Source organism: Pristis pectinata, chromosome 19 (genome assembly GCF_009764475.1).
Source record: "Pristis pectinata isolate sPriPec2 chromosome 19, sPriPec2.1.pri, whole genome shotgun sequence".
In the NCBI taxonomy this organism is placed as follows: domain Eukaryota; kingdom Metazoa; phylum Chordata; class Chondrichthyes; order Rhinopristiformes; family Pristidae; genus Pristis; species Pristis pectinata.
This window is the reverse complement of record NC_067423.1, coordinates 32,998,437-33,070,525: the sequence shown is the minus strand read 5'-3', so window position 1 is coordinate 33,070,525 and position 72,089 is coordinate 32,998,437. Positions and strand designations below refer to the sequence as shown.

The following is a 72,089-nucleotide window of genomic DNA, read 5'->3' as shown; positions in this document are numbered from 1 at the left end:
GTGATAGACCTTACCTCATTGACTTCTATTTTCTAATAACTTTCTATGTATAAATAGACAAACATTTTAACTTCCTTCAGTTTTCCTATAATAAATTCCAATCACTGAAAAGCCTATCTGTGAGTATAGCCTGACTCCGTTATTCTATGAAAGTATTTCATTCCTTTAAAATCCTTCATAAATTTGAGGGAATAACCCCATTTGGGAGTCAAATAGTGATGATTGAGGCATATGTATGGTATGACTTGCCCGGGCACCATATCGTTAAGAATGTTGGTGCACACACAGCAATGCAAACCTAAAGTGAGCATATAATGCTGAGATTCACTACTCACCATTGTATTAAGCTCAACAGTGCTAAACTAGGGCTCTGTGCTGCAGCCAACACTATCTGATAAACTCACACAGCAGATTTGCACTCAACAGTAGGAAGGACTCTTAACAGCAAGTAAAAGGATCATTAACTATTTGCAGGATAGTTATTGGTAAATTTCTACTGGCTGTTCCAGCAATGCTACAAGTAAAATTGCTTGCCTGCAGGGAATCATGTATCAAATACTGAAGGACATCTGATATCTGGGTTACTGCGCAAACCAGTTGCTTCCAGATTTAGGTGTATAAGTAGACAATCCCTTGAAATGTGGCATGACTGGGAGAACGAGCAGAAGGAAAGCAGAGTAGGATAGCTGCAGGCAGTGGAGTACAGATGGGGCCACAGGACAAACGGTGTGGGGAGGACTCTCAGCAGGATGCCATACTCATACAGCATGTTCAAGAAACAATTCTGGCTACCTGCAGCTCAATGAGAGACAACATTCAGACATATGTGCTTTGCCACATGAATTCCAAAATGAAGTTGGAGATCCTGTTGGACATTATGTTGCAGTTGTACAAGTCGTTGGTGAGGCCACACTTGGAGTACTGTGCACAGTTTTGGTCACTCTGTTATCAGAAAGACATGGTTAAACTGGAAAGAGTGCAGAGAAGATTTACAAGGATGTTGCCAGGACTAGAGAATCTGAGTTCTAGGGAGAGGTTGGCCAGGCTAGGTCTTTATGCCCTGGAATGTAGGAGAATGAGGGGCAACCTTATCGAAATGTTTAAAATTATGAGAGGCATAGATAAGGTGGATGGTAACAGTCTTTTCCCCAGGGTAGGGGAGTCCAAAACTAGGGAGCATAGATTTAGGGTGAGAGAGGAAAGATTTAAAAGGGACCTGAGGGGCAACTTTTTCACACAGAAGATGCTGAGTATATGGAACGAGCTGCCAGAGAAAGTGAGTGAGGCAGGTACAATAGTATCCTTTAAGAAGCGCTTGGATAGGTACATGGTGGGGCGGGGCAAGAGGGATATGGGCCGAATGCAGGAAATTGGGACTAGCTGGGTGGGCACCATGGTCAGCATGGACTCATTGGGCTGAAGGGTAATACAATATAATGAAGCAACACAAGCTGAAGGCCCGTATCTGTGCTGCATTGCTCTAAGACTCTATCTTTGCAGCATGTCATAGTTTGCCACCCATTCTTAGCTAAGGAAAACTGAGAAATTAAATACGTACTCAGTTCAAAATCGCCCTTTTCACATTTCATTTTCCATTACCGTAGAACAGCAGTGTGAGCATATGGCTTCCTGAGCATTGCAGCTACCCCCATGGCACAGACTGCCACTAACTCCACACACACTGCTTTGCAGGCCCCATATGTCAATTGCCACAGGTAACCTAACCCGAAAGGATTCTATTCCTTCAATGTCCAGTTGGTGCCTAACCGTTCACAGCACACTATGCAGATCAATGACTAGCATCCAGACAGGAGTTCTGATGCTTGTATTCTGTGCAGGGGTTCTGTGCCTTCTGAATTTATGCCACCAAACCAAAGGACAGCTTTTGAATGATGGACTCTGTCAATGAAGTGGCTCTTGATTTCAATGTGCAAGCAAAGACACAAGGACAACATGCATACAATAGCACCAGGTTGCCAGATAAAATGCACCAGTGCTCAATCAGTTGAATAAAACTGCCGGGTAGCCAGTGATTCCAATAGTCATCAGCTCACTGCAGTGCACTCAACAATGCATTCCAGATTTCCGTTCCTGTGCACTCCATGTACATTTGGTTGTTCAATCTACACCCAGACTCAACGGTGAGTCCAGACAGATTCACCTCCTATCTGGCCGTTCAACTTTACACCAGCCATCACTGATGCATCCAGCAAGGACCCATTCATTTCCCGATCTTCATTTACAAAGTAGGCTAAATGGATCTTTTTGTTTATTAAGCTTTATTTCATTGTACTTCTATATTTTCAATAAACTGGCAGCTGTTTAATGTATTTTTAAATAAACGTAGTTTATAATTGTTTAAATTTTTTAGTTTTAATTATTTTTACAAGTTCTTTATCTCTAGCAGCATGAATGGTAAATTGGTTTATTATTGCCACATGTACTGAGGTACAGTGAAAACTTTGTTTTGCATGCCATCTATACAGAACATTTCATTACAACAGTGCACTGAAGTAGTACAAGGGAAAACAATAACAGAATGCAGAATAAAGTCTTACAGTTACAGAGAAAGTGCAGTGCAGGCAGACAATAAGGTGCAAGGCCATAATGAGGTAGATTGTGAGGTCAAGAGTCAATCTTAATGTACTAGGGGACCATTCAATGGTCTTATAACAGCGAGATAGAAGCTGTCCTTGAGCCTGGTTTTTACATGCTTTCAGGCTTTTGAATCTTCTGCCTGATGGGAGGTGGGGAGAAGTGAGAATATCTGGGGTGGGTGAGGTCTTTGATTATGTTGGCTGCTTTACCGAGGCAGCAAGAAGTGTAGACAGAGTCCATGGAGGGGAAGCTGGTTTCTGTGATGTGCTGAGTTGTTTCCACAACTCTCTGCAGTTTCTTGCGGTCACGGGCAGAGTAATTGCCGTACCAAGCCGTGATGTATCCAGATAGGATGTTTTCTATGGTGCATCGATAAAAATCGGTGAGGGTCAAAGGGGACATGCCAAGTTTCTTTAGCCTTGTGAGAAAGTAAAGGCGCTGGTGCGATTTCTTGGCCATGGCATCAATGTGATTGGTCCAGGACAGAATATTGGTGATGTTCACTTCTGGGAACTTGAAGCTCTTAACCTCAGCACCATTGATGTAAACAGGAGCATGTGTACCAGCCCCTTCCTGAAGTCAATGACCAGCTCTTTTGTTTTGCTGACATTGAGGGAAAGGTTGTTGTCATGACACCATGCTACTAACCCCTCTATCTCCTTCCTGTACTCTGACTCATCGTTACTTGAGATTTAGCCCACTATGGTGATTTCATCTGCAAGCTTGTAGATGGAGTTAGAGCAGAATCTGGCCAAGCAGTCGTGAGTGTATAGGGAGTAGAGCAGGGGGCTGAAGATGCAGCCTTGTGAGGCACCAGTGTTGGGGATAATTGTGGTGAGGGTTGCTGCCTATCCTTACTGATTGTGGTCTGTTGGTCAGGAAGTTAAGGATCCAGTTACAAAGGAGGGTGTTGAGTCCCAGGTCTAGGAGCTTGGAGATGAGTTTGCTTGGAATTATAGTATTGAAGGCAGAACTGAATGCCAGGGAGATGTAAAAGCATGAATGCCCTCAATGAATACCTGCATGTGCAGATGCCTGTAATGCACTCAAATGCTCCTTCCAGTGGTGAATGCAAAATTGGCATTGACCAAAAATCCAAGGTTCCCCACTATGATGGTTGAGCTTTCTTTCTTGACTTCTACACCAGCAATTAGCATAAGAACTTAAGGAAACAGGAGCAGGAGAAGGCCAATTGGCCCCTCAGCTGTACCCTACCATTCAATATGATGATGGCTGATCTGCCCCAGGCCTTGTTTCATAAGTGGCATATGTCAGCAAATATAGTCTGCAAGGACCTTGAAGCAAGGATTCTGAAAGTGAAGGTGATGCTGACTTTGAGAGCAGCACAGGCATAGTTTTAGCTTGTAACTGAGGATTGCATTGGTCGCAGGACAGTTTGCATAGTTACAAGAGCATTTGATTGGAGGGTGATGCCTAGGTGGAGAAGGTTTTCAGAGCCAGTATTTTTACCTGACACGTTTTTCTGTGTTTCACTCATTTCTCACTTGATGAACATTGAGCCACATCTCTTTCTGCATTATTTCGTCTGGCTTTTCAGTCCCCCAAATTTTGATAGGGAGCACACTAAAACATCACACTGAATTTCTCAACTACCATTCCCTGTCTTCAGTGTTATTATGAGCTGGTTTTTCTGGAGGAAGCTATGCCAGTCTCTATTAAAAACAATGAGATGCAAAATCTTGCCAGAAATTGTGCTGAGATTTGCACAAGTGTTGATATTATTTGGCTTGAGCTGAATGCTAAACAAATAGCACTGGATAAAAAAAAATAAACCAGAGTATTCATCCTTATTATCAACTGGTGAGAATTCTCCAAGAAACATACACTAAATTGGTTAGCAAGGTCTTTATCTTCACACCCAGTTTATCATCAATCCTATTTCCAGAGTTAATTATAAGCAAAGCCCATGTTCCCTCCTTACTGAACTTCTTCCTTTCATGTACTGAGATACAACCTTTGTCAGTAATGCAACCAGTGGTATCAACATGGTTCACAATTCCTTTTCTCTAGTTGTCAGATATCCATTTCCTGTCCTGTATATTCCACAAGTTGTTTTTGCCTCCATATAGGGGAGAATGATTGTATGTGTTTCCCATGCTCTCAACTATGAACAACCAACCTGTGATTGGCCCCTGCACGTTTGCTAGGCCACAAGCTATGTGAAGAACAGACCTTTATCCTTTAAATAACACTGACTATTCAGGAAGGAGACAAAGCATAGGTGTGAAACTGACTCAAGATTTAGGTACGAGTAAGAAGTATTTTTAGACTTGTTGTGATAATGTGTAGAAAGGTCAAATGGTAGTTTTATATCTTTCTTTATATTTGTTTCCATTGATTTCAATTGAAGAGACGTAACTGAGAACAGCATCACGTCAAACTCTTCTCATGAGGTCTACCTAGCATATGTAAGATAGTAGGATTCATTTTTGCAATATAACATATAATGGACAAGTCAACCCCATTAGGAAAACGTTAATGTTAAAATCTGGAAGAACTAGTAAAAATAGAGCTCAAGAAATTTCAAATTAATAGTTGCTAAACTAAAATTGTAATAAATGGGGGAATTAAATTTTATAATGATTGATGCCTAAGTAACTAGATGACTTCAATTAAATTTAATTGGGCAGTACTAAATATGTAAATGCATTTATCAAAAGAAAGCATAATTAACTTGTATCATGATTTTCCATTACTTTTCTTTGGTTGCTATGGAGATGATACAGAGCCCTTGGAATGAGTAATATTTAAAGTTACCACAATTTAGACTTCAGTTCTCATTTCCAGAAATAATTTTCTCATTTCCTAATATCTAAGAATTGGAATTGTACATAAAGGCAACTGCTCATAATTATTACTCATCATTTGTTTAAATGTCATAACCACTACCATTGGTTCAGTCATTCTCAAAAGTCGATAATAAATGAAATGTGTTTAAATTGAAGTATTATCATTATATATCATCTAGTGAAATCATGCACCATTTGAGAAATATAATTGGTATTATTATGAAGGCACTATGGACACCAAAACTAATTATACATAATGCAGTAAATTAGTAAGGAGGACAAAGCACCAATATGTTGAGCATAATACAATAGAAATGAGAATTGATTACTAAAATGATACTAAGCAATAGCAAGCAGGAGCAAGGTAAGGAGAGTAAATGTTAATGCTTTTGCAAGGGATAGCATAGTAAGAATAATATATTAATGTCAATAAATACAAAAACATCAATAAAGAATTTTTACCCTTGTTCCCAGTACTAAGGCATGAATAAAAATCAGTGAACATTGACATTTCACAAAGGAACCATGAGTATTAACAGAAAAATGAACAAAAGTGAGCACTGATGCATTTTGTTATTACCTGACAATCAAATCTGAGTGATTAATTCCAGATGTTTTATTGGCAAGTATCTTTCCGCAATGGGTGAGATACAATTCTGTTGTACCTTGTAATTTTGTCAAGGTGCTCAAAGCAGAGATTGGGGGAGTTGTGTCTGCATTTAAGCATTTGCAATGTGGGAAGGAAACTGCATAAATTATGTCTGACAATCCATTCAGGATAGAAGTCCACATTCCATGAAGTTCTGAAAAGATTTAGGCATATTAAATGTACAAAGAGAAAGATTAAGCAGCTATATAGGATACACTGTGCATTCTCTAATGAGCAGTGAACATGCAACATAAAACTGTTTCTACCCGGTCTATCAATCCATGCTTATAACTCAACTTTGAGGATGACTGATGTGGTATATAGGGTAAAATTATGGCACATTATGTAAAACTGTGCTCCTGAGACTGGGACTGAGTACTTTGTTCTGCACCTCACTGTCATTAAAGTTGGCAATGGTTCCAATCCTCACAGCACCATAAAGAATAGAAAGAGGAAGAAATTTGCCCATGGTGATAGCACTAAATGACCATTATTGCAGCAATTGCCTGTTAAATATCAATACCATAATAATAATTTATATACTACAATACTATAATAATAATTACTATTGTGGATAAGTTAAGAGCTAAATTCTATATTCCCTTTCGGTTTATCTCAATGAATCTTAGGCTTAAACTGTTTTACTAACTGTGCCTTCTTGAAAAGGGACACTTATACTGCCAGTTATTTGATAATTTAAGCAGGGCAACACCCAGGTAGCTTTCAATTATGTTAAATAGGCAGCTGAGGTTGTCCTTCAGTGTGAAGTCCACATTTAAAGGTCAAGGCTGAGCAGACAGAGCTGGGAGGTTCTGCTAAGCGCAGTGGTGACTGGAATTCACAACAGTGGGAACTGAACGTTGATAAGAGGAACTTATATTAAAATATTACATATATAAATAATCAAGCAACAGATGGAAGGCCATAGCAAAACATGTATAACATAAGTAAATAAAGTATAATGATGGGACAACTGAGACCCGTTACTCGTGTGGATGCAACAGCTCCAAGAACCTTCATTCATCTGAATATTCAAACATGCAGGGAGTAGCTCTCATTGTTCATGGTCAAGCTCAAGGTTTCCGGGAGATTGAAAAGGCATATTCTATGCTGTAATATTATATGATTCATATATACTAAAACAGTACTACGAGTGAGAGACTTTGGTTATGTAGGAAGACTAGGGAGACTTGTATTGTTCTACTTAGAGCAGAGACAGTAAGAGAAATCTGATAAAAGTGTTCAAAACCATGAATCATAAGTACGTGAAGCAAAACTTTTTTCAAGGTCAGATACCCTGAAGGATCAGATTTAAGATAAATAGCAAAAACAAAGACACATGAGGAAACTTTTTTCTTATTTTGTGTGTTCTCTAATTCATTCTCTTAATGGGATGTGGGTGCACAAGTAATCATAATTTTCAAAAGAAAACTGGTTAAGTATTTGATGGAAAAACAATGCAAGGCTTTGGAGAAAGTGCAGGAGGGTGGGACTGGTTGGATCATTCTACCAAGAGCAGAACATCTGTGTAATTCTACAATTCAAAGGTGAACTGCATCACTAAACAAGACAAGAACTCAAAAGGATTTCAACAGCCTTTGAAAAGCACAAAATATATATTAAAACATAAGAACTGAATATTTGATTTCAGAAGTATCCAACTTTTAGGACTTGCAAACTAATAACTTAAATTCCCAACACTTGCTTATTCTAGAGCAACACTCAGAAGCTACAGGTACTGAGGTTTGTGTGCTGCAACGTTCTGCACTAAACTAACTTTCTCAGCTTACTTCCAAGTGTGCAGCACTGTAACAAATTCATGAGTTAGCGCAGAACAAAAGCAAAGTACCGAGGAGTGTACATGAAATTGATAATTTGACATTTCTTGTAAAGTGAGTATCTTGTTATAAATACCCCAATTAAAATATTTGAATATTATCAATAAGTTATAATATCCTCAATAACCAAAAAATCTACATCCTTTTATTTGTTGGATTGCTGTTTAAAATCAAATTGGGCAGAAAATAGAAACAGCAAAGATAACTAAAGGATTAATATGGATGAAAAAATTAGAGTACAAGACAAAACCAGCTGGGAATGTTAAACAAATTGTAAGAGCTTCCACAGATTATTTAAAAAAGCGTTAACAAAGTGAGCATAGGTAGAAAGTGAGTTCTGGGGAATTAATAATTGAAAAATAAGGAGGTAGCAGATAAACAGGTATTTTGCTCTGGACTTTACCAAAGAGAAAACATGTAGCATCCAGAAACAATTGTGAATCAAAAATGAGAAGGGAGGGAGGAACTCAAGGGAAGTGGTACTGAACAAATTGTTGCAGCTGCTGAGTTACAAGTCCCCATGTCCTGATGGACTCGATTCCAAGCCAGTGAGATAGTTGATGTTTTCATAATTTTCCAAATTTCCCTAAATTCATGAAAGGTTCCATTAAGATTGGAAAATAGTACCTGCTTCTGTGCCTCCTGCCCAATAGTAGCTGCAAGAAGATGGCATGGCCCAGATGGTGGGGATCTTTGATGATAGACGTTGCCTTTTTGAGGCAGCACCTCAAGTAGATACAATTGATGGTGGGAGGGATGTGCCCGTGATGTATTGGGCTGAGCCCACTACTCTCTACAGCTTCCTATGTTCCTGTGCATTCGAATTGCCATACCAGACCATGATACAACCAGTCAGGATACTTTGAACAGTATATCTGTAGAAGTTTCTTAGAGCGTTCAGCGACATGCAGAACCTCCTTAACCTCCTAAGAAAGTAAAGACGCTGGTGAATGTGCAGATGATTTTTCCTCCAGTGAGAGAATCCAGAATTAGGGGTCACTATTTAAAATTAAGACATTATCCATTTAAGACAGAGATATTATGATTTTTTTTTCTCTGAGGATCATGAGTCTCTTCCTCATTGGGCTGTGAAAGCAGTCCCTTTAATTTTTTTTAAAGCAGAGGTGGATAGATTCTTGAAAAGCAAAGGGATGAAAGTTACTGACAGTAAGTGGGAATGTGGAGTTGAGGTTACAATTAAACCAGCTATGCACCTACTGATGAGCAGAGGCATCTTGAGGGGCCAGATGGCCCACTCCTGCTCCTAAATGCAGGGTTTGCCTGTACACATTTGTGATTATTGTGATGGTTGGGTCTGAATAAAGTTGGTTCTCATGCTTGGCTCAGGTTTTAATTTTATACCCAAATGGGTGAAGGGTGTGGCCACTGATACCAACTTCTTAGCTGGAGGAGCTTTCATTGGAAAGGAGTTTCTCCCTGCCTCCCTCCTCTTCAGCAGTAGATGGGTCGGACTTGCAGTGGTGACCTATTCTGCCGTACACAGGACTGTTTATTGTCTCTTCAAGCTTTGTCAGGTCATTTAGAGTCATAGTCATAGAGTAATACAGCACAGCAACAGGCCCTTCGGCCCAACTTGTCCATGCTGACCATGGTGCCCACCAAACTAGTTCTATTTGCCTGTATCTGGCCCATGTCCCTCTAAACTCCTCCTATCCATGTACTTATCCAAATGTCTTTTGAATGTTTTGACTGTACCTGCCTCAATCATTTCCTCTGGCAGCTCATTCCATGTATGCACCATCCTCTGCATGAAGAAGTTGTCCCATCAGTCCCTTTTAAATCTTTCACCTCTTGCCTTGAACCTATGCCCTCTAGTTTTTACTTCCCCTTCCCTGGGAAAAAAGACCTTGTGCGATCACCCTATCTATGCCCCTACCTATTTCTTTAGCTTATAGGGTGGGAGGGGCTGTGGTGAAGTAACCAGCTATGCATCGATCTTGAGGCTGTGTTTAAGTTGAGGAGTGTTGGTTGTTTTAAAGTGGGAGCGAGTTTACCAAGTATAAGGTATGCCGGCTGCTATTGATCCTGACGCGATTTGACGATGATCAGATTTTTCCAGGTGGAGTAATCCAACGGGATCTTGACTGTAGATTATAGTGAATGGGATATTGAGCATCATGCTCCCTTAACACAAAGTCTGGTGGGCTGATGTAGTTTATGGGAATGAGATTGGAACAGGTCTTGCCTGTGTTTTCAGGTCAGGTGATTAAGATTGGGTTGCTGCATTTCTTGCGAGTTATCATTCTCTTTAAGCACGAAATACCCTCTGTTGTTTCACGGAGTGCAGACTCAGTATTCAGACCTCAGACCTGGCTTTCCTCCAGTCCATGTAAATGCTAATAATCTCCGAGTCCCACTTACTAAGGTGGTGTATGTCTGGTACCATTCACACCCTCCTCAATGATCCCAGGCAGTTACTAACATTGGCCAAGTGGCACTGACTGCATTTTGTGTTCTCTATAGAACTCTAGTTAGGCCGCATTTAGAGTATTGCATGCAATTCTGGTCACCTCACCAAAGGAAGGATGTCAAGGCTTTAGAGAGGGTGCAGGGGAGGTTGACTAGGATGCTGCCTGGATTAGAGGGCATGTGCTATCAGAAGAGGCTGGACAAACTTCGGCTCTTTTCTCTGGAGCGGTGGAGGCTGAGGGGTGATCTGTTGGAAGTGTATAAAATTATGAGGGGCATAGATAGGGTGGACAAGCAATATCTTTTTCCCATTATTGAGCAATCCAATACCAGAGGGCATGCATTTAAGGTGAGAAGGGGTAGGTTCAGAACAGACATGAAGGGTACGTTTTTTACTGAGAGAGTGGTGGATGCCTGGAATGTGTTGCCTGAAAGGGTGGTGGAGGCAAATTCATTGGGGGCTTTTAAGAGGGGCTTGGATGGGCACATGAATGAGAGGAAAATAGAGGGATATGGGATTTCTGTAGGTAGAAGGGATTAGCTATGTCGGCACAACATTGTGGGCCGAAGGGCCTGTTCTGTGCTGTACTGTTCTAATTCATATACTGATATTCATACACCTGCATGGTATTCTAAACGGGAATATTTACTGAAATCAACGGTGTCAAGAAACTGAAGTTATCACAGATGTTCAAAGGATTTGCTCTGGATACTTTACTGAGTATGATAACTCTGTTGGCACACCCATTAGAGCCCACTCAGCCAAGGGTTTTAATAATTACATCCTTGCCACAATATGTGGTTGTAGTGACCTTGAAATGCCAGTCTTCATCATTGTTACATCAAGATATGGTAATGACTTTGGATTTTCTACACAAGTTAACAAGAAATTCCCAAAGATTCAGTAGTCAACTCAGTGCTTCTCCACATCCTTCCCAAAGTAATCAAAAGAAATCAGCGATCTAACAAGAAGCTCAGGGATTTACTCTCACTGCAAGGTAGGCTGAAAATGTTACGCTTTGTTGCATGAGGCGCACGCTAGTTTATAATAGAGTACTAAGTCAAGATTACTGCTTAACTTTTGCTCAGGCCTCATAATATTAATCTTAAATATATTTAGATTGTAAACATCTCTGATAAATATTTCAAAATGTATAAAATGTTATACATTTTAAAATGTATAATGATTTACATTATGCTTTATATAATTTAATTGTGATACTTCTAAATTAATTACTTGCACATTTCAATCTATGGTTTTTATTTTGAAAGGTTTTTAAAATAGCTAAAAAGTGTTCTTCTTCCTTCGTAGTTTTCTGTGAGAATTCTTCCATGTAATAGGTGTCCAGCAGCTTGATGACATCATGACCACAGTATGCAGGGATCCCTTTGAACAGATGGCTGAAAACTACCAACAACAGTAATACTGAAGTCCATGCTACAGAGATCATGGGCAGCTATCTTCAAGGTCAGTGACAAGTGCATGACCATTTGCCATTGGCATTGACCACAAAATCCAAGCGAATGTCGAATATTCAATTAAAAGTCAGTGTAAATTATACATGGATATTAGATTTCTATTTTTCAATTTTTTACTTTAATGATAATTAAGATGGGGCTCCACATTTACTGCGATCCTTTAGACTGCACATTATGTTGATGTAAACATGAACAGGAGAACATTTCAGTTGGAATGATATTCTTCTATTCACTATTTTAACACCTGGATAAAATAGTGTAGGGACAGAAGGTTAATTTATTCTTTTTTTTATAGGAATAATTATTGCAAGGCCATATCTCATTCAATTTTCAAAGAAGGCCATAAACCATTAACCCTTTCAAGGTTAGTTATCTTAAAAATACTAAAGAACATTCTCCTGATCAAAGCTTTATTTTCCCCTCACATACCACATTCAGCACCCAGAAGTTTCAACATCATGCACCAAATTCCCCAAGGGGAGCTCAGATGATGCCCGCCTGGGTCCATGCAAGAGAACAATCAGCTAGAATTTCTGGCTATAGCTTTATGTTGGCGATGAAAGAGAAACCCAGTGTTGGAAACCTTAAGTAAACAGAAAATGTCAGGAATTAAATGAGTTCTCATGCAGGGTCTGACCTAAAATACTGACCTATCATTCTCTTTCAGACACTTATCAATGGTAAATTTCCAGAGTATTCTGATTTTATTTGTAAGCTCATGATTCTCTTCATATTCTGAACAGCTCACGCATATATAAAGCCCTCATGCTACATTCCAACATATTTTTTGTGCATGGTGTCAATGCCCAAAATTTAAATGTATTCACTTCACTTAATCCAACTTTTAAAAATGTTCATCAATTCGAAGTTGCTAATAAAGAACAAAGTGTGATATAAAACTCACACAACTTGTGAACTCAACCGGGGATAATACAAATATGACTTCATCCCTCAATATAACTAGACGCACTCACTGTATAAATATACAGCATCAAGACTCATGGGACACCTCCTTGTGATAGCAATGACCAGATGTCAGGGACTGAGAAAGCAGAAAGGGAGAGGAATGGAGAGCGAGAGAAAATATAGGAAACAAACAGGCTAGGAAGTCCAAAAGAGCATTAAAAATACTTACGGAGAAAATGTGGGAATTTAATTGTCAAATTTAAGAAAAATTAGAAAGGAAGAAACAGCAGATAAAAAATGCAGAAGGGAAAAAGGAAATGAAAATTGGAAGATATTTGAAAACTTGCATAAGCATCCATGCTCAATATTTCTGTTCTAAATATTTATATTCATATTTAAAATGGAAAAAGCCTAAGTAAAGTTTTTACATGAAAATTTAACTCCCAGTCGAGGTGCCACAGTACTACTAATGGTGGAAGGATAAATTTTAGTGGTACAAGCAATGGCAAAGACAGAGGCAAGTAACAATCTCCCATGCAAGGATGACCATCAGTCCTTTGAAACACCATCGCCATTTCACTTTCAAGACCACCTCTTACCTATTTCTAACCACTGCTTCTGCTTGCAAATCTTTGGCTTCTGCCTTAACCTTCAGTCTAGGCAAGAGCAACCTTCAGCTTACTCCTTCTCTTGTCAAGTTGATCTAATCTTCAGATCAACTTGCCAAAGCACCCAGATCAACCTGACTGAATGACAAGTTTACATTGGCAATTCCAATTAGAAAGACAGATATAAGACTTTAAAATAAGAGTATAAGAAAATAATACAATGTTTGATATTAGAAAAGGACCTGAACTGCAGATCTGCCCCTGATCAACAAATCCCTCCCCTGCATCTTCACTTTCAAAACTTTCATCCATTTGTATACTGCACAACTTACAAAGAAAATTAGCAAAACTATATACAAACTAAATAAGGTCGGCAACCATCATCATGATGCGCGAGTACAGATATTTCTTCTGTCTTGCGTGACTTAAAAAAAACTATTCCTCTTGTAAACTGGATTCCTAGATACAAGCCGATTGACAGAAACGAATTTCATGCATGCAAGTATAGTGTTCATACGGCTATGTCTTTACATCATAAGGAAAAAAACTGAATAGTTAATCATGTTCAGACTTATTTTTCATTGAAAAAGTAATAACTGCAAATTAATAAACCATTTTCAGATAGTGAGAACAATAGCACGTGGTATAAGCTCAGTCAGCACATTGGTGAATTTGAACTGGAAGTTTTGCTGGGCTTTTGTTCCATTTGACGAGGTCGGCTAAAATTCCAGTGTGCAAGACAGGGAAGAAAATCACAAATCACCTCTTACAACCTCACGTGGCTGCATCAAAACTGTCATTAGCCATCAACAAGAGGTATGAAGAAGCCTGCAGAGAGTAAAAGAAAAGGTCCAAAAGCCTCAGAGATTTGTTAGTGGGATCGATTACACCAAATTCCACCAGACTGGGCCTATGCTGTCTTGAGTTTAGAATGAGGTTGCTTCTGTGCCTCGACTTTAGCTGCATGAGAAGCTAATATTTTGTTTGGTTTTTGCAGGCTTCATTTACAAATCAGAAAGGCATTTTGGTAGGTGCATCAGCAACAACAATTTTTCTTTATCTAGCATCTCTTGGCCTCTGTACTTCCCTCTGCAACCAGATCCTTGACTTCCTTATCAGCAGATCTCAATCACAGAGGATAACAACATCTCCTCCTCGCTGACCATCAACACAGGTGCACCTCAAGGCTGCGAGTTTAGCCCCCTGCTCTATTATTTTTCAAACATGACTGTGTGGCTAAGCACAGCTCCAATGCCATGTACAAATTCACTGACAATACCACTATTGTTGGACAAATCACAGGTGGTGATGAGTTAGCATAAAGGTTAAGGAGGTTCGGCATGTCACTGAACACTCCAACAAACTTCTACAGATGTACCATTGATAATATCCTGACTGGTTGCATCACGGTCTGGTACAGCAATTTGAATGCGCAAGAATGTAAGAAGCTGCAGAGAGTAGTAGACTCAGCCCAATACATCATGGCACATCCCTCCCCACCATCAAAATCAACTACATGAGGCACTGCCTCAAGAAGACAACATCTATCATCAAAGACCCCTACCATCTGAGCCATGCCATCTTCTCACAGCTACCATTGGGCAGAAGGTACAGAAGCCTGAAGTCCCACACCACCAAGTTCAAGAACAGCTACTTCCCTTCAACCATGCAGTTCTTGAACCAACCAGCACAAACCTAATCACAACCTCAGTATAGCAACACATTGACCACTTTCCACTGCAATGGACTTTTTATTCTAATTGTGTTCTTTCTTGTAAAAATAGTGCATAATTTATGCTTAATGTTTTTTCTTCTGAATGTTGTGTATCTGATGCTATGTGCCTGTGATGCTGCTTTAAGTTTATCATTGCACCTGTGCATACATGAACTTGTGTATATGAAAATAAACTCGACTTTTGACTTCAATGTTGAAAATCATCCCAAGACACTTCACAAGAACTTCATCAAACAAAATTTGACAACAAGCCACATGGAAATGCATTCGAGTACTAACCAAAAGCTTGGTCAAAGAGGTAGGCTGTGAAGAATGAGAATCAGAGAAGTTTGGGGAGATAATTTCTGTGTTATTAGTTTCTGCTATTGGCTTTGGCAGTCAAAGGCATGACTGCCAATGGTGGAGTAATTGAATTGTGCAAGAAATTTGAATTGGTGGACATGGCTATCCAGGAAGGCTGTAGAATGTTAAGGAATATGGAGGGGAGAGGATTTGAAAATAAGGACAAGGATTTTTAAAATTGTAAGGTTTTCAACGACTTCAAGCTTATGCAGCGTAGAGCAAAGGAGGGCAGCCAGGAATGTGTGAGAATAATCAAGTCTGGAAGTAACAGGACAAGGGTTTCACCAGCAGGTGATCCAAGGCAAGATGGAATCTGGCACATATTGAAGGCAAAAATAGGCAGTCAGACTGTCCGTGCAAATATATGGTTGGATGCTCACAACAAAATCAAATATGACACCAAGGTTGCAGATGGTCTGATTCAACTTCAGACGACAGCGAGGGAGAGGCTAGAGAACAGTTAGTTGTAGCTAAACAACTATACTCCCAGAAACTGAGATGTAATTTGCAGCCTCTTTCATAGGTATGCGAGGATTCTATTCTGCTATCCTTGGATCAGTAATGTACCTCTACATGCAGAATTTTAACATGTGAAAGTTTTCCTTCAGCAATTACTTTCTGGTCACACTGGGACCTTCTTAATTCAGTAATATATTCTGCCATCTGAAACAATGCTACACACCCCCCACAGAACTTCTATCCCCTGTATATCAAGACTTTTTTTTGTAAGCCTATAAAAAGGCAATCTCTTATAAAATGCAGAAAACATCCAAGAACAGAAAATACCTTAACCAACAAAGAAGCCAGAATCTTAATAAACTCCCACTGATTTTACCAAAGCACTTAACAAGAGTCAACATTATGAACTGTAGTCTGAAGACTATGTATCCTCTGATCTTACCCAATGTCTCTTACCCAATATTTACTTAACAGATTTTGTTGACTTCTAATACATTTTCACCTTTGCAGCAAAGTAGTGCAATGTCAACTGCATTGTTGAATATGATAATCTTTATGACAAAGAGATTAGTAGAAGCCAAAAGCAAGCAAAAAGAGTGTTGTCCAATTTCCAATGAAAAACTCTACAAGATCGCTACTGGTTAGTAATAAGGTAGGTTTACAAGTATAACCTTTTCCAATAGACCACCTGCTGTAGGATTATAGCATTTCCCTGTTAATCTGGTGAAATGTAATTTTAAAGATGCCTTAACTATCAAAGCTTTCACTGCTGGAAAATGGAATACATTTTCCAATTTAGGTATCCAAAAGCATTACCAAGCATTCCCAGGGTTACCAAGATGACTCATTGGTACAAAGGTTAGCTCCTTTTGCCTAACTCATGAACCTGCCCCAAGACCGGTATGTTTTGTGTCATTAGGTATTTTTCTTATATCGCACAAAATTTATCCCTACATCTACAGCAGAGGGAATGCCAATTTAGTAAAAGAGGTGGACTGTTTTGTGCTGGAGACTTCCAACCTTCAGGGTGAATTGGGAGAAGGCAGTTTAAGGATAGGCTGCCTGTTATTGTTTCCATTCACTTTAATGATAACAGAGGGTTGAGGTGTGTGTTACAGATTGCCCATCCATAAACTCCTCATGATTAACTACAGTAAATCAGAAAATTCATCCATTAGTTGGTGCATTAACAAAGAAAAACTCATTATATTTCTGACCCTTGTGGCCGATCAACAAAGAGGTCTGAGCTGGATTTGAATCAAGTTATCACTTCAAAGAGAGTACATTAATCAAATGCCCCACAACAGACAGACTCTTGATCTATATGTTAACTCAGGATCTGTGTTAACAAGTATTTTGAAGGTATATGTTGCATTGATATGTAACATTCTATACATAATTTTGCTATAAATTAAAATTTAATTCAGGGGATAAAACACAACAATTGTTCACAGAAATAAAATGTATTAATTAATATGCTGTCAACAACATTTTAAACACAAATATTTACAAATAGGGAATTACAGATGAATTCAGCAGATCATTAATGAAAAGTATAATTCTTAAATGTGCCTGGGCATAACAAATAAATACAAACTAACAACAATCTGACAGTAGGGGTTTATCTTCCGAATCATAATGCATTTCAAAATTGTAATGCATGCACGAGATTTCTTCTGATTAATATTCCTAACAAATTGTAAGAACTTTGTTTTAAGATCTGCATATGTTTTCAGTGATCAGAAGAACTCTTCCTGCTGTGATTATAATGTTACAATTACATCAGAATCAAAGAAACTTCACCCTGTAATGTTTAAACAATCTGAATTCATATGAAAATTGAAGCTGTTGATATGTGCATACTGTTGAACGGTAAAAAAAATTATAAATAACAGAGACTTTTTTCTACTGCAAGCCAAATGGAATTGAAGGGCACAGAGGGAATAGAAGATGGTGAAATCTGGATAAAATCCATAAATTATGAACTAAGTATTTTATTCACATAATTAAAAGAAACTGAAGCACAGAGGTGTCTTGATGCTGTATGACTTTCAATTCAGACTGTCAATGTTCTAAAATTAGATTTCTTTAAAACTAATAAAGTTATTACTGGTAGTACATTCATCCATATGCGGAAGTTCCATCTGCATCGCACATATGCGTTTGCAGATCATTTCCAGATATTTAAAAAAAATTATGGATCAGATAACAATAATTAACAGCCCCACCATAATTTAGCAAAATTTCTGTTCATAAAGCTGCAGAAAATTTTAAATGCAAACATCAGACTCAAAGACATCATGAACTATTTACAAACTTGACATGAAAAACCATTAACACTGTGTAATCAAAATAGGAAAATAACAAAGAAGTTTTTCAGGCCCATGGTGATAACTGTTTGTCAACAGAGGGCTACCTGCCAATCAAAGGAATGTCATCCAGTAAAGCAACACCTTCTACATTGAGATCACAGTGAAGACTGCATGATAGCTCTGTGTTGATTCTCACGATAAATCCAGTGATTATCTGCACATTAAATATCATGAAAACAGCTGCATTAGAATGCAAGTTTCTGTATACATGTCATGGATGTAAATAGCATACATTTTGAGAAATGTTTTAACTTTACAGTATACTGTAGCTCAACAGGACTATTCACTTTCTATTAAATAGAATTTGTTGTATTACTTTATCTATTTACATGCTTAAGGCAAGTTCTCTAAAAAAAAGAGAAAGACTAACCTTTGATCCTTTGTAACTGTGAATCATTCGCACAAGTCTAGTTTTTTTGTCCATTTGAAGATACAGATGTTTGTGTTATCAATTTGGAATCTGATTATCAATCGTTCCCATCTCAGGACTTTTTTAATGGATATCGATTTGGGGAAGTCTGTAGTCGCTGTCTTACAACGTTGTCCAAAAGTCAACTTCCTCAATGCATTTTCAAAAGATAAATGAGGAGTCTTAGCAAATAACAATCCAGAATGTTTTGCTGTGATTACCTAAAAGGTGCTTCCTGTTCAAAGACGTAGTGGTGATGTTTTGTTTTATTATTTAATGAGTCTCTAGTGTCAACTGTTATTATTTCACAGTTAGTGGTTCAAATTTCTGGAACTTAATCCCAATCTTCATGTGTTCCGACAAACCAGTTTTCAGATTTACTGTGCGGGATAAATATGCAGACTTAAAATCTGTATCTTAAGCAGTAATGTAAAATAGTACATTCATTTAGGTCTTTGTACAAATGTGTGCAATACATTAAAATGGGTTTACATTTCCACAAAATGTTTTCCCAACTCTACCAGGAAAAAGACAGTCTAATGTTTTGTCAATTGTGTATATTCTGTACAAAAAACTAGAGTTGATGATCTCAGTCCCCAGTACTACGAAGAAAATACAAAAAGCTCCAATTATCTAAATATACTGTTCAGTAATTAATGCATAAACATTTATGCTTTGTTTCATAAAGGCAATGAAAAAATATATTGTGGATATGCCATTGCATTGTCCAAATCTGTACGTCATTTTTGTCTTCATTACCAACAGATTCTTAAAATGAACACCAAGATTGTTTTCTCTGCTTAATTCTAGAACAGTTGCTAGAAAGTAAACAATATAAACACTATTCCAAAACTTCTTTACTACATGTACCACTTCTGCATTTCATCATCTTCCAGCTCCCCCGTTCACCTGCTGCATTTTTTTTAATACTTTGAAGAAATAAAGCAGAAAGCACAAATTCAAACAGCCCACAACCTTGTCTCTTCACGGCAAAATTAAACTGAACTACTTCATACATCTTCCCTCCCACCACCACCACCCCAATAACAAATCAAAAAATACTCATGGAATTTGAAGACCACGTTTGTTTTCTATCGCTTGAAGGCACAATAAATGCAACACAGAACTGTTAAATAAATGCAAATATTGATGCGCTCCTGAAGTAAATGGATGGCCATTGACCTTTTCCGTTCAAGTTGCAGTGCCAATGCATGCACCTAATCTTCTTGGTATTTACTTTTTGTAAGGTAAAGGATGATGTATAAAATTAGCTTCTCTTCCCACCCGACTAATCTAACCTCTGTAGTCTGTACAAATGTTCTGTCTTTGCTTCAAAATAAGTCCTCCTATGGATAAATCTAATCTGTAAAGTTCAAACCCCCTGCTGTTGTCTACAAGTCCGTTTCAGTATTTGGGTCCATACAAAGTGCGTACAGGGACTTCCTGATGTCCGGGGTGCTGTTGGCTTTGCAGTGCGTCCCTGGGCCATTGTTCACCCCATCGCTGTTCTCTAAATGATTGCCAATGGAGTTTCTGCTCCTTTTCAGATCTTCCGAGATGCTGCTCTCAATATCGGTGTTGTGCAGGTACTGAGCTTGCTCCTCGTTGTCGGTCTCCCGGTGGTAGAAGTAGTTGAAGTTGGACACAATGACGGGCACGGGCAGCGCGATGGTCAGGACCCCGGCGATGGCGCACAGGGATCCCACGATCTTGCCCGCCATGGTGACAGGTTTCATATCGCCGTAGCCCACGGTAGTCATGGTGACCACCGCCCACCAGAATGCGTCTGGGATGCTGGAGAAATGGGACCTGGGGTCATCGGCCTCGGCGAAGTAGACGGCGCTGGAGAAGAGGATAACCCCGATGAAGAGGAAGAAGATGAGCAGGCCCAGCTCCCTCATGCTCGCCTTGAGGGTCTGCCCCAAGATCTGGAGTCCCTTGGAGTGCCTGGAGAGCTTGAAGATGCGGAAGACCCGGACCAGGCGGATGACCCTGAGGATGGCCAAGGACATGGCTTGCTGCCCGTTGGAACTCTGCTCCGCCAGCTCGGTGCCCAGCGTGATGAAGTAGGGGATGATGGCCACGATGTCGATGATGTTCATGATGTCCCTGGCGAAGACGGACTTGCTGGGGCAGGCGAAGAAGCGCACCAGAAGCTCGAGGGTGAACCAGACCACGCAGGTGGTCTCCACGATGAAGAAGGGGTCACTCAGGCTGTCCTTGGCCGCGCCCCGGGTGCCATTGGCCGACCGGTTGTAGCCGCTGTACCTGTCGTCGCGGAACTCGGGCAGGGTCTCCAGGCAGAAGGTGATGATGGAGACCACGATGACCAGCACCGAGACGATGGCGATGCCCCGGGCCGGGCTCGAACTCTCGGGGTACTCGAAGAGGAGCCAAAGTTGCTTCTGGAACTCCTGCTCGGGCATGGGCTTCTCCTTCTCCTTGATGAAGCCCTCGTCCTCCCTGAAGCGCTCCATGGCCTCGGGCCCCAGCTTGTAGAAGCGGATCTCGTCGGCGAACATGTCGATGGAGACGTTGACGGGCCGGCGGATCCGGCCGCCCGACTGGTAGAAGTAGAGGATCCCGTCGAAGCAGGGCCGGTTGCGGTCGAAGAAGTACTCGTTCTTGAGGGGGTCGAAGTAGCGCATCCGCTTGTCGGGGTCGCCCAGCAGGCTGTCCGGGAACTGGCTCAGGGTGCCCAGCTGCGTCTCGTACCTCAGCCCGGCGATGTTGATCACCACCCGCTCGGAGCGCCCGCCGCCGTCCGCCACATGCCGCCGGCCCTCCTCCGCCAAGCTCTCGGGCAGCCCCGCCAGCTCGCACATGCTGCCCGCGGCCGATCGGGGGTCGGCGCCGTCCTGGCCCGCCGGGCGTGCCCACGGGATTCCGCCTCCGCCGCCGCTGCTCGGACACCTGCTGCCCGCGGCGGCCCCGCCGTCCTCCAACCTCAGCAAGGCTATGTCCATGCCCGCTCCATTAAATATTCATCGGCGCTGCCGCCTCACTGATTTCGCAGCAGCGAATCAGTCGGCGGGAGGTAGGAGCGCCCAGAGAGAGAGAGAGAGAGAGAGAGCGAGAATTGGGAACCAGCACCCAGCCAGATGAGCAAAACCTCACTGATTATCCCAGTGCTCAGTGATGCAAACACTTGGGATTAGCTCAGCAGAATCCACGTCCATGGTCTTCCCACTCTCACTCCAGCCAAACCTTATCCCAGATCCATAACTGTCCTCACCATCAACCAGACCTTCCATATTCTGTGCCGCCCCTCTGTCCCACGGTTCCAGCCTCTTCCCTTCACCTTGAACTCGTCAACACTAACGCTCTCCGGTTGTTTTAACCTATGTCATACACGCAACCCCGTCCCTGCGCTGAATCTGCCCAACTGAACCTTTCACCCTGCCTCATCTCCTTATCTCTAATCAGTCCACTCACTCCCAAGCGCCCTACCTTCCTTATCCAAGGATCAGAAATGCAAGCCCCAGAAACCTGCTAATTAAAGCCAAATCACCTGCTTTAATTTTCCAAAAATCAACCTTCCTGTCACAGGTAAAAAATAATGATTTAAATGGCAACACAAGCAGCTAGAATATGAAAATAAGAAATCAAACGGTGTTATTTTGTTTACAGCATGCTGATTGAAGGACTTTCCACAATACTGTCTGGTCAATAAGCTGGAGGATATTGAGGTTTGATTGTTATTATTATGGCACAGTGAGAGGTGTCCCAATCTCTGGATGACTACTGAAACAGAACTAATCAAAAGCAGTGATAAGAAAACCCAATTGCCTGATCCACTGCTGCTCTTTATAATTTGTACTAGGTGTTCCAAGCTCGCTGTCATTGGAACTGCTCAATTCAAACCATCCTCCTCCCATTTAGAAAGCTTAAGTATCAACATGGCTACTTCACGGTAAATAGTTTACAGCTTTTAAGCCCGGGAGCTTTAGAAAGTAGAGTCCGTGTGGCATGACATTCAGTCAAGCTGCAAGCTTGGCTTTGCATAGCAAATTCCTGCTTAGATCTCTCCCTTAGCAAAGATTCTTCAAAGGCAATCTGACCCGCAGTTGCGTGACAAGCTTCAGATGTGTATACAGTTAAGTTTTAGATACCAAAAATGATTCCCTGTCCCCACATTTCATTCTATAATACACTGAAGACTGACATTCTTTTCAGAAGATTGAGAGACGATACGATCCAACCTCTTAAAATTATGAATCACCTGAATCATATTAATGTAACCAGATTGGGGGCATTTATTTATTCATGGATTAAAAGGACCAATTTTATTTTAAAAAATTATGCTTCCAGTGGAGAGACTTAACCAGGGAATCATTAACAGACTTTTCATGATTTTTCCAACCTGCTAGAAAAGGGCTTCCTCCAACAGGTGTGAAATCCAAGTGTGGGATAGATTTGGAAATGGAACAGTTGTGACTGAGAGTTCTGTCAAATGTGGTGGGAAAGAGAAGCACAACTTGGAAGTTGGGAGGTGCTGTTACCAGAACGGATATGATGGAATCAAGGTGACCAGGAGCATGGAATGGAATCCTTACAGGAAGCAAGGTGGAAGTAAGTGTAGTCAAGATAGCTGTGGAAGTCTGTGTACTTGTAATGGATGTTGGTTATCTACCCCATGAGATGGAGATAGAGGAATCAACAAAGGGAAGAGTTAGATGTGGATTGTGTGAGTGTGCGAAAAGGTGATGAAACTTTCAATTTCTGTGCAAGTGCAGGAAGCAGCACCAATACAGTAATCTATTTACCAGAGCAAGCAGTCAGGGAAGGGAGGCTCGGGTGGGACTGGAACAGGGATCAAATCCACTATCCCACAAAGAATTAGGTATAGCTTGGCCCATGCCTGTTCCCAGAGCTCTACCTTTGATTTGAAGGAAGTTAAAGAAGAAGTTGCTGCACGTAAGAACAAGTTCAACTTGGCAAGGCAGAGCAGTAGTGGAGGAAGACTACTTGGGCCTCTGTTGAAGGAAGAAGTGAAAGACCACAGGCCTTCCTGGCATGGGATGGAAGTCCAAGGGTATCAAAGTCCATGCTGAAAATAAGCTAGCTGGGACAAGGAAACGAGATGCTGTGAACAGCAGATTTTATGATACGGGGAAGGAGACTAACCAAGGGGAGAGAACATAAAGGCAAAATAGGAAGGGAGTGATAGGACAAGCAGCCCAAAATGATGGATCTACCAGAACAATCTGCTTGAGCGGAGATGTATTTGGGCTGTGCATGGTAAGGGTGCTAATAACAACCAATATGGTTTGTGCTATGTTACTTCCTTGCTTTTGTTTGGCATGTTCTTCTGAATTTTAGGATCCTCTCAGGTGATCTTTATCAGCTGCCTCCATTTTAAAAATTTGCTTCACTGATCCTTTAAGCTTCTGCTTCTCCACTCTGGTCAAAGTTTTACCATGTAGCATGTGTCTTCTTATTCTTCGTCCTGTAGCCTAGAAATTGCTCCTGAATTGGGACAGTATCACTGTACCTTGCAAATTGCATGTATCTAATGCACCCAAACTCGAACTAGGCAAAACTGTTGTGTCAGTTGCATTTTTTTTTGCTATCAGGCTACAGCCTCAGAGGTATCTCATCGCTTACAAGTGGATGAAGATAAATTGGCTTGGTTGCTAGCTGAGACAGGAAACAGAGTGCAGATGTGAAGATGGGAGGTCCTGCTGACAGCCCAATAAGACAAGTAAGATGTAAAATCATCTTAGATGAGATGGCTCCGAGCAGCTCCTGGCTTCGTTGGCCGATCTGTCAGGTGTCTGACAATACTGAAAGTGTCATGCATTTCATATCCTGCAGTCAGTCACAAACAATATTTGGAAAGGAGATTCAAACAGCCAGCTTCCTGCTGGACCAAGCAACAGAACCAAAGTCTGTTTCCAGAGTGGTCCCGACACCTTTTGTCGAAACCAGTGTGATAGCCTGGGAACTACCAGCATGTAATGTGTAAGTGCACACACCTTGCCTGCAAAGGAATGTAAGAAATAGAAACAAGAGATAATTTGGCCCCTCGTACTGGCTCCACCTTTCAGTAAGATCTTGTTTGATCCTCTGCTGCACTAACCTATATCTTGACTTCCTTAACATCCAAAAATCCATCCATATCTATCTTGAATATACTGGGAGTGAGCTCTCTATGCATCTTGAGTAGATAATTCCAAGCATTCACTTACTCTCCAGGTGAACAACTTTCCTCTCATCTCAGTCATGAATGGCTGACCCCTTATTCTGAAAGGTATCCCATCCAGGGGAAGCATTATCTGGCATCTATTCTATCCATTCTGTAAGAATTTTATATGTTTCAATCAGATAACTTCCCATTCTTCTAAACTCCTTTCCCTTCCCTCAGCTAAGAACTAGTTTAGAGAATCTTCATTGCCTTCCTTCTATCAAAAGTATCTCCATCCTTGGATAGGATGACCACACAATATTCCTGATGTGGCCTTACCAAGGCCCAATATAATTTCAGTAGGAATCTTTCTTCTTGTATTGAAATCCTCTTGCAATAAAGGCCAACCTATCATTTACCTTCCTAATTATTTGCTGAACTTTCAGTGACTCATGTACAAGGACACCCAGGTCTCTTTGAATTTCTCACCATTTAAAAAGTACTTTGCCTTTTTTTGCTATTATATTCCATCTGCCATGTCCTTGCCCATTCACTTAGTCTGTCTATTATTCCCTTGCAGCCTCTTTACATCCTCCTCACATCCTGCTGCTCAGCTTTATAAATCAGCAAACCTGGGTATATCACACTTGGTGCCCTCATTCAAGTTGTGGATATAGATTGCAAACAGCTGGGGTCCAGCACCAATCCTGGCAGTACATCCCTCTCACTGCCTCCTGCTCTATTTATTCCTATTCCATTTTATGTCTGTTAATCAACCCTCAGTTCAAACCCAGGGTATTACCCCCAATCTCATCTGCTGTAGTTTTGTTTAAAAACCTCTTGTGTAGCTCCTTATAAAAGGCCTTCTGAAAGTCCAAGTACACTGCAAATACATCACATCTGCTGGTTGCCCCCTTTTCTGTTTTGATAATTACAACCTCAAAGCACAAACAGATTTGTCAAACATGATTTTCCTTTCATAAATCCACCTGATCTCTCCCCTATACCACCACTATTTTCTGTGTGCCCTTTTACTAGTTCCCTAATAATAATTTACAGCATTTTTCCTGCCACTGATATCAGGCTAACTGCTCTGTGGTTCCCTATGTTCTCTCTTCTTCATTTCTTACATAGTGGAGTTAAATTTGCTCTCTTCCAATCTGTGGGAAATGCTCTAGAATAGAATTTTGAAAGATAATAACAAAACCATCTACTATTTCCATTGCTATCTCGGATCCTGAGGGTTTATTGGCTTGCAGGCACATTCATTTTTTCTGATACTTATTTATTCGTATTTTGTTCCTTCACTCTATAAAATGTACATCACCACTATTTCCAGGAGGGTTTCTTTCAAGCAAATTTGCACAAACTTTGTGCAAACTTCTCTTCAGTATTCACCAAGGAGAGGGGTCTTGATGATGCTGAGAACAGTGTAGGTGAAATTAATGTTCTGGAGTATGTAGATATTAAGAGAGAGGATGTGATGGAGTTGTTAGAAAATATTAGGACAGATAAGTCTCCAGGGCCTGACAGAATATTCCCCAGGCTGCTTCGTGAGGAAAGGGAGGAGATTGCTGAACCGTTGGTTAGGATCTTTGAGTCCTCGTTGTCAACGGGGATGGTACCGGAGGATTGGAGGGTGGCGAATGTTGTCCCCTTATTCAAAAAAGGTAATAGGGATAGTCCAGGGAATTACAGACTGGTGAGCCTTACATCTGTGGTGGGTAAGCTGTTGGAAAGAATTCTAAGAGATAGGCTCTATAAGCACTTGGAGAAACATGGACTGATTAGGGACAGCCAGCATGGTTTTGTGAAGGGAAGATCTTGCCTCACAAGTCTGATAGGGTTCTTTGAGGAAGTGACCAGAAAGATTGATGAGGGTAGTGCAGTGGATGTGGTCTACATGGATTTTAGTAAGGCATTTGACAAGGTTCCGCATGGTAGTCTTCTTCAGCAGGTCAGAGGCCAAGGGATCCGGGGAAGCTTGGCCGTGTGGATTCAAAATTGGCTAGCCTCTAGAAAGCAGAGGGTTGTGGTGGAGGGAGTGCATTCAGATTGGAGGGCTGTGACCAGTGGTGTCCCGCAGGGATCGGTTCTGGGACCTCTGCTTTTTGTGATATTTATTAACGACTTAGATGAGGGGGTGGAAGGCTGGGTTAGCAAGTTTGCAGATGACACAAAGATCGGTGGTGTTGTGGATAGTGTGGAGAGCTGTAGAAGCTTGCAGAGGGATATTGATAGGATGCAGAGCTGGGCTGACAAGTGGCAGATGGAGTTTAATCTGGAGAAGTGTGAGGTGGTACACTCTGGAAGGACAAACTCCAAGGCGGAGTACAAGGTAAATAGCAGGATTCTGGACAGTGTAGAGGAGCAGAGGGATCTGGGGGTTCATATCCACAGATCACTGAAAGTTGCCTCGCAGGTGGATAGGGTAGTTAAGAAAGTTTATGGGATGTTAGCTTTCATAAGTCGGGGGATCGAGTTTAAGAGCTGCAAAGTGATGATGCAGCTTTACAAAGCTCTGGTTAGGCCACACTTGGAGTACTGTGTCCAATTCTGGTCACCTCATTATAGGAAGGATGTGGAGGCATTGGAAAGGGTGCAGAGGAGATTTACCAGGATGCTGCCTGGATTGGAGAGTATGGATTATGGGGAGGGATTAAAGGAGCTAGGGCTGTTCTCATTGGAGAGGAGGATGATGAGGGGAGACATGATAGAGGTATACAAGATATTGAGAGGAATAGATAGAGTGGAAAGCCAGCGCCTCTTTCCCAGGGCGCCAATGCTCAAAACAAGAGGCCATGGCTTTAAGGTATTGGGTGGGAAGTTCAAGGGTGATGTCGGAGGGAGGTTTTTCACCCAGAGAGTGGTTGGTGCATGGAATGCACTGCCTGGGATGGTGGTGGAGGCTGATACATTGGACAAGTTCAAGAGGTTGTTAGATAAGCATATGGAGGAATTTAAGTTAGAGGGTTATGTGGGAGGAAGGGGTTAGATAGTCATAGGTGTGGTTTGAAGGGTGGCACAACATGGTGGGCTGAAGGGCCTGCATTGTGCCATATTGTTCTATGGTTCTAAAATATTTATTTAATTTCTCTGCCATTTCCTCATTCCCCAGTGATTTCTCTTGTCTCATTCTCTAAGCGGCTCACCCAAACTTTCACTAATCTTTTCCTTTCAACACATCGACTGAGGCACTTACAAGGTCTGTTTTACGTTTCTCACCAGATTACTCTCATATTCTGCTTTCCTTTTCCTTATCACTGTTAAGGTCTTCCTTTGCTGAATTCTGAAATTTTCTCCAATCCTCAGGCCTGCTGCTTTTTTGGCAATATTATCTTTGACTTAATACTATCTTTAGCTTCTCTTGGTAGCCACGAATGGAACATTATTCTCAGATTTTTGTGGTTTAAACTATATTAATTCCTTAAACATTAGCTTACTTCTTGTTTACTTTTATAGTTTTTGTATGTCATTTCCCAATTTACCACAGCCAAATCATACATTATATTTCGTAGCTTGCTTTCTGTTTGGATTAAGACACTGTTTTCACATTAATCTACATCACTTTTAATGTTTATATGAATTGCTATCATATTTTATTCACTCTTCTTAAAAGGCCTCTTAACTACCTTTGCTTATGGCACAATGAGAGTGACACACAGGAGGACAGCTGCCTCACAGTTCCAGGGACATGACCTTGGGTGCTGTCTGTGTGAAGTTTGTACCTTTCCCTTACAGCCACGTGGAGTGCTCCAGTTTCCCTTTATATCCCAAAGATGTCCTGTTATGTTAATTTGATACTGTTAACTAACCTTAGTTTAGGTAAATGGCAATAGAATCAAAGGGATATTATGGGCATGTGAGAAAAAAATAAGCTGCAGGGGCACAGGGAAATAAGAAAGGAGAATAGACTGGTGGGATTTCTCTGCTGGAAGCAGCATTGAATTGATGGGCTGAATGGCCTTGTGTTGTAATAAAACTAGATCAAAAATAGCCCGTTCTCGTCGGCTCTTCAACATATTGATCTAGAAAGCCATCTCTTACACACTCCAGAAATTCAGCTTCTATACCATATCAATTAATTTGGTTTGTCCACTCTATGTAGATTAAACTCCCTCGCACTTTTGTAATACCCTAGATGCACTCTTTTCATGATCTTATTGGAACTCAGGCACCAGTTCTCCACCATTCTAGACATGCAATCTCACGTTTGTCTATATTAAGGTTACCTTGCATCAATCCACACAAATCTCTTTCATCCTTACATCCCAAGCAGCTCCTTCACAGTTACTTATGCTCTCTGCTTTTGCATCATCCACAAATTTTAATAATGTGCCTTTAATACTTGCACGTATTTAAGATGTAAGAAGTAAGATGCAAGATTCACTCAATTCTTACATCTTAAATATGCACAAGTATTAAAGTTGTTTACATCACTCGCTCTACCATGAAAGCATCCTTGAATATCCCTCTGTTCATCAAACAGCATCACTCCACTAATGTCACAATTTTTTTGATACAGTGCACCTTTATCAGTGAAATTGTTTATTAATCAAATGCCTTTTTAACAGTCCTCGTAGAGAACATCAGCTGTAATACACATCACGGCTTTCTATATCCCCTAAAAAACTGATGTTTCAGATCGCGTCCAAGACATCCTGCAGAGGGAGGGAGAACAGCCAGAGGTCGTGGTACATATTGGTACCAACGACATAGGTAGGAAAAGGGAAGAGGTCCTGATAAAAGACTATAGGGAGTTGGGAAGGAAGTTGAGAAGCAGGACCTCAAAGGTAGTAATTTCAGGATTACTGCCTGTGCCACGCGACAGTGAGTATAGGAATAGAATGAGGTGGAGGTTAAATGCGTGGCAGAGGGATTGGAGTGAGGGGCAGGGATTCAGATTTCTGGATCATTGGGGCCTCTTTTGGGGCAGGTATGACCTGTACAAAAACGACAGGTTGCACTTGAATCCCGGGTGACCAATATCCTGGCGGGGAGGTTTGCTAAAGCTACTGGGGGGAGTTAAACTAGAATTGTTGGGGGGTGGGATCAAACTGGAGAGACTAGGGAAGAGGTGTTTGGCTCTCAAATAGAGAAAACCTGTAGTAGGTACGAGAGGGAGAATAGGTAGGTGATAGAGAAGGGACACGCTCAGACCGACGGTTTGAGATGTGTCTATTTTAACGCAAGGAGTATTGTGAACAAGGCGGATGAGCTTAGAGCTTGGATAACACTTGGAGCTATGATGTGGTGGCCATTACAGAGACTTGGATGGCTCAGGGACTGGAATGGTTACTTCAAGTGCCTGGTTTTAGATGTTTCAGAAAGGACAGGGAGGGAGGCAAAAGAGGTGGGGGAGTGGCACTGTTGGTCAGAGATAGTGCCACAGCTGCAGAAAAGGTGAACGTCATGGAGGGACCGTCTACGGAGTCTCTGTGGGTGGAGGTTAGGAACGGGAAAGGGGTCAATAACTTTACTGGGTGTTTTTTATAGGCCACCCAATAGTAACAGGGATATCGAGGAGCAAATAGGGAAGCAGATCCTAGAAAGGTGTGAAAATAACAGAGTTGTTGTGATGGGAAATTTTAATTTCCCAAACATCGATTGGCATCTCCATACAGTGAGGGGTTTAGATGGGGTGGAGTTTGTTAAGTGTGTTCAGGAAGGATTCTTGACACGATATGTAGATAAGCCTACAAGAGGAGAGGCTGTGCTTGATTTGGTATTGGGAAGTGAACCTGGTCAAGTGTCAGATCTCTCAGTGGGAGAGCATTTTGGAGATAGTGATCATAATTCTATCTCCTTTACAATAGAATTGGAGAGAGATAGGAACAGACAGACTAGAAAGGCGTTTACTTGGAGTAAAGGGAATTATGAGGCTCTCAGGCAGGAAATTGGAAGCTTACATTGGGAACAAATATTCTCAGGGAAAAGTACGGAAGAAATGTGGCAAATATTCAGGGGATATTTATGTGGAGTTCTGCATAGGCATGTTCCAATGAGACAGGGGAGTGACGAGACGATACAGGAACCGTGATGTACGAAGGCTATAATAAATCTAGTCAAAAGGAAAAGAAAAGCTTACAAAAGGTACAGAGAGCTAGGTAATGTTAGAGATCTGGAAGAGTATAAGGCTAACAGGAGGGAGCTTAAGAAGGAAATTAGGAGATCCAGAAGGGGACACAAGAAGGCCTTGGCGGGCAGGATTAAGGAAAACCCCAAGGCATTCTACAAGTATGTGAAGAGCAAGAGGATAAGATGCAAAAGAATAGGGCCTATCAAGTGCAGCAGTGGGAAAGTGTGTATGGATCCGGAAGAAATAGCGGAGGTACTTAATGAATACTTTACATCAGTATTCACTATGGAAAAATATCTGGGTGATTGTAGTGAGGACTTGCAGCAGGCTGAAAAGCTTGAGCATGTAGATATTCGGAAAGAGGAGGTGCTGGAGCTTTTGGAAAGCATCAAGTTGGATAAGTCGCCGGGACCGGATGAGATGTACCCCAGGCTGCTGTGGGAGGCGAGGAAGGAGATTGCGGAGCCTCTGACTATGATCTTTGCATCATCAATGGAGATGGGAGAGGTTCCAGAAGATTAGAGGGTTGCGGATGTTGTTCCCTTATCCAAGAAAGGGAGTAGAGATAGCCCAGGAAATTATAGACCAGTGTTGGTAAGCTAATGGAGAAGATCCTGAGAGGCAGGATTTATGAACATTTAGAGAAGTATAATATGATTAGGAATAGTCAGCATGACTTTGTCAAGGGCAGGTCCTGCCTTACGAACCTGATTGAATTTCTTGAGGATGTGACTAAACACATCGATGAAGGGAGAGCAGTAGATGCCATGTATATGGATTTCAGCAAAGCATTTGATAAGGTACCCCATGCAAGGATTATTGGAAAGTAAGGAGGCATGGGATCCAAGGGGACATTGCAATGTGGATCCAGAACTGGCTGGCCTACAGAAGGCAAAGAGTGGTTGTTGAAGGGTCATATTCTGCATGGAGGTCGGTGACCAGTGGTGTACCTCAGGGATCTGTTCTGGGACTCTTACTCTTTGTGATTTTTATAAATGACCTGGATGAGGAAATGGAGGGATAGGTTAGTAAGTTTGCGGATGACACAAAGGTTGGAGGTGTTGTGGATAGTATAGAGGGCTATCAGAGGTTACAGAGGGACATAGATAGGATGCAAAGTTGGGCTGAGAAGTGGCAGATGCAGTTCAACCCAGATAAGTGTGAGGTGGTTCATTTTGGTAGGTCAAATATGATGGCAGAGTATAGTATTAATGGTAGGACTCTTGGCAGTGTGGAGGATCAGAGGGATCTTGGGGTCTGAGTCCATAGGACGCTCAAAGCAGCTGCACAGGTTGACTCCGTGGTTAAGAAGGGATATGGTGTATTGTCCTTCATCAATCGTGGAATTGAATTTAGGAGCTGAGAGGTATTGTTGCAGCTATATTGGACCCTGGTCAGACCCCAATTGGAGTACTGTGCTCAGTTCTGGTCGCCTCACTACAGGAAGGATGTGGAAGCCATAGAAAGGGTGCAGAGGAGATTTACAAGGATGCTGCCTGGATTACAGGGCATGCCTTATGAAAGCAGATTGAGGGAACTCGGCCTTTTCTCCTTGGAGCGACGGAGGATGAGGGGGGACCTGATAGAGGTATATAAGATGATGAGAGGCATTGATCGGGTAGATAGAGGCTTTTCCCCAGGACTGAAATGGTTGCCACAAGAGGACATAGGTTTAAGGTGCTGGGAAGTAGGTATAGAGGGGATGTCAGGGGTAAGTTTTTTTACTCAGAGTGGTGAGTGCATGGAATAGGCTGCCGGCAACGGTGGTGGAAGCGGATACGATAGGGTCTTTTGAGAGACTATTGGGTAGGTACGTGGAGCTGAGAAAAATAGAGGGCTATGGGTAAGCCTAGTAATTTCTAAGGTAGGGACATGTTTGGCACAGCTTTGTGGGCTGAAGGTCCTGAATTGTGCTGTAGGTTTTCTATGTTTCCATTATATGAATAAAGTTTTAAATAAACCAGTGCTAGCAAATGAAGTAGGTTCCTCAGTGGCATTGATTTAAGTAATTCCATGGAATGAAAAGAGAAGAGGAAGTTGGTGCTTGTTCATTCACCCAAATAAATTCTGCACCAGAGATCAAGGACAGTACATTAAAAAATTGACGAGAATCTATGTGGCTGAGCTCAAGTTTAATGTGGACCTACCACGCTGTCCAAGAAACACGAGATACCAGTGTTGTTGAGATAGTCTCCACCTTGTGTGTTTTCAAAAATTATATACTAAAGCAAAGCCCCATCTGACCAGCATTATTCAAGGAGTGGAGAATTCTCCCACTTGTCTGACAAATATTCCCCTCTGAACCAATTCCCAAAGAGTCCATCGATTTACTCATTGCCGTTTGTTGGTTAATGTTGGCTCGGGATGGCTGGTGTGTTTGCTTCCATAACAACAAAACTTGTGAAAATCTTTCTGATTTCCTAAAATTGTTGAAGAAAGAAATCACAATCAATGATAAGCATGGGTTAATGGGCCTCTGTAAATTGTAGGCGAATAGTGGAAACTGGGGAGAGTTGATGGTAATGTTGGGAAAATGAAAAACAAAGGGATTAGTGTATAATAAATGAAAATGGGTGCTTGATGGTCAGTGCAGACTTGGTGGGATGAAGGGCCTTTTCTGTGCTGTATAGTTCTATGACAGATTAATCACCAACATCTTTAAAAATCCTCATTGAATTGTAAGATACTTGAGAAATGTCATTCCAATTTATTGTTCCTAAATAAATGTTTTACTTGCTTTCCTGATTCATGTAAATGGTTATTCAATTTTGAAAACATAATTAGCTTGTTTCTGAGGAGAAGCCTGTGTATGATGTCAGCAAATCGGCACTCAAATTTATGTCCCAATTATTACAGAGCCTGGCTATTTCATAGAAGCAAAAGGTTTCGTCTTGTATTCTAATAGATCCTGTATTGCCTAACCTGGATTGTGATTAGTTCATAGACTTGCCTTTTCTCTTACTATTTTGCTTCTAATATTCCATGGTTCCTTTGGTTCCTACATTTTAGATTTCTCATCTTTTTATTTTCTGCTTACAATTAAAGTAAATGCAATGGAGGAAAACATCTGAGAGCATATCCTGCCTCCTGGTAGAAGCTAGGCACCTTCAGTTTTCTGTTACTGTAGTCTAACATCAAAAATTAAATTTGATATTATTCTGTCATTAGTTTTATTGGCCGTAGGAATCAGAGATCAGCTGGTGTTATCAGCTGAATGATGCTTCCACTCGAAGCTCATCTGTCCCCACTGAACTCCTAAAATGTCTCTAGACATTGTAGCCCACCCGAGACAGTTTTGACCTAAAGAAGTCAGCTTATTATGGTAAGTTCTACCATCCTCATGGGACTGCTTGCATTTATAAACAGCTGTGGCTAATGGGCAGTGGGCTATTAATGGTAAACTCCCAGGTCACGTGGTATGTGGGCTCATCTTCTTTTAGAACAGACACCAGGGAATGCAAAGTTAAGAGTTTTAACCCAAAAAGTTAAAACTTCTTAGCCATTCATATTCCAGTTAGTGTTTGTGTTTTTTTTGAACTAAACTACTTTACTTTTCTAAAGAGCAGATGTAGGTCATCTTTTCTCTAATACGTTGAGACAATTTCTTGATATATGTGGCTAGAAATATATGCAGGATATGTGTACACTTCTCCTCCTTCTCTGAATTTCTCTGTCTCCATCTCAGGAGCAGAATTGCCACTGACATTTTCTATAAACCTACTGACTCCCACAGCTGCCTTCTACATCTGCCCCCAGCCTGTCCACTGTAAGAACACCATCATTTTTTCTCAACTTCTCTATCTCTGCCACATCTGTTCTCAAGATGAGGCCTTCTTCTCTAGAACTTCTGAAATTTCATCCTTCTTCCAGAAGCGTGGCTTCCCCTCTCCCTTAGTTGATGGAGACCTCACACATATTTCCTCCATTTTCCATACTCCTGCTCTGAACCCCCACCCCCAATCTCCCCAGCAATACAGTTCCCTTGGTCCTCACCTTTCACCCCACCAGCCTCCACATCCAACACATCATCTTCCGTCATTTCCGCCAGCTCCAACATGATCCCATCGCCTTCTTCCCCCACCTTCCCCTCTCCTCCCTTTTCTGCATTCCACAGAGACTGATCTCTTCAGGCCTCGCTGTTTCACTCATCCCTTCCCACCCATCCCTCCCTGTCCCCTGGCATTTTCCTCTGCAGCTGTAGGAGTGTAACACCTAGGGAGCGAAATGTCAATAATCTGAAAACCACTCAGAGGGATGGGTTGGGAAGTTGCAACTAACCTGCTGTCAAGCATTTGAATTTACTAATGGGGCTGTATGCCTCTAATTTTAAAGGAAATTGGCAATTAATAGCAGGTGACCATCCAGCAACTGAATAGAAGCAAAAGGGAGGAAATGCAACATGTAACTGCTTTTTCTAGCTCTTCTCACAGACCACAAGAGCAAAGGCAAGGAGTCAATAAACAAAGGACTGCAGATGCTGGAATCTAGATGAAAAACACACTGATGCTGGAGGAACTCAGCATGCCAGGCAGCATCCGTGGAGAAAAGCAGGTGGTCAACGTTTCAGGTTAGGACCCTTAGGACTGAAGATAGGAAAAGGGTAAAGCCCAATTTCTAGGAGGGAAAAGCAGAGCAGTGATAGGTGGACTAGTGTGGGAGCGGGAGTGAAGTGACTGGCAATGGGGAGATGCAGGTTGCGGTTACGGACAGAGGACAGGTGTTCTGCGAAACGGTCCCCTTGTCTGCGTTTGATCTCACCAATGTAGAGGAGGCCACAAAGAAGACAAGAAGTCTCCTCCAGACTAACTGGCCATTAAAACTAGTTCCAACCCAGACTTCAGTGACCTTGATTTGAACCCCCACTGCTGGTCACTGATGTTCTCAAATTCTTTCCCCTTGTCAGGGGCCTCCACTGTCTCCTCTCTGCCCCTTAAATACATCCTTCCACCAGCCCTGTAGTCAGTTGTCCACTCAATTTGGCTGACTGCCATCCAGTAAAAATAAGAAAATGGTCAAACAAGGTCCTACTGTTAATTTGGCAGGATGTATCCATCACCCAAATTTAGTTTCCTGGCTGTTATCATTCTCACTCCACTTCTAACACCTCAATTCCACATAAACATTAGTGCCTTATTTTTGATTATTATAATACAGCTATTTTAATTTTTCAGAGACAGAAAGCTGAAATTTGAATTAAGATTCTTTCACAGCTGTTATACTCCATCTGCAGTGTTAGGTTTTTTAACAGCCACTATCACTTAGACTCGAATTGTGAATGATGCGCTTTGTGCTGCTGGAAATAGTGTGCTAGGATTGTACGGAGAGAGAAAGAAAGTTAATGTTTCAGTTCAATGAACCTCCCTCAGAACTCTGAAGAAGGGTCATTGACCTGAAATGCCAATTGTTTCTCATTCCACTGATGCAGCCTATTTTGCTGAGTATCCCCACCACTTTTTTATTCCAGATTTCCAGCATATGCAGTGTTTTCTTCACTCTTCGACAGTATTTTATGTAATTGACTGAATGTATCTAATTTGAATATTCCTTTAAAGAACAATGTGTAAACTTTTTGCAAACCTGAATTCAAAAGCATTAACACATTTTGCAATTGTCTGTAATTTTGATGAGCTTCCTTTTAATGAGCAACAGTTTAACATTGTAGACTTTACCACTGTGGAGTTTAAAAACAGATAAATGACTGCTATCTGTGGCTGGAAATGCAACATAGATTTTAAAAAAAATTAGTTGGATGGGAATTCCTTACCAAGCAGTTATTCAGCTACTACTTGTCTAAAGATAGGTGCATGGGAAAGAGATGTTTTTCTCTCGATGAATCTGTCCATGCTTATTATTCTAGCAACTTAGTAGGAATGTTGAATCCATTACAAAATGGCCTATGATGTAAGGGAACCTACTCAATAAGACGATAAAGGACCTATGTCCCGAAACATTAATTCGGTTTCTCTTTCCACTGATGCTGTCTAGCCTGCTGAGTGTTTTCACATTTTCTGCTTTTACTCCATAAGAGGATGATGCAACTCTTCCTATGTTAAGAAAGTTTATGCTTAGAATTACATTCTTTGGTTCTAAATAATTATTTGGGTTTAATTTTGCAAATGCTTTGTTTTAAAGCCAAATCTAAATACAGGTCCTTCCAAGCACATGAACACCTGACTTATGTATAGCTCATACATACAAATGAGCTTTCGGGAGACCGGCAGTATGGATTTGCTGGCTGGTGCAGGGCTGCAGGCATCTTCTGCCGTATGGGAACTCGGTTAGTGGCCGCATTTCCAACTTGTGGACTGTTCGGGATACAGAGAGTTCACAGGAACGGAATCCTGCTAACCTGGAGGCAACCAGTATATTGAATTTTCATTATTTTACCTAATTATTCCTCATTCATTTAAATCTTAACTTATTTTTACAAATATGGAATATTCATTTTGTTTTTGCAGTTTAGGTCTCTAACTTTTGTAGACAATAATCTGCCAGGATCCAAAAGTATACAATAATTGTAATCATCAAACTCATTGGATAGTATCATATTATGCTGTTATATAAAATTTTACAAAAATGAATGTGCTTCTGCATGACAGTATAATTTATTCAGGAGCTTTCTGTACAAGTCTCTGAAATAGTAGAAGAGTGTGCCATAGAAGAATTGGTTTGGCATAAACTGATTCACAATAAATGCCCTATTAGCCTAATTTTTCTGTATTGCCTACTGTTTTGCAGCTGGGATGTTCTAAATAGCATTATTTTTAGTTGTATAGAGCATAATTAAACTTTTGATTAATCTGAAGTCTTGAACACACTAGAAGTTCTTCAAAGCATGAAAATATATTTTCTTCTTCTATCTCCCCATTTTGCAGAAAGTAAGGAACTCCAGAGAGAGTGCTGGCTAGCAGATTGGATGATGAGGTGGAATGGGGGAATCATTCCAGCTTTCCAAGAGGGTAATCTCGTTGGATGAAAGTAATGGGGTGGGGGGGTGGCTGGAGGGTGAGGTTGGAAAGATGATTGTGGAGAAGGTACAGGGAGGTCATGAGCTGAGGAGGAGGGAGTGGAGGCAACCTTAGAGTGCGAAGAAAAGAACTTACCTTGAGGAAGATTGATGCCTTGGACTTACTGGCAGTGATCCAGGTAGGCCTCAAGCCTCTGGTTAAGACCAAAACTAGTGGTCAATGCTCACTCACTTCACATGCTTTAGTAGTGCAGTAGAATGTTGCACATGGTATAAATTGGCTTTTGTAGCTCAATGCATGCACAGTGGCCAGAGAAAACAAACCAAAATCTAGAAGTGTGAAATTTTAGATAAAATTCACTCAAGTGAAGCATAAATATATTGCAGGCCATCGGAGAATTGTAGGTCTACCGATACTGCAGAAATGTGCAACTTAAAAAATGTTTTTCAAAATGACAACATCTAATAAATAAAATAAAAGCTCAATGACAAATTTTCACAGCTTCTGACATCTTTAGAGCTCAAATGAATTATGCACTTACTGTTAAAAATACAAATCATTTCTCTTGCCTTCTTCCAAAAAAGTACATTTCCTCTAAACATTATTACAAATTCTGCAGCGCAGATTGCTCTTCTGTATCAGTCTATTGTCACTTGATTAGCAACAATGCAACCAGCTCCTGTTAATCAGCTTTTCCAATAACAATGAAAACAGCATTTGCATATGTAAAATTAAAATAATCACAATCAGTTTGTTGCCAGAATTAGTATGTCATCAATACCGTTAGTGTGTCTTGTCATTCAATGACAAGTGTAAGCTCTATACTCTGCACTTCAGTGTGCCATATGAAATGTGCTTCAGTGTGTCATCCTGCACTATAGGTGAAGGTGTGCTCAGCAGCAAATCCTAAAATTCATTAAAAGTTAAGGAGCACACCCTGAACAATACAAAGAATGGTATACAGCATGCCCCATTCAAGTGGCAAGATTAGGCGATGCGTCCTGTAAAATTCAATGAGGTGTATACAGCATTTCATATATAATTCATAAGGAGTGTGTAGCCAAGAGGTATGTGACACGCCCTGAGTGATCACTAGGAATTACTTACAATATACATCACAGATATAAAACATCCAGATCAAAATGTCCAAAGCAACATTTAGACTATTCAAGCCCCCTCCCACTCTCCTTCTTTTGACCCTACTGCCATTACCCTCCTTTCTGCTCATATCCAGTTTCCCTTAAATGCATCAATACCATTTGACTCAGCTGCTCCCTGTGGAAAGTGTGCCCACATTCTCAACATGCTCTGGACAGAGGTTTCTTCCGAAATCCCACGTTTGATTTCTTGGTAATGATTATATATTGGTGGTTTCTAATTTTGTTTTGTACTTGTGTACTTGACTCAGATTCTAATTTGTTAATGTAAATTTTAGAAGGTGTGGTTCCAGCACTGGTTCACATGGGATGCCATTCACCTTTGCCACCTTGAATCGCTTCCCATTACATCTACAACCTGCCCTCTCTATTTCAAATATCCTGTCATATATCCACTCATGCTGAAAATTAAACAAAAAACCTGCAGATGCTAGAAATCTGAAACGGGGAAAGAAACAGAGCTGAAGGTTCAGATCGAAGCCCTTTGTTAGAAGGGATCTGAGGAAGGATTTTTGACTGAAATGTTAATTCTATTCCTCTTTCCACAGATGCTGCCTGACCTACTGAGTGTTATCGGCATCTTCTGTTTTTAATCCAGTTATGTTACTTATTCACTAACTCTATGTGAACTAATGTTAATCATTGGTCTGTTGTACAATACCATGTGGAGATCCACCACATTCACCTTGTCTGCACTCTCTATTACTTTGTTAAAGAATTCAGAATTTGAGTAAGTTCATTAGCTTTTTTGAAATTGAAGCTGACAATTCATGATTTTACTTACATTTTATTGTCTGTTCTCTCCTGTTGTAGAGATTCCATTATGTTTGTGCTAGAATGTTAAACTGACTCATCCAAAGTTACATGTTCTATTCCCCCATTGAAAATATGAATGTGGTTTGTCATCTACTCTGTCTGTACACCTCCTTTCTAATAAATTATTAAATATATATAACAGAACTTCTCCCTATGTTATATAATAATTTCTCATATTTCCTTACAGCATAGAAACAGACCATTCAGCCCAGCAAGTGTATGCTGGCTCTCAGGGCAATTCCATCAATCCCATTTCCCCCACTTATTTCCCTGTAACACATTCTTTCTCATGTGCCCATCAACTTCCCTCTGATTCTCTGACAACCCACCTACACTAGGCATGATTTGCTGCAGCTAATTAACCTACCAATCAATGCATCTTTGGGATGTAGGAGGAAACCGGAGCATCTGGGGGAAACCCATATATTCACTAGGGAGAACATGCAAACTCCACAGCACCCAAGGTCGGAATCAAACCCAGCTCGCCAGAGCTGTGAGATAGCAGCGCTACCTGCTCTATCACTCATAATGGGAGTTTCATTCTATCTGGAATAGATATTCATCCATTTTGAGGTTAATTAGTTTATTTAATATTTTTGTACTTATTTTAAATGGGGTTATATTGTTTCTAATCTTACCTGCTGACGTCAAGCCAACATTGTATCTCTGATAAGTTAAAAGGAAGTGCAGTACCCTGTATAATTCTGTGCATACATAGCATGCTCTGTGTAATTCAATAAGGTGTTTACAACACTTCCTATATACCTTAGTCTACAACCTCAAACATATGAGACATATACAACATTACAATCATGCATAATTGCAGAATCAACATAGATTTTGAAGGGCGCACTTATGGATGGGTTTTCCACATAAAACAAAGCAAAGAGCACATTTTAATCTTAAAGTGGTCCTACCTGGGGATTGCAGTGGGTTTTCTGTATTCAGCACAGTCCTTTCAATGCGCTCCTCCTTAATCTGGCAGTTTCTGAGGGCTTGTAAATACTGCTCCAATTCCTCTTGAACTGCCAGTTCCATTCTGTTAGCGCTGCTGCATAGAAAAAAAAAACAAGAAGAAATCTCTTCAGAGGCTAAATTTCAAAGATGCTACTTGTAAGCTTATTGGCTGAAGCCTGCTTTGGATAGTTCTGGAAATTTATATCCTCTCATTAGTCATCTTAAAATTAGGTCCCAAAAAACATCCTGGAGCCACATTGTTTGCTGCCGGCATTTTTCATCGTCTGGGAGGCAAAAGTACATTTTATCCAAGATTGGAAATATAATGTGATAATGACTGAGAAAACAAATTTGTTTGCACAAATCTTAAAGACGGAATTCACCATTTATTCCTCAGGTCCAGGAAACCTACTGCAGCCTCTTCACTAGACAGTATTATATGATCCATTGTAATGTATAATTGCTGTCTGACTAGAACATGGGTTAATGTGCTTAATTTACTGACTGAATTATCACTTCCCAATCCCAGTTTTTCTATCACAAGAGAAGATAAATGAGGTCATATATTAGGCACTAAAATCTATGCACCAGTTGTGGCAGCTCAAGGCCAAGGCAAGTGAAAACACAAGACATAAAAACAGACTACTCAGCAGGTCAGTCAGGCAGCATTCTGTGGAGAGAGAAACAGTTAACGTTTCAAGTCAGTGACTCTTCTGCAGAACTGGAGAATGTGAAAACAATTGTTTTAAGTTGGAGAGAAGGGGAGAACAAAGGGAATATCTGTGATTGGGTGGAGGCCATGATTGTCCAGGTGAAACACAAGGAGCAGGTTTAAATGGGTATCTGTGGAACGGTGTATCAGATAAGCTCTGTCTTGCATGAAGTATTACAGAGTTACACAGGCAGCAACTGCATTTACCTTACACCTACTTGAAACATAATTTGACCAGCACTGCACAAACCTTGATCTTTGTTATCTCTTTATAGGTTTGTACAAAGCAAGCACAGCCTTAATTCCATACCATCTTTTTGTTTGGTGAACAGTCTGATACGATGCATTGAGAACTAGTACAGAAGATGACATTTTCCTCAAACCACATGTCGTTCCAGTAGTTGTTGAGCATTTTTGTCTGATATATTGGCTTCCAGTATGCTGCCAGGCTGAGAGAGCCTCTGTTCTCTGCCTCAGAGAAAAGGAAAACAATATGCTTTGGACCACCTGGAGATCTGAGACCATTGTGCTCTTCTAAGTTGATACACAAGAAGGAACACAAGAAAATAGGAGCAGGAGTAGGTCACCTGGTCCCTCAAGCCTGCCCTGCCATTCAGTATGATCAAGGCTGATCTACTCCTGGCCTCAAATCCTCCTGTGTCAGTTCCATAGCCCTCAATTTCCCCAATCGTTCCAAACTTTATCTACCTCTTCTAAGTGCCTCCAGTGATCTGGACTCTGCAATATGGAAAGTTCCAAAGATTCACCAGCCTCTGTGAGAAGAAATTCTTACTGATCACTTTGATCTCTTTTGAAATCATAGTTTAGAAAGCAAAGATTACTGGAGAATTCTGGAACTTTGATAAACTAAATTGTAATATAGTTTAAGAAAATCAAGAAGTACTGCAATTGCTGGAAATCTGAAACAAAAACAGAAAATGCTGGAAACACTCGGCAAATCAGGCAGCACTGGTAAAGGGAGAAACAGTTAATGTTTTGGGTCTGGGAACCAAGGATAGGGACCCAAGCATAGGGAGGCATTTGTAGGACAAAGGAATCCCTCTGATAGGATGAGTCCAAATGGCTTAATGAGGACAGTAACTAGCACATTAAGCTTCTTTGTGTAATGTGTTGCAAATGGCAATTAATAGCAGCTGGTCACCCAGCAAGCAAGCCATTTTCTATATGAATAGAAAAAGAAAAGCTGAGCCAATATAATGACAGGCAGAAATTGCCAGTTCTGATTGATTGATTGATTCATTCATTCAGACAGACAGATGACTAAAGTTAGAGAAGCTGCAACATACCCGGGCAGAAGATAAGGTTTTGTTCTTCAAGCTTGCACTAGGTCTCATTTTAATAGTGCAGGAGATCACAGACAGAAATATCAGAGTGCGAGTGAGACAGTGAATTAAAGTGGCAGGCAACTGGATGTTCAGGGTCACTCGTGTGGACTGAATGCAGGTGGTCTGCAGCAGTAATCACTATATGCTATGCTGAACCTGTGATTTATTTTTGTCACATTCTACCTGGAACAAGTATTAGGATGACCAAAAGAATTTAAATGAAGCTTGTAAGTTAATATATCCCCAAGACTCATTTCTGAATAAGTGATTTTCCAAATCATGTTACTACCCTCCCACTGAAAATGTTAAATCTGGGGCACTGGATAGCCTATGAACTGGACATTATCTTCTCCCACACAGATAGCCCTGGATATTAATGTTAACAAAAAGTGGAAGTGATGAAACTGCTGAGCAAAACGAGTTATTGAACTGTCTCTTGTTATACAACCCTCCTCAATCTTTCTCTTTTAAAGAAACGCGAACTAAAAGAAAATAAAAACACTGAGGCTTGTTGGTGACTGAGGGTCTGCAACAGAGCAATAATGTTAAAATAATCTGTGAGAGCAGCAAAATCAACACAATGCTAGTTGTTACTAGAAAAATGTAAAGAGTTGTGGTTAAATCCCCTTTATGAGTATAACTCCTTCCAGCAAACCAGACTATTTGTCACTTATGCAAATAAGTCAATCACTGTCAATGCAAGTTCACTTCATCTTGATGACCCCTGCACAGAAATACAGTCAACACAGAACCTGCTTAGAAAATGGGAAAGAACATCAGCTCCCAACCCCTGCCTTTCCTCATGTAAATGATTATCTAAATTCATTGAGATATTTCAGCAAATCTCAGTTGGATGTGCACCAATTTTTTGCTAAATGGCAGTTTAGCCGGGGGCATTTTAACATCTTCCCCCCTGCCTATATATTGTACAACAAGACCATGATTTTTGAGAAGTGCAGCCGTAATGTGACAACATTGATCCAGTTGTTTTTATATAAACAAAAGTAAAATAGAACCATGTTAATTTCCAAAATTTCAGCTCTAATTTCAGACACCTCAACTGTTCCTGTATAAAATTTTGTGGGAGGATGATGACTGAATTGGAAACCGTGGAGGGAATAAAAGCAAGGAAACTGCTATGGTGGTGGTGATGTTTGTTTTTAGTTGGCAAGTGGCATTGACGTCTCATTTGTCAGTACTGATAGGCATATAGTTCTTCACTCTACAACCAATAATAATAAACCACAGAATTAAGTATGTAGAAGCCTTCAACACCATTACCCACATCACAGGAAGTGCCCAATTTGAAGTGCTGGCAAGACAGGGATGGTCATTGAAGAGTTGTCTGACTGACTAAATTGCAAATATTGCAAATTTGCTCTGTCCTGCAAGCTAAACCATTCCAAGTTTGTTGTACTTCCATTTAAAGTCCATCTCTTTACATGCAAATCCAATACCGATCCAAAGCGATTGTAAATGAGGGAAACACCCAGCTCAGGGTTTCTAGGACAATGAAGATTTTGTTTGGGTGGAATTCCCTAGCAACCCCCTTCTAAGGAAATCCCTGTGTTACACTACCACATTGTTTCCAGTCTCTTGTCAAGTGAATAAAACAAGATATCCTAATAAGTCAAAAGAACAGGCGTGCCAGAACTGATGACTCTGGTGAAGCTAAACAGAGCAGGTTGTTTCATGAGTTGGTGTTGTTGAATTTAAATATAGTAGTGTTGATTTTCAAAAAATGTTTCAATCACCAATGAGCCATAAGAACCTTTGAAGAAAATTCATTATTTTTTACAGCTTTAAGAAGTTCAAGCACTCCACTTATTAACATGTCATTACCAACATTAAAACTCTGCATTTTCTTACCAATGGGATTCTACTTACCAATGCAGTGTATTCTTTTCCCATACCTCCATGTAATTATGTAGCTACTTCACTGTGTACTCACCTACACTCACACCTGACTTTACTTGATTTTAAGGTTGACTTACTTATAAGGTAAAATTCTGATAATCCGGCATCCAATTCTCCAGAAATCCTAATGGTTTAAGTATCCGGCTCACTCGTCAGTCTGGAATGTGGGCCAGGGGTCCAGACTGCGAGCAGGGGGTGTGGCCAGCGCTGGAGCCAGGATCCAGAGTTCTCGTATATTTCCTGCTCCTTCAAACTCACTGAAACATTTTTTATACAATTGTATAAGTCGTTAAAAAAAAGTGAAACAAATGTGTGTCTAGGTTTAACATCCAATAGTCTGGAAAATCTGCTAATCCTACATCGTCAGAGTCCCAAGGGTGCCAGATTGCTGGAAGTTTACTGAACATCCATAGGAATCTTTTGGCCTGATTTGGTCCCATTGGCTGAACACTGCTATTGGTGCTGAGATGCAACTCATAAAAGGGCTGCAGATTCCCCTTAAGAGGGCAAATAACTTATTAGCCAGAAATGCTTGCACAAGAATACTGCAATAAGTGGATACTTTGAATTGGAGGCTTTGTCACAAAATACAAGAGAAGTGGGTTATCATGCCTGGGTCTCCACAGTACAACATGTAGCAGGCTAGGAAATCTACCAAAGTAAGGTTAGTAGATGGCAAAGTACGAATGCCTCAGAGATTTCTTCTTGCCCTGTTGATCCATGACTCCTCTGGAAACATTGGGCTCAATCTTCTGACACTACTCCATCACTAAGGTTGGGACTTATCCATGGTTATCCTTAGAAGTCCATGTTTCCAGCACTGCTGGGCTTAACCCGATGGTGGCATCTTCCATCTTCCACCTGGTCTGCCAGTGATGCACCAGTAGACTCGTCACAGAGACTGGCAGGGCGGCAGAATTTCCCATGGACTCTCAGGATGGGAAATCTGCCATCCGCAATCAACACTGGCCACATGTTCTTGGATGTTTGTCAATATCAAACACTTTCATTAGCATTTGACAGTCAGTGTACCAGGGGAAGGGCCTCACAAGTAGTCATAGCCATTTCACAAGTTTAAAGGCTGTCTGTCTGATATGATCTCTGCAGAAAGACTGTGTCCAGGACAACACTGGAGCAAACGGTGCAGGACTGGACCGGGTGGCCTGTTATTTCAGTGCAACAGGACATCTGCCGCACCCTCTATCCCACTGTGATAAGACTATGGTTATGGGCCGGCATGGTAGTGTAGCAGTTAGCGTAATGCTTTACAGTGCCAATGAACCAGGTTCAATTCCAGCCACTGTCTGTAAGGAGTTTGTACATTCTCCCCGTGTCTGCGTGGGTTTCCTCCAGGTGTTCCGGCTTCCTCCCACATTCCAAAGACGTACGGGTTAGGAAATTGTGAGCATGCTATGTTGGCACCGGAAGCATGGCTGCCTCCAGAACACTCTACACAAAAGATGCATTTCACTGTATGTTTCGATGTACATGTGATTAATAAAGATATCTTATCGAACGGTTCCCTTTTTCACTGTACCTCAGTACAAGTGGCAATAATAAACCAATACCAATACCTTGTGCAAAACTCAGGAACACAAGTTTTTCATGTACCTTTACCACACTTTACCTATTTTCTATTAGCTTTAGGATTCAGCAATGTCAAAATGTACTCACATTAAAATTACAACCTTTATACCATTCTTGACATAGTAAAACTCAGATTCAGAATTAATAAACTAGTCGATCTCCTGTGGGTCAGGACTGATAACACGCTATCTGGTTGTTCGGAAATCTCTGATGGTTTGCCATCTGGCTCACTGGGTGCTGCTTTCCACACTCCCTTTAAACTCACCCAATCTCGTTTCCTGTGCTCCCTTTAAGCCCACTGGGGTCCTGTTTCCATCACACTCTTTAAACTCACCAGGTTCATTGGAAAATTTAGTATACTACAATGCAACATATTTTTAAAATGTGAATTAAAGATGTGTTGGGGTATTAATAAGAGTAACATTCAACAGTCTAGAAAATCTGCCAGTCCAGCATCACCAAAATCCCAAGGGTGATAAATTATTGGAGTTTTAATATTGGAGTTTTTAGAATTGGGACCTATAGCCTCTCCAGCCCCATCTTGTGGTAGAAGATGGATGAGGTGTGACTTTGTCACAGAGTAGTAATGCACAAATAAGGAGCGAATGACATGCATGGAAAATGTTTTATATTGTGTAAATAATTACCATACAAAAGAACAATTCATCTGATTCCTGACTGCTCTACCTCACTCAGAATGCAGGTTCACAGCTAAGCTGCAATTAGTATCCTTGCCTTTACTGTTAGGTCAAACACAGTAATATTGTAAGTAATAGTTTTTTCTAACATTGTTATTATTTAATGATGTTTCTGTGTCATAGGAGTTACTTCTTTCTTGTCTAATTCTGTGACTAAATAGCTGCCTAAGTTGAAACAAAATAAATCATAAAGCAAACTTTGGATTTGAGATGTTTCTAGTTTTAGTTATTTACCAAGTTAATTTCTAAAATGTATTTTTTCCACAAGCTTCAGGCTAGAAAGTAGCAAATGAAACAGAAACTATTTTGAATGTATGTAAATCTAGTTTATTCATCCATTTATTGGTCTGAAACTGGCTATGTGAGACAAAATAGCAAAGGACCCCTTTAACAGGATCTACAATTGTCAAATGAAAATTATTTGATGGCTGCTGACAAGACATGATTTTACTGGTAGCATCTGTTAATTCAAGCAGTTTATTGAAATAAATGTATATTCACAGCTGGTTGTACATTGCCTTCAACGTCAGCAGAGGGTGGACTGCAACAAAGAGAAGGCAGCTAGCTGCCAGAAGCTTGGTTTCTGTAACACAAAGCTAGTTCATTCGCCCTTATATGACTTTGTCACCATTATTTTTCCTTCTGTCCAAACTGTAACGTATAGGACATGAATTTTTGAAGTGACAGATTTATGAATGCACTTAAATGTGTGCGCAAATGGGCATGCATGCAGCTGAATATGCATTCATGTATATGTTTGTGTAATGTGTGAGTATATGTTCTGAATGTTCATATATCTGTCCTATTATGTTTTATGCAAATACATTTTGTGTATATGAATATACCCAAGCTACACCAGCTTTTGCACTGACAAGGCCTCAACTTTAAACAGATAGTGCTTGTTTTAAATTCCTTAAATGGTCTTTCTCCACAATTTTGTCACTTTTTTTATTTGATTACATTTCTGTTAAGCACCTTCAGAAAATGTCATTACTTTGGAGGTTCTCGGTAAATTTAAGTCATTGTGTGTAAATAAATATGTGTTCATGTGAATGCATGTAGGGGGTACCATGTAGATGTGTGAGTCAATGCAATCATTTGGTTGTTTGGATGACACCTGGGTTATTCTAGTGGGTTGCATAAATTGTTGGGGGTCAGCTGTGAAACATCAGCGTATTTTGTTTGTACTACTGACATTCCACGAACACTGCAAAGAAGTTGCCATGGTTACAGTTTGCGTTTAGTGATGGAGAGAATGGGCATAGTGCCGTTGATATATTTTTAAACTGCCTCTGGCTCATTAGAAAGTAAGTGTAGTCAGGCTGCTTCCCACTGTTATTTTTGGATATTGGATGGCTTAGGATATGGGCAGAAGCATCGTAACAAAGATTGATGCTTCAAACATTTGGTATTAATGACTGCTAAAAATTCAGCAATTTGGCAAATTATGCAGAATATCAACAGGGAACTTATTTTCTATTGCCCACATAAAATATATTTCACCAAATGAAATCTGCACTTACATCTCAACACCAGAAGGTGACAATGTCTGAGAGAGACAGTTCTGTGGTAAGGAGATCCATATGAATCTTGACGACTGACATTCCACATGGATTTTACGGATTGATGTGGAAGGTCTAAGCATATCCAGAGGTCCTCCTGTACTCCTGATAGGAACATGAAGGTCTGGATTAAGTACTGCTCCAATCTTATCATTGCCCTGGCAGTCCTGGAGAGTTAGATTGATCCATGGCTTTGTTTGGGAAGTTGGCTGTCATCATAGCTTTGTAATGTACAGGCTCCAAGGTCAAGAGATAATTTTTCCTGACACCCTCCTTAAAGCCTATAAATATAACAACAATTTTTTGATTTCAATCTGGGTCCTCTGTTGAAATGGCCGAAAGCCACACTGCCACCTGTTGGCGGATTGACCTGACTACGAAGAATTGTCCTCACTGGGTCCTGCTATGTAAATAATGTGTCCTCATGATTTGGCTTGAAGATTGTCACTCGAGCAGAAGGGAATCAGAACGTCAGGATTTTAGTTCAACAAAGGATTTTACCGTGGGAATGAGAATGAGGCTAAAAGTGACTCACCGTTGTTTATGTGGAAAATGCATGCACTTGTGCAGTTTTATGCAGAAACTTGAAGGTTGTTATCCCCGGTGTGATGCACCACCAAAAACTACCCAATCCATTGGACTCAGCATTCTCATACACTGAACAACGTGCCATACACATATCCAAAACCACCCAGCAGAAATTGAGGATTGTCCATTTCCTTGTCCCTACCATCTCAACATGTGGCTGGCATTAATTCCTGCTAAAACTAATTGAATACCTTGATTCAGGAGATATTTGTGCTTACAAGTTAGCACATATTTTTGATGCACTAAACATGAGCTGGAGTTGGCACTAGCTCCAGATTTGGAGTCACCACAAAAACAGAGTCAAGGGTCAGAGGGATTGTGATGGAACTGAGGATGAACCAGGGATAAGTATCTCACCCGCTTCCCAAAATGGGATCGTTTGAAACATAAGCAGTTTCATTTTAATTGTAAAGACAATGTCCCTGCAATGTGTCTTTAAATCTCATAATGTTCATTACTTTCAGTATGGTGCACTTCTTGTTGAACCGTGCATTACCAACACAGGTCATAAATCTTGATAATGATCCAATTTCTGTCATTAAGCAAATAAAGCTCACCATGCACATTGATGATTTAATTACATGTACCAAATAATACAAGGAAATACCATCAGCATAAAGGTAAGTCATATCCAGACTGGTCCAATTTCCCAATGGGCAAGATTTCATATGGAAATATTTGCAGTTACTTTGATCTGATATTATTGAACTAAACGCTGAGTATGGACAGCTGTTATATCATCTACATACAATCAGTTAGTAAACAAACATCCACCTTAAATGTATGATACACTAAGGTCACATCATGTTGAAAGCTACAAGTTTAAAAAGCTTCTTAAACATCAGGCCTATGATGCCAGAAGTCATGGTGTGGTCCTGACTACAAATGCCATGCTGGCACAATTAAGAAAGGGAAGAATAGAATTAAGACCTCCTTTATGAAATCGATACAGCATGACACATTTTCTCTAAGCATTGTTTTGGAAGCAAGGATTCATTACTGATTGATGAAGCCAAGGAGTTCCAAGGACTTCCACAGAAGCCATATCCAGTGTCAGTACATAAAAGCTCCTTGAACTGTTCAAGTGTCATCCCTGAAATGTGTGCTATGGGTAGCAAACTGGTATCTGCACTGCAGATCTCATGATCTCTGGTTTCACAGGAGCTGGTTCAGTTCTGCAGGTGAAGGCTTACACTGGCACACAGTGCAGACTGGGGGAACCAATGTTGAACTCAAACAGTGAATGGCTCCAACGCATACCCAGGTATGCACTGTTCACAAGAACCTGGACAAATCTAATCCAGCTCATTCAGTCCCCTCTCAAGTATCAGCAAAGTAACGGAAGATGTCATTGGCAGTGCTAACAAATGGCACTTACTTGTCAACCTGCTCACCCACGCCCACTTTAGGTTTCCCCAGGACCACTTGGCTCCAGACCTCATTAAACCTTTGTTCTAAACATGGTCCAAAGAATTCCGGAAGTAGAGTAAAAATGACTGCCTTTGACCTCAAGGCAGCATTTGACTGAGTGTGGCATCAAGGTGCACCGGTCAAAGTGAAGTCAACGGGCATCAATTGGAAAACACTCCAATAGTTGGTGTCAGACTTCATACAGATTGAGAATGTTGTGGTTATTGGAGGTCAGAACTTCACTGCAGGGGTTTCTCAAGGCAGTGTTCAAGAAGTTCCTCAAGCCAGTGTCCAATGTCCAACTATCTTCAGCTCCTTCATCAAAGAACTTCCTCCTGTCATAAGGTCAGCAATTGTCAGAATTGTCAGAAGTTCGCTGACAATTGCGCAATGTTCACTTCCATTCAGAACTCCTCAGTGAATGAAACAGCATATTGCTACATGCAGCAAGATCTAGACAACATTCAGGTATAGGCTGACAACAGGCAGGGAATATTCATCTTACAGAAGTGTCAGGCAATGCCATATCCAACAAGAAAGTATCTAACTACTTACCCTTGACATTCAATGGCATTATCATCACTGAGACCTCTACTGTCATCATCCTGGGGGTGTCACTATTGAACAGAAACTCATCTGGACTAACCACATAAACACCGTGGCTCAAAGAGCAGGTCAGGGGATGCGTATCCTGCAATGAAGCGAGTCATCTCTTCATACCTTCCAAAGCCCTTCCACTACCTGGAAGGCACAAATCTATAGTGTGAGGGAAAATTCTCCACATGCCTGGATGAGTGCAGCTCCAAAAACAGTCAAGACGTTTGACACAATCCAGGACTAAACACTCCACTTGATTGATAGCCCATCCATCACACTAAACATTCATTCCTTCCACTGCCAGCATGCAATGGCTGCAGTGTGTATCGTCTACAAGATACACTGCAGTTACTCATCTGGGCACATCTGACAGTACCTCAACTTCTATGACCAAGAAGGACAAGGGCTCCAGGTACATGGGAACACCACATCCTGCAGGTTCCCCCAGATCTTACACATTCTGACTTGGAAAAACATCCCCATTCCTGCACTATCACTGGGTCAAAATCCTAGAACTCCCAGCATAGTAAGTGTACCTTCACCAGGGCAGGTGAATTAGGAAGGATGCCCACCACCTCCTCCTCAAGTGAAGGTGGTACCTGGCATTGCCAGCAAACAGCCAATGTCTGAAAAATAAATGAATAGAAACTCTATGTCAGCACCTCCATCAACCAAGGCTTCCTGGGCAATAGAGCATGGTAGGGATCTTCACCGTCTTCCCCTCCTTGCAATATTTTACATTATTTGTACTGTGACTGAGAGAAAAGGAAAGATGTACAACAATCCTTTTCACCAGCCCACTTTTCACCCAGAGGGGTTTTCCCAGGGACCTTAGAGCAGAACACAACAAGCAGTTCATTCTAATTCTAGGTAATCCCCATGCATCTGTACTTATCCCCTGCTGGAACATCTGTTGTCTTATTCCGCACTGTGGACAGATCAATAAGCCTTTAAAGGAGAGTATCCTCTGCATGTTTTCCTTCAATGTATCCATCTTCATAGAATATTTGACAAGAATGAAAAATATATGCACAAAGTCAGTCCAGAATGTTGCATTAATTCTGATGATGTAAAAGTTATATTTGTAACCACAGTGCTAAAGACATCCTCTTCAGATTATTATTTCTGTGAAATGACAACTTAAACCATGATTGTTCTAGAGAAGTAAAGTAGATACATTACCAATATAGAGCCTTCAGAGCTAATAAGCAAAATTACCCAATAACATTCCAACCTAACTTTTACTAGATTGCGTTTTCCAATGAATGTTCATAAAGTTTCCAAGCCAGAAGATGAATAGATCATGTAAAAATCTGCCCCAAGGGTAAAATACGTTTCTATAAGAGCAACAGAAAAAATGGCATCATCTTCATTCAATAAATGGGTCAGCTGCAAAAATCAGGACCCATATCCTCAGTGCAGCGTTTCACCAAGAAACAAAGGTGCAATGACGATGTCACATAGGGAGGGGAAAATTAAAATAATACACAAAAATATGGCCCTAAAGAACAGTTAGTATTTGCACTAAATTCAAAATATTTCTTTTTCCCCCCCAGAGAAAAATATGTTAAATTTCAGCAAAATCTTCCTTGCACTGAAAATATAACTGTGTCTACTACTAGTATGATAAACTTCCACCAGATTCATGTAGGAAAAATTTACACACATGCAGCCATAATTTCCAAGTGTGCACTTACAGTGGGGAGGCTCCTGAATCGAGGTTTATAAATAAAACGTTTTCTCAGATACTGGGACTGCAAAACTCTATTCTACAGTGTCTGTTGATAAGGTGTTATCATAACCAAAACACACATTTATATTTGCTGGACCTCAAAGAATTTAGGAGGTTAGATCTGAGTAGCTAGTACTTGCTTTAAGTATAGAATATGCAGATCATAATGTTAGTCAGTATGGAACACTGGATTAATGACATTGATGTCAAATTGGAGCTCCATGCTTCATTTAAACCTCCCTCTCTTAATCCCTCAACTGCATGCAGGGGTAGAATAGAACTCCGTCAATTCAAAGGGGCCATCAACTATGGCAGGAAGCCGCTGAATGATTCCTATTGGCTGATACTACAATTGTACAAAAACTTTGGCTTTTCTAAAGTCAACATGTAGTGTGGGTTAGATGCCAACGCACTTTGCCTTGACTTCAAAGCTTCTGATTAGATCAGTGTGTCACTGAGAGTACACCATGAATGGGAGAATGCAGAGAGGAAGTGCAGAACAGGACAAGCCGTTGGAAGGGGGAGGTGGAGGAGAGGGAGGACAAACCTCAGCAGATGCCCATTGTGGCCCAAGGTGTTCTCTGATGTGAACCTCAGCCGTGAACTCTGTTTGGGACCTCTGTGCTTCCGTGCTTATGTGCTCAGTAACAACTACACTGAAATATGCCATCTGCTCCAGCCAAAACTCCAGGGTAACAGGCACATTGCCCCTGGCCATCAAGGACGGTGTGACCATGACCTCATGCACTGGATCCCTTCGGGCTGGAGCTAGAGACATTTGCAACATCTCACTGCCATCCACGGTTGCATAAGGAAGATCCTTGAAGTTCTTTATACAGAGATTGCTCATTCTCTCCTGCCAGGCAGCAAATGACACTCAAGAAAAGTTGGTATTTTGTACTAAATTTAAACTATTTCCTTTTCCCCAGACAGAAAATTGTTAAATTGCAGCAAAATTTTCCTTGCACAGAAAATAGGTAGCTTTGTCCCAGGTTTCTCCATGATGTGGGATACCACACGGAGTACACCCACAATGGTATGTTCCCATATTATGGTACCAGTCAGACTCCCTTCATTCCATGACATTCTATCGTTCCATATGTATTTAGGCCCCCACAATGAGGCAAGTCAAAAGCAAAGTACTGCACCTGACTTGAAACATTAACTCTGTTTCTTTATTCATAGATGCTGCCTGATCTGCCAAGTATTTCCTGCATTTTATATTTTTATTACAATATACTACTGGGTAAAAAGGGCTAACACTAAAACATGGTTCTTGCTGCTGGTGCACTACCCAAGCTCATTTGGGCAACATGCAAAGAATAATGCTTTGCCAGTACATGAAAAATGATAGAACAGACCATTGGTGTGCTGAAACAATTCCACTGCCTGGACTACTTTAGAGTGGAAGTCTCGAGGCTCGAGATGATGTGCTGTATGCTGCAAAAAGCAACCATCACGGCAGTACAGCCCCTAACACCAATGATATGGTGAGCAGCTGGAGAAGGATAGGGGAAGGAGTGGAATGGAACAAAGAGAGAAGAGGAAGGGGAGGGAAAGAGGCTGCAGATGCTGTGCTCTTTGTGAATATACGTTGGTCTTACCAGTGACATCCACATCCGAGAAATGAGTAAGAAAAACCTTATCCAACTGTAAATACAACCCCGACTCCACATTCGCCAACAATCTCATATCTAACCACCGCAAAGCAAAATAAAAGCCAACAAAAAGTGTTTATCTTAAACCAACCATCCTGTAAATGCAGAGGGAGTGTGGTCTGCATTGTAAACAGCAGGGTCAGGTTCATAGAGCATTGAAAACTCTACATGCCTATTTCATGGGAGACTATAATTAAAATGATATTTAATGATGAATGAACCTTTCAAGCTCCCACCACCTCAAGCAAGAACTTTTCCTGAAGCTCTTCACTGACCTGTATTCATGCCTGATTACCGTCAGCAGCTCATAGAAGGCACAGGCTCAATTTTCAAAGATCCCAGGTCAGAATCTCTGGGCATTCTTTCCAAACATATCATCCAATCTGTGCCATTTTCCTTTATGAAACAAATTCCACACGAAATTTGATTATTTTTTTCCAATAAAGATATCCATTCTCTCTCTTAATATAAACTTGATACTTTAAACATGGGTTCTCACTTTCACACAGAGCCCCTGAACAGTGTTGTACATCATAAAGCATCAGCAAGATGAAATGGCATAAAGTTTGACACAGATGTACCATTCAAAATCCTTTTCAGAAGGACTGCAAAAGGACATTCTCTAGTTATACATTAGATAAGCTGCATGTCAGTCACCAGGGAATTTATGTTAAATGAAATAGATAGATTGATTGACCTTAGTCAAATTCTTTGGATGAACTCTTGGATTTATCACTACTGAACTACAGTGCTGAAGCCTTACCATTCCTGAACTCTGCCTTGTGCTGTCCTGTTCTGGAAATGAGTTCGACTGTAACGTATAATCTACACAATTTGCAGAAAATGTCAGCAACATTCTACCTTCACGCTGTATGTGTCTTGTCCAGTCATATTGGATTCAATAGATCAAGGAGAGAATTTGTTTTTAATTTTGTCATCGTATTCATGTAGATTTACACTAATGTGACTTATGTGGGAAATTTTAACCCCTAGAACAGGTGGTTTCTGATGAGGTTAGAGGTAAAATTTGAAAAGTTTAGAACCTGTCCTAGCCTGTTTAATTCTGGACAATTGGAGGGAGGACAAGAGTTGGGGAACCAATCCACTGTCAGGCCAGGATTCCATTGGTAAACTTCTAAGGAGCCCTTCTGCCTCTATTTTTATAGGGTTTCTTTTGTCCAATTCTGTCAGGTTTCCCAGACTCAATGGTGGATAAAATGAAGCTTGAAGGGCCAATTCCATTTGGCAATTGTCCTTGTGGTCTGGTCTATAGGACAGAAGAACCTGGAGCCTTTCCCCAGGCACACTGAGCTCACTGTGTACTCCCACGATGCAAATTTTCCTAATTTCCATTCCCATTCCCCAACACTGAATGCATTGCCATGGGTGGTGGTGTAGGCAGACACAATAGAGGTGTTTAAGAGGCTGTTAGATAGGCACATGAATATGCAGAGAATGGAGGGATATGGCAGAAGGGATTGGTTTAATTTGGCATCATTTGCATAACTACTTTGGCACAACATCATGGGCTAAAGGGCCTATTCCTGTGCTGCACTCTTATATGTTCTATAACCCCATCAATCTTCCTCGACACACAATCTGTCCATTTCAACTATGACCCTTCCCCTAACTACAATTGCTTCCACCAAACCACAAACACATGCACGACCACATCCCTCCTTTACCCCCCCCCCCCACCCTGATTTAGTCAACAGGCTGAAAAAAAACTGTGACGTGCCTTGTACTATGTTTCAGCAGGACATCCAGAATGGCCTGCCTCTAAGTATCCCACTGAGAATTTCTCAACATCTCCCACCCCTGCACATCCAATATATATCAGGGTCACTTCTACAGGATGGAATTCATTTATTCTGTTAACGTTTCTTCTATTGTTCACAGGAACATCTAACAGAAAAAGATGAAAACAATGGTGAAATATACCATTTCAGCCTCTGAAAGGAAAAAAAAATCGGGTTAACTTGTCAAGTATAGGCTCTTTGTCAAAACTTTAACCTTCCTTTCACAAGAGGCTGACAGACCTCCCCCATATATCTGGCATTTTCTTTTATAGTTTTTGATTTCTAGTATTTGGTGTTCCCCCTTTCTCTTCAACCGAGACCATGCTGTTCCAAACCATACTGAATCAAACATAAGAACTGCAAATGCAGAAATCTGAAATGAAACCAGAATTGGCAAGATTCATACAGCAGGTGGGTGGTCTTCTCTACAGAGAGAAGTGCTCACGTCTAATCTCTCCAGGAAAACTTGTCAAAATCTAGTGTTTTCAGCACTTGGTGATGTTGATTTTTGCTTTCTTTCCTTGTATAATATCATTCAAAGAGCTCTGCCTAATTATACCTGAATATTTTCCATTTAATTGAAGAATGTTAACCTTCTTGTAATTAATTATCATTGCATTTCACATATATAGCTGGAAATTACTCCCTGTATACCTACTGTACCTTCGCCTTTAGCATAAATGTAAAGCATAGAACATTTCTATCCAATAAATCTTGGGATTTTAAACCTGTCAGCAGAGTTAATGAATGGATAGAAGTGACTTGAGTGATTCAGATGCAGCCTGAAATAGAAACATTCACTTTTATATATAGAAAAATGTCGAGAGAGGCTGTCACACACCAGGTATCACATTCTGCATGAAATAGCAAACTGAAAATATCACATATTTTTTAAAATAATATTAAAAAACATGGAAAACTAGTAATCTTCTGAAGTTTTCTCTGATCTCCAAAAATAATTTGACCTTTTCCCAAAGAGGAGGAACTATGCACCTGCCAATCTAGTTAAAAGTCTAACAGCAAGAATAATTAGCCTGTAATTGGCCTCAGGAACATAATTAGACCACTATTTGGAGGGATTACCTGAGCAGCGAGTCGCTGGGCATAGTTCCATTTTTGTAGCTAAACATCCCAGGATCAAATTGCACTAAGCAAAGCTATCAATAAATTTGAAAATCAGAGTTTGAAATAGTGATATTTGTGTAATGTAATGGAAAACCTTTGAAAAGGTCATTGTCTGCTTTAGAAAATTTACAAAAAGATAAGAAATGGAATGGGTCCAACATCATTATGGGGAGGTTTGTTACGGCTGTCAGGGAGAGTTTAACCTAATTTGGCAGGAGAATGGGGAGCAGAGTAGATGTATAGTTGAGGGTGGGGTGGAGAGAAGGGCAGTCAAATGTAGAAGGAAGTCTAAGTCATTCTAGTCAGGCGAGCATAGATAGGCATGATAAGGAAAATGGGAGGAGCATCGATATTAATACAAGGAGTCTGACTAGTAAGGCAGGTGAACTAAGAACACAGGAACATGATATTTTTGATATGACATGACTGAGAGAGATATGACTGAAAGAAGGGCAGGACTGGCAACTCAACATTCCAGGAAATAGAATCTACAGGCATGACCGGAGGGATGTAAAAGATGAGGGGGCATTCCAATGTTGATTAAGGAGTTTATTATGGCAGTAATAAGGGAGGTATTCTGGAAGGCTTATCAAATAAGGCCATATGGATAAACAAAAAGAAGGCAATCACTTTGCTGGGGGTATATTATCGACCCCCTAACAGTGAGTGGGAGATGGAGGAGCTGAGATGTATGCAAATCACAGAGATGGAAGAATAATAGTTGTATTAGTACAATTGCCTTAGTATGAAAGACTTAGTGGGGTGGAATGTTTGAAGTTTTAGGAACCATTATGTAGATTGCCCTACTAGAGAAGGGGCAGTGCTGGACCTAATCTTATTGAACATAGCCAGGCAAGTGGCTGTAGTGTCAGCGGGAAGGCGTTTTGGAGAAAGTGATGATAACTGCACAAGGTTCATGAAGGTGTTATGGAAAAGGATGTATGTACACTGGAAATTAAAGTCCTGAAGTGGGGAAGCCCGATTTCAATTTTTTGGAACAGGACCTGTCATAAGTAGATGGGGAGCAGTGACTTACAAGTGGGTGTTCTCCTGAATTAGTTAAAAGTGAAATAGTGGGATTTCAGGATCAATGTGTTCCTGTAAGGGTGGAAGGTAAGGAGAACAAGTCCAAGAAATCCTAGATGTCAAGAGATACTGAGGATTGGATAAAGAAAAATATGAAGCATATGGCAGGTATGGAGACCTGAAAATAAGGGAGCCCGACAGAAACATAGAAAGTGCAGGGGATAAAAAAGAAATTATGAGGGAAAAGAGAGGTCACAAAATGTTACTGGCAGACAGGATTAATGAAATTCCCAAGGCATTTTCCCGAGTCAAGGGACCAAAGGGGCAATCTATTAGCAGAGCCAGAGGACATGAGTTAAGTCTTAAATGAATATTTTTACCTGTATTCACCAAGGAGAAATACATCACAGTTGGAGAATTCAGGGAGGGGGAAATGATGAAGTTCCAGAACAAGTCTTAGTGGGCATGAAGGTGGATTAATCCCCAAAGCCAGGTTGTTATGGGAGGCAAGGGAGGAGTTTGCTGGAGCCTCGACAGAGTTTTTACATCTTTATTGGGAAGGTGCCAGATGACTGGAGGACAGCAGATGTGTATCTTTATTCAAAAAAGTGCAACAGGGATAAGACAGGTAATTATAGACTGTGAGTGTAATGTTAACGGCAAGGAAGTTATTGGAAAATGTTCTGAGAGACAGGATTAACCTACACTTGGAAAGGTAGCAATGAATTACAGCATTTTTCAAAGAGGTAACAAAATGTATTGATGAGGACAGTCCAATTGATGCAGCCTACAGAGACTTCAGTAAGGCCCGTGAACAGGTCCCACATGGGGGACTGGTCCAAAAGGTTAGAGCTCTTGGGATCCAGGGCAAATTGGATCCAAAATTGATTTGGCAATAGGGGGCAGAGGGTGATAGTGGATGCTTTTTGTGATCTCCAGACAATAGTGTGCTACAGAGATCAGTGCTGGGACACTTACTATTTATTATAATCACTAACAATTTGTTTGTGAATGTAGGAGGTATGATTACTAAGACTGCAGATGACATGAAAGTTGGTGATGTTGATAGTAAGGAGGTAGAGTTATGCTGTAGGATGATATTGATGAATTGGTAAAATGGGTAAGCGGCAGAAGACAGAAACTAATCCTGATAAGACATGATGTATTTTGGGAGGTCTAACAAGGCCAGGCCATACACAATGTATATTAGAGCCTTAGCGAATACTGAAGAACAGAGGGACATTGGCATGTGTCAGCACCTGACAAAAATGAGAAGATCTGGGAGTGTTGGCAGATATTGTCACTCACTGAAGTTATCAGCAATATGTGCATTATCAATACGAGAACCAAGTGGGATCTCAGATTCTGAAACCAGAGACATAAAGCAGAAACCTCAGCACTCAAGTGCTTCTTAGTTTGAACAGAGAGTGCTGCTGTGGACCCAGGTAAAACAGTGCATACAATTCTCATCATTGTAACCTGAGAAAGGTCTCCATTCACTGGGGAGAGTTCAGCAGAGAAGCACAATTATGAGCTGGGAAGTAAACTTCTTAGAGTAATGAACAGAAGAAATCAAAGCTCAGAATGCTTATATTAGAGGGGCAGATTCCTGGGTAACCTTATTCAAGATCATAAAGCATGCAGATAAGATCAAAGGCTCTCTGGTATTCAGTTTCTCTGGGATTTCTGCTTTGCTCCTGCCAATGAGAAAACATGAGATAGCTCTTCACATTTTCATGGCCAATGCATTTTAACAATCGAACATTGCTTCATAGCCTCAGCCTTAGAAGAGGGTGGAAGATAATGGATGTAAGGTCAGGATTTGTAGGGGAGAGAGTGAAGGAAAACTAGCAACTCAGGACAGGTCTGGGTACCTACCAAGTGGGAATATCATGATGGTTATCACAGGAAGTGATGTTTCCTGGGCCCCAGGGTCATCAGGATGGGTCACAGTGGTCTTTGTCTCTTGTCTCTCCTTTTGTTCCAATAACCTGCAATAGAATGTAATGGAGATCACTGAGTGGATTAATTGAAGAAGTTGGGAAATTCCAATTAAATGAAAAAGACGTAGAGCAAAGGAAAGACATATGAAGAGAAAGAATAACTGGGCAAAGCAAAGGAGGTTAAATGTTATTATTTTCTATGTTCTATATTTAATTTCAACAGTTGATGCTCAGATACAGCTGAAACTTTATTATTATTGATTATGTAGTGTTATCATTGTTACATTAAAATATTTGCAACATTTGCAGTGGAAAAAAACTTGATGACTCCAGATAAATAAAGCTTTCCTCTTAATTGCATGAAGAGATTTTAAATTAACAATCATAAATCCATTCCTTTTTCCTCCTAGTGTGACATGAAAGAGTGGAATGCCTTTTACTCCTGCTTGCAATAAAAAACCATTGTAGCAGCAGGGAGGTAAAGGGTTGCAGCATGATTTTAATCCACGCTGATGGATACTGCAAAGAAAGTTCAGCATCCCAAGGCACCCTCTCAAGGGAGGGGCATGCAGTCTGTCTGGGGAACAACACAGAAGCAGATGTTTGTTTGGCATCCAGAAATGTGCTATGATAAGACTTCAATTCGTTTCTTCATTCTCAGGATGTGGGTTATGCTGGGAAAGTATTAACTGTCTGTGTCTGGTTGCCCACAGACGATGGTGATGATTGATCTTGGACTCAGTAGCTGCTGATCCAATTTAGAGGACAGTTCAGATTGAGAAGACTGGAGTAATATACAGATAAGACCAGGCAAGCTTTGTGGGTGAGCTTGCCCGAAATAAATATGAATCAATTAGTAGATACCTCATGACAATCCCACAACCTCCTGGCCTCTTTTTGTGTTTTGCTTTCCAAGATTATTTTTTTTAAATATTTCAAATTCACAAATCCATGGTGGGATTTCAACATGTGTTCTCCAAATTATGGTCCAGGCCTCCAGATTATGTCCAATATCATAATTCCCATAATACTGTACATCTTGTGTGTGCCCTGTACATTCTTTGGGATGTTGGTGTTGAAGCTAACGTAGGTAGGAATGGGTAGGATGAGGATGTCCAGATACAGCGGCAATTTTCACATGGGATAAGAATCATAGAGGAACAATTTAATGTCGAACGCCATTCCACTGTTTCCAGCAGTGAATGATCATTTCCTTAACATTGCCAAGCAATTGGGGATCGTTAACCACTCCCTGGATGCAGATCTAATTCTCTGGAAGCAGCACAGGACAGCAGCCTCTGTTTCACCACTGTTGGTGTGGGCTGCACCCCATGAATGAATGCAGGCACATACCTACAAGTTACAGCAGCTTGTAAAGGTGCTGAATGTGTCTTCTAACCATGCTTGCAACCCTTAAAAGCAGAGTTTTTCTGTTGTGTAACATAAAAAAATAAGAAATAGGTGCAGGAGTTGGCCACCTGGCCTGTCAAGCCTGCTCCGCCATTCAATAAGATCATGGCTGATCTGGCCGTGGACTCAGATCCACCTACCTGCCTTTTCCCCATAACCCTTAATTCCCCTACTATGCAAATATCTATCTGTGTCTTAAATATATTTAATGAGGTAGCCTCTACTGCTTCCCTAGGCAGAGAATTCCACAGATTCACTACTCCCTGGGAAAAGCAGTTTCTCCTCATCTCCTTCCTAAATCTATGTCCCCTAGTTCTAGTCTCACCTACCAGTGGAAACAACTTTCCTGCCTCTATCTTATCTATTCCTTTCATAATTTTATATGTTTCTATAAGATCCCCTCTCAGTCTTCTGAATTCCAGCAAGTATAGTCCCAGGATACTCAATCTCTCCTCATAGGTTAACCTCCTCATAGGTTAAACCCCCTCAACCACTGAGCCTAATTTTCTATTTCACCATCTAACCCCAACCCGTATTCAGGTCAGAAGGAATGTAACTAGGTGTTCCCCACTTGATCTGCCTCCTCCCACATATACTGGCAAGGTCAAGCAATCTGAATAGGTCCAGTACACCCTGGACATCAGGCCACCACTCGGCAGAGACCTCTGCCTGGCATTGGTGAGAGAGAGGCAAGTGAGTGCAGCCAGACGGTTTCAGTGATTGAAGTCTGCGAGGAACTGGTTCCACCAGCCTTTTTATTCTGAAATAAAGTGCACGCACATCAGAAGTGATCATAAATAGATCTTAATATTTTAATGACTTGAATCCTTTTCAACTGATTATCAGAGTCATGGAAAAGTGAACAGGACTGAGCGTGAGCTGTCAAAGGCTGTCAGGGCACTGATGGGTCTCGAGATGCACCGGTGAGAGGCCTGATCCCTTGCCAGCTGTGGAACCAAGGCCTGAGGGTTCCAGGGAACCGTGCAGCCACAGATGGTCGTTGTGTCTATGGGGAACATAGCAATCGAGCAAGATCCAGCTCTTAACCCTTAAGTTAATATATACGTGCAGTTATTACAGGGTAGGTTCTAAAAGCAAACATTTATCTAATTATTAGTACATGGTTGTACTGCTGGAAAAATGGAACTCTTCAAAAGAGAATCCATTTCACTCTCAGTCAAAATGGAACATAACGTATATAATGGATCCCATACAGCAAACACTCCAGTGTTTTGGAGCTAGAATTTCATCCCATCAAGTGTTCATTCTGCCAAGATAGCTCCAATGTTTTTCAGTGCTAGCTATACATACATCTTTGGAAGTCAGTAAGGCTGTTAATAAATGGAATCCTTGCTTTATAAATAAATGCTTAAGGTACAAGAGCAATAGAGTGATGTGACATCTTCATGAAACCTTGGTTGGCTGCGTCCATTTATGGACAACACATTCTAAGAAAGAGGTCAACCCTTAGAGAGGGTGCAGGGATAATTTCCTTGAACTAACTATGTATTTAGGTCTTTAGGACTTCAGTTAGTGGTGAGCTGAGGTGAGTGAGGAATAAAGGATATTCAAGATTATAAGTGGTTTTACTAGACAGGGAGAAACTGTTTCCACTGGAAAGAGGGTTGAATCAGAGCACACAAATGTAAGGTCCTGGGGTAAATCATGCTCTGCACCGAGTTCACTACTTCTCTGTACCCTCGACCATGTAATTTTTTCCCATGTACTCTGGGTGCAATCTTCCACTGCTAGCCCATCTTCAGTACATCAGAGGGGCTAGTGGCCTGCTCCAGTGACAAGAAGAACTTTGACAGTGCCAAAGCCAACAGCCAGTTCACTGGCTGTCAGACTTGGTCTTTAAGTTGAACATTTGTGCATGTCTGACACTTGGGCTTCAATAAAAATTAAAAATCAGAACTATTTAAAAAAAAATTAAGTTGAAAATGTTCACGCACGCACACCCCACACACACACACACACACACACACACACACACACACACACGTTCAAACAATTGAAGGATTTAATTGAACTTAAATAAAATAAAACCATTATCTTTATCCCAACAGCTGATTTCTCACATTCCTATCAATGGGCTGCTGTCACTACATCATTAACCTGACGCCAGCTCAGTGGGGAGGGTATCTCAGGCTGAATGCAGATAAATGTGAGGAAGCTTGTGCTGCCAATAGATTCCATGAGCAGTCCATCCAGACGGTGCAGAATTTTGTACTTTTAGACAAGGTTATCTCTCAAATATTAACACAAGTGCTGATTGATGACCTTCCATAATTACACCATTTGTAAAGTAATGAACTTCCACATAACATTGATCATTGCCACATCTTCCTCACTGCATAATTTACCACCAACATATTCATTGGCTGTAAAGTGGTTTGAGATGTCCTGAAGTAGCGACTGAAACTGTGTAAATTCAAGTTTTGTTCTTCATCTGATTAAGTGTTTCAGATCCAATTAATACCTTTAAGCTTGGTTGCACATTTATGGGGGGAAAGAGCCCTGTAAACAAACTCAGAACATCACTGTCCTTTGCAACTATCATTTTATGGAACATCTCACAAAGTTCTTCACTGGATTTTCTGTGGATATTTTTCTGATCACTTTCTATGCAGGAACTTTTTTTTTATTTGTTTGACTTCTAACACTGGCCAGCATTTTGGATACCTGCAAGATTTCCAGATCTCTACTGGTGAAGGCAACTCACCATCTGCGATGCTGAAACATTGTACTAAAGGTTGGCTTTCCTCAAATCTACCAGCTGTGTGAACAGCTTTAGCAATGTTTAAATGACTTCTGCAGACACTTTCAGCCTTTGGATGTCCTTAGTACGACAGCTGACACCCAACTAAACATTCACCAATGAGCAAAGCTACTGAAGTTTCCTGATCACAATACTGAAAAAGAAACTGGGCATTTGAAAAGAATGGAAAGAAAATCAGGGCTGATTATAAAAGCTGCTCCCTCCAGTAAAGGTACAAACATGTACAGCACTCACTCTCTACTGGTGTCTGGCAAAGGTAAAAAAATAAACCTCAATCAAATCAGGAAATACTACGACAAATTTCTCCCTGACATTCAAACCAAACTTCAAGCAGTTACAGTGGCTCACCACAATCTTAGCTCACTAGGAACATAACTGGAGATGCCATCTTCTTTCAAGAACTTATAATTCCCATTTAATGGAAGTAATCATTCAATATTATATACTTGAGCAACAGACTGCTGGAGGAACTCAGGAGGAGCATCTGTAAGGGGAAAAGAATTGCCGACGTTTTCCCCAGCAGATTGTTTATTGCTCCAGATTACAGCGGCTGCACTCTCTTGTGTCTCAATATTATATTTTTGCTGGGGTAGATAAATTGTGCAGAGAAAAATTAGCAAAATCATTTTAGAGTACCTGCACTCACTTCAGCACAGAATGATGCAGTTCAGAGGAAAACTTGGTCATCCTGTTGCTGATTTAACAATCGATCACCTGAATACATCAACTTCCACCGCAAAATATGGCTCGTGCCTTACATTTCTGGTGACTATATTTAGTTGTCCCTGTTAACACAGCTTGCTCAATTGTATAATGTAAAGATTATCTTCATACAGTTGCTTTTGTCTGCACCAATCCATAGACTTCCTGTTTTGCAGTGTGCCAATTTCTTTGCCCTGGTTTCTTACCTAGTCGTCAGCCTTCAGAAAGTAGGCCATAGATTGTTTAGCTGTTCCTGGTTCTGCAAATGATGAAGAATACTGTCTCTGCAAGAGATCACATAAAGATTACAGGAGATAATAACCTTGCACACTGCAAAATAATAGCTTCTACAGCGCCCGTCAAAATGCAAAGTTCTGTTTTAAAAATCAAGCTCAGGCGTACTGATTTACAGTGTTGTAATATAACTTCAGCATATAGGAATGATAAAAGACTATCTAACAGAGATTTTCAAATTTATTTAAGGATTTGAGAAAATGAAAAGTTAACGATTCATTCCCCCGGTTGGCAAATCCGTACAAAAAGGGGTGTTACCTCAGGATTATTTCTAGTGGACAGAAAGCAAACATTAGAGAAACATTTCATTTAGGCTTAATAATACTTGGCTCTTTCCCACAATAAATAATTAAAGCAGAGACTGCAGCACTATTTTAAAAATAAAGGAAGAATAGAATTGGAAAAGGAAAGGGGTCAGAGAAGAAAATACCTACTTTATTGTTCCTTAGCCTGTGTGATCTGCCTTTTCCTTCCATGCAGAAGTCAGGAGAAGGTAGATGGTACCCTCTGCTAGACATTACCATGGATTTCCCCCCTCTCCAAATATGTTAATATTCTGGTTCCACAAAGGAGCAGTGCACTTTAGATATACCAATCACATTAGCCTCTTCAAAGGGCAATTAAGAGACAACCACATCTGGTGGGAACTACGGAGGAATTAGATAATGTGACTGAATGTGGCACCATTGCAGGCTTTCAGAGAGTCACCTGCAGTGGTGATCTTATGACAGGAGTTAAACCCAATGTTGCCCAGACTAGGGCTATTAAATCCCTCATTCCAATGTAGATGAATCTCACTTTTCCAGATTCAATCTGCTGAATGATTGGATTGAGACAGCACTGATTTATGGCTTAAGCCAACTCACGGTTTCCTTATTGCTTGCTCCCAAGCAGATACCCAGCCATAATGAGACACTGTCCACAGTTGTGCATGATGATAGAACTATCAACAAAATTGCTGTCATTCAGGTGACATCTCAGCTAGCTAACCAGCTAACACGGCAGAAGGAGGGTGAGAATGTGTGTAGAATTATGTCAGAGGGACTCCCTCTTAAGTTCTTCACCATCACAAAAGCCAGTCTTCAGCCAGTTTGGTTCACTTCATGAGAGAGAGAAGAAATGGCTGAGAGCACTGAATACAGCAAAACTCCATGGAACCAGACAACATCCCAGCTATTATAGAGAAGATTCGGCTCCATATCTATTCCTGCCTCTAGCCAAGCAGTTCCAGTAGAGTTAAAACATCTACCTAACAAAATGAAATATTATCCATGCTGAGAGCACCAAATAAAACAAAGGCAAATAGACAAGGCAGAACAGCAGCTGTAGTACAGCAGACCTGCACCAAGAACTAGCTGTAGCTCTAGACAAGCCATTCCAGGAGAGTTACAACAACGGCATCTTCCTGATGACGTGGAAATTTGCCCAGGTATGTCATGGCCACAAAAAGCAGGACAAATCCAGTGAAATCCAGTGCAATCCATCTCAAACATCAACAAAATAATTGAAGGCATCATCAACTGTGCTATCAAGTGGTATTTACTCATCAACTCTCATTTTGGGTTTTACCAGGAGTACTGAGCTCAAAACCTCATCACACCCTTGGTCCGTGAACCAAAGAACTAAATTCTAGGAGTGAGGTGCGAGTGTCTATCTTTGACCTCAAGACAATATTTCCCCAATGTGGTTGGAACTGATGTCAATAGCACACAGGGGAAAACACTAATATTTGGATTCTGACATCAGATTTGAAGAAAATTGTTATTGTTGGAGATCAACCATCCTAGCCCTAGGGTATCACTGAAACTCACCACTGGAAAATTACTGGGCTCCATTTCATTGTTTCTTGGACACGGGAGCTAACTTTTAATGGTTAACACTGTTGGGTCCATAGTAAAATAATTCACATCCTCTTGTTGGAAGAGAATAGGGGGACACTGAGGAGTTGGAAAACCGCATCTTTCTGCTCTAGGTTGTTTATTCATGTTTCAGAATCTAGGCATCGCTGACATAGCCAGCATTACCCATCCTTAATAGCCTTTGAGGAAGTGGTGGTGAGCTGCCACCTTGAACTTCTGCGGCGCTTCCAGAGAAAATGCTCCCACATACTGTTGGGTAGAGAGTTCCAAGGTTTAGAATAATAGTCATAGAGCTGTACCACACAGAAAAGGGCCCTTCAGCACAACTCATCCATGCTGACTGTGACGCCTATCTAGGCTAATCAGTTTGCCCACATTAGGCCCACATCTCTCTGCTCCTTTACTGTCCAAGAATCTGTCCAAATGCCTTTCACACATTCTAATTCTATCTGCACCTGCCACTTCCTCTGGCAGCTCATTCCATATACCCAGCATCCTCTGTGGAAAAACTTGCCCTCAGATCTCCTTTACATCTTTCCCTTCTCACCTTAAACCTATGGCCTCCAGCTTTAGACTTGTCTACTGTAGGAAAAAGATTGACTATCTATCCTATCTATGCCCCTGATAATTTTATAAACTTCAATAAAATCATGCCTCAATCTCCTACATTCCTGTGAGAATTAACCCACCCTATCCAATCGCTCCTTATAAGTAACGCCCTCCATTCCAGGCAACACTCTGGTGAATCTCTTCTGCAGTCTCTCTACTGCTACCACATCCTTCCTGTGGTGTGGTGACCAGAACTGTACACAATACTCCAAGTGCAGCCTGAGCAACGTGTTGTACAGTTGCAACATGACATCAAGCCCCAAAGCCTGCTGTATGAAACCAGCACCCAAGAGCCAATTGCAACACAATTCCAGTGGATAGGGACATCTGACAGAAGCATAGCTGGTGCACAATCCACGACCATTTCTTTCACACCTGTCAGTGTTGGAAATGACTCCCCTGACCCTTGTCTTATTCCAGCCTTTGTTCAGTAGCAGGACAGCAGGAGAGCTTTAAAATCTTGTAATCAGGAAATCCTGCCTTGGCCCTAAGCTGAGAAAAGTAAATCACCTAATCTCTTATTATCTGGAGAGAGCAGTTGTCTGCTTGTGACAGCACCTGAGACTGTCATTCCAATACAACAGCAGGAGCAGCCTTCACTACAAATATATTCCCAAATTGTTTCTTTAATTCTTCAAAAATACTGAATAGTGAAAAAAAAGCACCTCGGTCAAGATTTTTTTTTCCAGTTTCTGTTTGGTTATCTGTCCTTTTACTATTCTGCTGCTTTCAGTAATCCTTGAGCCTCTTCGTTCTCACTAATCTCCAGATTTCCTATAATTCCAGTATTTATCATTTTATTCATTTAATCCTTCACCGTGATGTTAACTTCTATCATTGTTATAACCAGAATGATTATCTAATAACATAAGAATGAATTCACTGCTCTGTATGACAGAGAGAAACACACAGCAAGGACAAAGATTCCTCCATTGGCTATTTCAATGCAACCATTAATCTGCTTAATTTAAATGTACTAATGCTGCAATAGTGGGGTGGGATTGACTGGCCCACATACAGCCAGTCACAGCGATAACTGCCTGGCCTCTCCTCAATTTATACAGTGTCATCACCCATTGGAATTCGCTGGCTTTGCAACCAGTCTCTTGCTGATGAAGCTGGCACCTCCCCACACGGCTAGCGGCTCGGTCTCCACTGAGAACATTTTCTCATATATGTGGGTCACTGTGGCAGGTGGATTCTGACCAACTGAAACCCTGGGGAGAAGCAGGAGATCCCCTTTCTGTCTGGCACCAGGGAGGGTTAGGAGTGAGCGGGGGGGGGGGGGCCACAGTTGGTCATGAGGTTTGGCGGGGGGATTGGTGGTGTTGAACAGTGGAGGTGTGGGTGGGATATTGCTGGTAGGTGCATCATGGGTGGAGGTCAGGGAGATAAAGGCAGATGGGGATGTGTGGGGAGAGTATTGAGGGGTCATGGGGTTGTATGGGGGAGGTGGGGGTGCTTAGGAGTTGTAGTGAGAGGAGGTGGAGGACAGTGGGGAAAGTTGATGATGTATAGAAGTTGATGCAGGCTGGTGGGCTGGCAGGAGTGAAAGAAGGTGGGTGGGGGGGAGGGTTGGTAGATCAGTGGGGGTGCATGAAGAGTGGTGGGAGAGGCAGTGGCTGGGCAAGGGGTGTTGTGTATCTGTGTGCCAGTGGAAGTGGTGAGAGGTAGGGAGACAGGATGTGTGCTAGTCACCATAAAATGTGAAAAATGGCTTTTGGAATTAATTTGCCTAATTTTGACAGAAAAAAATTGGCAAAAGAATTGGCTTTAATGACATTTTTCTTGTAAGGAGCCAGTAGCTACAGAACTTGTCTCTTGGTCTGGCATTGACAAGGAAATGGAAGACCTAGTTAGCGGCCTCAAGCACTTACAAGACCATCCTAAGGGCTCCACGCTGACTATTGTACAAAAGGAATGGGTAACTTCTGAGCATCCATTGACAACCTTTTGAAGTGATTAGAAGTGAATCATGAGGAGTCATGTACTACCATGATGAACGAGTTTACATCTATCTTCGGTACAACTGGACTTGCTGAAGAAGTTGTATTAGATGGAGGAAAAGGAGCCCCATGAGTTTAAAAGGAGCCCAAGAAACAGAGGACTGCGGGTAAAAAGAGCACAGGAAAGAGAGAATCAGTGAGTTGAGTATCAGATTAGTGAGAAAATAAGGACATGTTTAAAAGAAATGAAAGAAACAGAGGCCCAGTGAATGAAAAGAATCAAGGGAAGCAATAGCCCTGGGTGTAAAAGGAGTCAGAAAACAGAGACCTAGAGAGTTTAAACATACAGGGTTCCTTCAGGGTAAGTTAACAGTAAGTAATGTAATAATAATGACATAAGTACTGTATATTCATTGTTTTAGTTGAATTAATCTATACAGACGTATAGGGAAATTCAGACGCATGGAACACGTATCCTGAACCACGTGGAATCTCAGGATGCTTCCAGACTGAGGTCTGAGTTTTGAAGCTGAGTAGCAGCTGCCACTGTGGTCCATCAGTGACACCGAGTGTTTGATGAGGAGCGTGTTTCAGGTGATGGCCACCCACAGTTTAGCAGGCAAAACTGGAATTGAATAACGGGAGGTCCTTAAAGTGGATGTAGTTCAGCTGTAGTTTGGGTACGTTCCCGTGAGGGTGAAGAGTAGGGAAATTAAAGCCTGAGTTCCATGGCTTTCCAAAAAGGTAGAGAGTAAAATAGAGCTGAAAAAAATGAGCATATTGAAGACACCAGGTTGCAACACAAGGGAGACTGGGTTGACTATGGAAAGTTCAGAGGGGCAGTTAAAAAAGAAAATAAGAGGAAACATAAAAGAAACCTGGAACAAGCATAAGAGAGAATCCAAAAATAGCTTGTGTGAAGAGGAAAAGGGAGATAATACGGGAGGTGGAGCTGATCAGACACAAAAATGAACTGTAAAGGGGAATGGCTGGGGTACGAAATGAGTACTTGGCATCACTCTTCAGTAAGAATGAAGATGATGCTGGAATCTCCAAAAGGATGTAATTAAGATTCTAAAATTTGAAAGAATTATTAGCTGGAAAGACCACTTGCATAAAGTGGAGGGATCAACTGGAGTAGATGGGTTGCTCAGGGAAGTCAGAGAGGAAATTGCAGAGGTTCGAATTCAGGGTGGTGTCCAAGGATTGGAAAATTGCAAATGTTACACTCTTGTTCAAAACAGAACATAAAGATAAATGCAGGAACGTCAGACCAGTCAGTTTAGTCTCAGAGGTAGAGAAATTTGTAGAAACAGTCAGCAGGGAAAGAATTAGCAGTCACTTGGACATGTGTAGATTGATTCAAGAAAGCCACCATGGATTTGTTAAAGACAAATTGTGTAGAACTAATGTGATAGAAAATTTTGCAGGAGTAATAGAGAATTGATAACGGAAATGTGTTTGATACGATATAGATGGACTTCTAAAAGAAGGCATTTGGTAAGGTGCCACAGAATAGGCTCGCCATCAAGACTGAGGGCCATGGAACAAAAGGAGCTGCACCAACATGGATAGAAACTTGGCGAAGTAAAGGGAAACAAAGATTGATAGTGAGAGGTTTTTGTTTGCACTGGAAGGAAATGTGCAGTGGAGCTTTCTTAGGAGTTCATAGCAGAACCACTGCTTCTCTTAACATATATTAATGATTTGGATTTGGGTATACAGGGTACAATCTCCAAATACATAAAAGGGTCAAAACTTAGAGAGACAGTTCACTGTAAAGAGAATAGTAATGTTCTGAAAACAGAGAGAGGATGGTGGAATGTAAGAAGAGTAGGCAAGTGAAGTTTAATGCTCAGTGTTACATTTTGATAGGAACAATGAGAAGAAGCAATATAAACCAGGGGGTATAATTCTAAAAGGGATGGAAGAGCAGAGGGATCTGGGGGCGTATGTGCACAATTCATTGGAGGTGACAAGTCAGGTTGAGAAAACCTTTCATAAAACATATTGGATCCTGGGTTATCCCAGATCAAGGAAATTGTGAG

General features: G+C 41.0%; 1 protein-coding gene and 1 long non-coding RNA gene across 2 annotated transcripts; both read right to left on the bottom strand.

Moving 5' to 3' along the window:
* Positions 1-17,253: 17,253 nt before the first annotated feature.
* Positions 17,254-65,619, bottom strand: LOC127580645 (uncharacterized). Its single transcript, XR_007957849.1, has 5 exons — positions 65,540-65,619; positions 60,375-60,487; positions 40,700-40,833; positions 18,597-19,015; positions 17,254-18,380 (listed from the first exon to the last, which is right to left on the bottom strand). It is a non-coding gene; the product is annotated as an uncharacterized LOC127580645 (long non-coding RNA).
* Positions 19,928-22,161, bottom strand: LOC127580643 (potassium voltage-gated channel subfamily A member 5-like). The gene has a single exon (XM_052034327.1). The coding sequence runs from the start codon at positions 21,599-21,601 to the stop codon at positions 20,027-20,029; it is 1,575 nt and encodes a 524-aa protein (XP_051890287.1). The 5' UTR covers positions 21,602-22,161; the 3' UTR covers positions 19,928-20,026.
* Positions 65,620-72,089: the final 6,470 nt, after the last annotated feature.

Bases quoted from the DNA above. Each gene is read 5' to 3' on its own strand.
- LOC127580643 (XM_052034327.1), bottom strand. From the start codon at position 21,601: ATGGACATAGCCTTGCTGAGGTTGGAGGACGGCGGGGCCGCCGCGGGC.